The 60948-nt window shown below is 41.0% G+C and overlaps 2 protein-coding genes across 3 annotated transcripts; both read left to right on the forward strand.

Annotated features, from left to right (window-relative positions):
• The first annotated feature begins 32221 nt into the window (after positions 1-32221).
• xpnpep2 (X-prolyl aminopeptidase (aminopeptidase P) 2, membrane-bound) lies at positions 32222-46501 on the forward strand. The gene is made up of 21 exons (XM_034092607.2): positions 32222-32494; positions 33040-33101; positions 33521-33631; positions 33717-33780; positions 34501-34605; positions 35556-35642; positions 35801-35944; positions 37093-37194; positions 40172-40253; positions 40886-41090; positions 41687-41776; positions 42083-42192; positions 42360-42437; positions 43145-43216; positions 43310-43370; positions 43565-43634; positions 43773-43877; positions 44515-44574; positions 44683-44759; positions 44855-44944; positions 45729-46501. The coding sequence occupies exons 1-21, from the start codon at positions 32443-32445 to the stop codon at positions 45927-45929; spliced, it is 2028 nt and encodes a 675-aa protein (XP_033948498.1). The 5' UTR covers positions 32222-32442; the 3' UTR covers positions 45930-46501.
• Positions 46502-46540: 39 nt separating this feature from the next.
• On the forward strand, positions 46541-60723 carry sash3 (SAM and SH3 domain containing 3). Of its 2 annotated transcripts, XM_034092608.2 has the most exons (9): positions 46541-46701; positions 51831-51937; positions 53568-53663; positions 55912-56046; positions 56695-56830; positions 57605-57756; positions 58656-58868; positions 58946-59090; positions 60014-60723. In XM_034092608.2, the coding sequence occupies exons 2-9, from the start codon at positions 51881-51883 to the stop codon at positions 60247-60249; spliced, it is 1170 nt and encodes a 389-aa protein (XP_033948499.1). In that variant the 5' UTR covers positions 46541-46701; positions 51831-51880; the 3' UTR covers positions 60250-60723. The 2 variants fall into 2 exon arrangements, with proteins under 2 accessions (XP_033948499.1, XP_033948500.1); XM_034092609.2 differs by lacking the exons at positions 46541-46701; positions 53568-53663.
• The last annotated feature ends 225 nt before the right edge of the window (positions 60724-60948 follow it).

Raw genomic sequence — 60948 nt, forward strand, 5'->3', positions numbered from 1 at the left:
ATGGTCATGTTAAGGAACATAACTCAACCGTGCCACAACGTTCTGCAAATTGCCTTAACCATGCTATCTCATAACCTAAAAGTCGATTACATTATTGAAGACAGACCTGAGGAATTGCAGTCATTTGTTCCCTGGAGCCCCACATGCTGCGTTACTGTAAAATGTGATACCTCTTCATTAATCCTGCTGATTGGAGCACAGCCCAGTAGGATGTATGCAGTTTGAGAGCTGACTGGAAGGCTAAGGTTTGTGTGTCGGCGTGCAAGCTGTTCAACATCCAATTTGCTGTGTGCAACTGTGCATGTGCATTTACCTCTAAACGTGTGTCTGTGCATCGTGAGTGATGCATTGGCACCTCGAGACTCAAAACCCTCCACCTCCGAGTCTGTATATGTGTGTGTGATTCGAGCGCCAAAGGAGAAGTCTTGCATCCATCTCATCTGACAGCTCCCGACCTTCCAGTAATCCCAGTATTTCTCACTATCTCACTCCCCAGTACCGCACGCACGCACGCGCACACACACACACACACACACACACACACACACACACACACACACACACACACACACACACACTGGGACAGCAGGCATGTGACCTGCCGCTGCATCAAAGCCAGCCAGCTCATTCATCTGCTGCTGAATCGACAAGCAATCTCACTCAGGACTCCATCATCAGCTACTGGATCAGATCTGTTGGTATTCTCTCTGCAGTCTGCCCCTAAAGGTTGGAGTCTTCTCATCCACGGCATGTCGCCCTCACAGTCCGAGTTATTGGGGGATTTCTTTTTCTTTTTTAAGTCACTGGAGAAATTTGAATAAGGATTGCATTTTGTCGGGTAAGATTTCTACACATTTCTATGGAGCTGTCAGTGCCAATCAGTTTCAGACTGAATATGTCAACAACATTTGCCTGATTGTCATACAAATTAAACATTAATGGTGCCCAGAGGATACATCTTTATGTTGTTTGTGACTTTTCATTTACCGCCACCAGAGGGTCAAGATTAAAGGTGGGGTAGGTAATTTTGAAGAAACCAGCTCGAGTGCGCTAGAATTTGAAAATACACAGTCGGAAAAGATCTGCCACTTCCTTACAGAGTCCCTCCTCCAACACACACGAACGCGCACATGACCAATGAGGGCACGAGATAAGTTTGTGCACAGATGGAAGGCTGACAGGCGGGAAGGCCATCCAGTTACTTTAGTCGTGCTTTTACAGTACTACGGCTTCTACAGATGACGTTTTTTTATGGATTTGTTGTCAAAGCACTTCAGATATTCATTGCTATCGGGATGTTAAGAGCATTCTATGGAATATAACAAAAAGTGTATCTCGAGCAGGTTTTTCAAACTACTATACCACACGTTTAAGATAAATCACACACTATCCAGGACTTGGAATAGTATTAGATTCTGGACAGATCTTTTGTTCCAGGACAACATTTTTTTATTTTGGTGATTACTGGATATTTGATTTAGCCGCACCACAAGTTTCACTTCTGTGTTTTTTTTATGAAATGTGTTGACAAATATGGAATGGATGGTGATGTAAGGGACATTCATGTTCTCCTCGTGATACATTGTTCCCTAATCACTTTGGTCACTCCTTAAACACTTCTATAACACCATCATTAGATACATTTTTTAATTCGAACAGTGCTTGGTTAAAAAAATGGTTAAAAAAATGCCTGCTACCGCAGGAAGGTGTTACTCCTCTTCTATACGTGAATCCCTGGCTCTAAACCTTTGTCTCCCAACTGCGTCTGATTTACCGCCTGTTATCTTCGGCTTCCTCTATCTCTCTGGAAAATCTGGTTTCACTTTGGCTCACAGCTCTATTTAAGAACAGTTTGTCAACGCAATGTGAGGAGGAGGTTTTCCTCCCCAGCAAAGCGTCCCAAATTATGTTTTGTGTCGTAAAGAAAAGAAAGGACGGACCCATTTTATATGGCTGGTGCTGAAATATCCTAATTCCTTCAAGATGTTGGGATTCTTTATCGCACAGATGAAAAGAAGTTGAATTCTTCCAAATGCAGAAAATATTCTTCAAAAAATATACTATATGATACAGAAAATGTACAAGGACAATGGTAAATGAACAATGTTGAATATCAGTCAAAATGTATAATTAAGGTTTATGATATTTTTATTGTGAAAAATAAAGAAAACATTACATTTCTGTTAAAAATGTAACTAGAAATGTAAGTTTTGTTTCAATCTGTGAACTTATCTGCCAACAAAGAGTGCCTATATTCCAATATCTTTTAATGAATGTTTGACTGGAGATTGTACTTTGGCTTTAACAATGAGCAAAATAAACTAGTTAACTTTCTTTGGATGAACAATGCATCACATGCTTGTGTGTGAAGGATCTAAAACAATACAATTGGATTAATTATTTTGAGTAATGTTACATTTAAAAACACATTTGGCTCTACTAATGCTACAACAACAACAGATTTGTTCAATTATATCTGTATAATTCATTGCGTCAACTTAATTTATTTTTGTTTTCATTCCTTTTTCTTGTTTCTAACTTTGTCCATATACCTTCATACGATGTTGTGGAAGGACAAAACACCTCAAGGTTTATGAATGTATAACTTTTCTCCCAGGCTTTTTGAGCAAATATACAGTTAGTCTATATCGAGCAGTGCGGAAATATTCATGTGTTATGCTGAAATCTGGGGTAAGTGTCTCGATCTGTAATCAGCTTGCCCTGGCTCTGCAGTGGCACAGCAAACAAAGGCAGCTCGTGGATTGGAGGAGAGTGACCCCAACATGGCCAGTTGTTGTTTACTTTATACAGAGACTGACGGCTGCATACAGTGCTGCACTGTGTATACGTGCCTGAGGTCACAAACCCTCCTTACGACTGCATAACAGAACGGACTGCTACTGATTAACTTACATACTATTTATGGCCTTCTTTTCTCAATTTTTCCTTAAAGATTCCTCATCATCTCTTACTCTACACAATCTTTTGTCCCTCTTTAAAGCACAGTAGAAAGATTATCTCTGGAGGAGGACTCCACTGTCTTTAGCTCATTTATACCCTTTTAAGAACCCTACAAAAAAATCCACAACAACCCTTATGGCCACTTTAAAAAAATACCCTCCACTCCTCAGAGATACAGGAGAATGTGCATCACCACCACAGCACATCCCAGAGCAGCGTGGGGAACACACATGTTGTATTCCCTCGACTGTTAATCCTTCATGTTGTTCAGACCATTCAAACACACACGGTATAACACAAGTCATTAAATGTAATTGCTTGGGTTTTGCAGCCATGTGTGTTTGATATGTTTTGATTCAAACGACACAGAGCAAACAAATGTCTCTCATTGCCAAAAAAATACTCCTCATCTGGAAGAGATATTCCGTGTTGATTTGATTATAATTCGGCCCGTCCTCTGAACTCAGCACAGATGTGACGCTGGAGGTGTTTTTCAGAGAGCATCCATGTTCGGCCTCGGTGCCCTGCCTTCCCCTCTGCCTCCTCTGACTCACACTCAACACTGTTGCCAGGGCTACCATTTATTAATATTGATCCATAACTTTGAGCATCATCACCAGGCTGCAGCTTGGCCGACGGCTGACACTAACACACACAGATACACATGCATGCAAACACACACATATTCACATGGCTTTGTGAGGAGTTGATGCAGATTGTGAATGAGAGCAGCTAATGGAGAAATGTTTTTGAAGAACAGGGTGTGCACTGAGACTGAGGAGGACTGGAGGGGGATGTGTTGGACACTAGCGACCCCTTGTGGTTTTGTGTGAGATGTGTGTGTTATGTGCCCTGCCATGTTCAGCACTTTTGTTTAAAATCTGCATTACTTGCTTACTCTAATCAGGATTTGAGCCTGGGGTACACATTGGAAAAGTAAAAAAAAAACAGATTTTACAATAAGGTACCCAATATCCTGAATAGTTACAAGTACAATTTAACACAATTCTTAACATCATTGCATTTTACTTGATGATTTACACTTTCAGCTACCTTTTACTTCAATTTTAATACATTTGACAAGGAAATTGTTACTGTGTGAAGAAAATAATCTGAATCTACATTGTTTTTTAAGATAACTGCAGAGTAGTACATAGTGTGTGTAATAAAAGTGTGTGTGTAATTATATAAACAAATAAGCAAATTGTGATGTGTTATATGAAGTAAAGGCAAGGCAAGTTTTCTACTTGTGTTTTTGAATATAAATAAAATAAATGTCTCTGTTTTTAATTTACCAGTCATACTTAATGAGTTATTTTGGTTATGCCAATGTCCTGTTTGGCTATTTTAATTACAGTTTGATGCACATTCTCTGTACAGGTGTATCCTGCATCAGATTAGCTTCATATTTGCTAACAATATGAACTTCTATGTTAATACAAGAATAACAATGGTAACAAAGCTCTTACCCCCCCAGTTGGTCACTTGTTGTAACTTAATGCTGATGCAGAAACTGTGTCACACCTTGTGGGAGATATAAAGCAAGTTTCCTCTCACTTTTCATTGTAATGCAACACATGTATGCATTGTAGACACCTGAATCTTAGATTACTTACAGGAAATTGATCTACAAAGTTATACAGTATATGGCATTCAAACCCTGAGCTCATCACTCACAGTATATCGAGACATTACACTTCAAAGCCTACGGGTGATGTGTTGGAGGAGGGGTTGATGGAGTGTTCCTCATCAGCAGAAAGGTTCATGGAAGTGAGTATTTCAGCAACTTCATATCATAATGAGTGCTTTATGTGACTGTATTACTGATATTGGTGCCACAGATAGACTGCACTGTATGTTGCAGGGTAGGGAATGTCGTTGTGAGAGTACAACTGCCAACTCACAGGTTTGAAAGTTTGATAGGATTCATAGTTTCAACTGAAGAAATGTATTTACAATAATACCATTTCAATTCTGCCTATGGGTTCAATTAGCAGGTAGCACAAGCTATGAGAAGGCAAACAAGCAGATATGCATACGTCTCTACTTAAATAAATTGAGATAACAATTTGCGTTGATCTTTTTAAGTATTTCCAATTTAATCGATTATTAAATTAATCGGAGTACCCATTTATAATCTGATTAACTCAATTAGTTCAGTACTACAAACATAATTTGCTTTCACCTTTAAACACGAAATTAAGTTGATTCAACTTAAAGGAATGGTATGCTCATGACACTCATTTTCAAATAATTATCATCCGATAAAACAGACCAGTCTCTGCCAGTCTTTTTTTTTTTTTTTAATCCGATGACATTATCAGTGATTTTAAACTGATTATATACCGAAATAACATCAACACTGTGGGCGCCGCCATTTTCCGGACGTGACGTAAACCATGCGTTTGGTTTTCGAGGACACGTTGATCTCCATGTTATTTACTGTAGTTTCTCTCTTCAAATATGCCTCACTGTATCGCGAAATATTGCCACAATTCTGATAGGAACAATCCACGGAATGCTTAGTTCCATCTGTTGCCAAAAGGTAAGCGTAAGAAGTACATTCAGAGGCAGTGGCTAGCGAAATGTGGCCGGCCCGAACCGAAAGATTCACAGGCTCATGTATGCAGCGAACATTTCAAATTTCCGGACGACTACTCTGAGAGTATGATAAAACATAACATGGGATTTATGGAACAACCATTACTTAATGGAGATGCAGTACCATCGGTCTTTCTGGTGTCATCACCGACCAGGACACCAGTTCGGCCAGTAGAGAAATCGCCCTCTGCAAGTGTGAAGCGACGGAGGAGCAGAAGTAGTGCTCGGAGTAAGAATAAGGTATGTTATAGCGCATTTCCATTGCAGCAGCTAGTCCCGTTTTAACGTCCTTTAACGTCCAGGCCAGGACAGTTTTTGGTGGCCTTTCCATATAGCGTAGTACCGACTAGTGTGTATTTTCCCCCAGTTTTTTCCGGCCCCATCAAATCGTGATTCTATGGCCAGGGACAACGAAGCTGAGTATACTAAGGGAGGGAATCGCTAGCAAGGGTGGTACTACATGCATACATATAGTATCTTATATCATCTTCCTATTATACACACATGCATTTCCAAACATCTGGACTACCTATGTTGCAAATGTATTATCTCTTCAATTTACACACGGCATCTATTGCACGTCTGTCCGTCCTGGGAGAGGGATCCCTCCTCTGTTGCTCTCCCTGAGGTTTCTCCCATGTTCCCTTTAAACTGGGGGTTTTCTTCGGAAGTTTTTCCTTGTACGATGTGAGGGTCTACGGACAGAGGGTGTCGTATTGTCATACTGATAAAACATCAAAACTTCTTCCTCTGCTGACGAGTCCGAACTCAAATATTCAGCCATGTTTCCGTGTGTTGACAAAGTGAACGCATGGATGACGTCACGACCATCACGTGACTACTGAAAATGGCAAAAATGGCGGCGGCCAGACGGAATATAAAGGTCTTGATAAAAAAGAGCTATAAAATCATTATTTACCGGGGAATATCGCTGATTTCTTCAGGGTATGGTTTAAACATAATGTTTCACTAAATACTGAAGTTTTGATTAATTATCTAATGAGTGGACCATTCCTTTAAAGGAGACCTATCATGCTATATTTAAATGATATAGTGTATGACCATACCTATATAAGGTATATTTATACATTTTATTTTTCAAAATACCAAACGGATCATTTTTTAGACATGCCTCGTTTCGCTCATTTTCGCTCTATTCCAAGCCCGTCTTTGAAAATTCTGAGCAGCAGCTGACCACGCCCCCCTGCAGAAGAGCAGGCATGAGCCGGCGAGAGTCACGTTACCATGCTTGCTGTGATTACGAGTGTGGAATAAACATGTCACCTCAGAGCAATGCATGTGTTCAAGCATATTATCAATTTGATCCAGAAACTGACCCTGAAGCAGCGGAGGTTTTGGTGGAGGTGCAAAAATCTCGGTTGCAGCAGGACGTTTCTGAATGGTTAGCTGACAAGCTGTTGTCCCTATTTATTTTACTCTGTTACGATGCTTGCTCCTTATTCCGTTCATATTTTGGCTAATTAGCAAGAATGCAATGTGTACAGTTTGTAAACGCAAAAACAGCGATATATATATATTATAAAGGGAGACATTCATATTGTCAGCATATATACAATGGCCTCATTGCGTTTATTAATAGTTTACAGTCCTTTTCTTCCAACATCGTGCCACAACCGTTGGAAAGTTGAATAACTTAGGATGATAAAAAGTATAACTCCAACAACAAGTTGTCAGCAATGTGTGTAGTTTCATGTGTTTTTAAAAGCTCAGTTATTGACTTCTTTGTGCAAATTGCGCCACGATGCCTTCTGAACGGAGAATTTGTGCTGCATGGAGATACCACAGGTAACATTTTTGATAGCTTTACTAAGTTGTCTGTTTAAATACATTTTTCACATGTCATTCAATATATGTTTATCACAATGTGTCAAGACGGATGCATTAACTTGAGGACTCTGTAACCTGTATGGTGGACCATCCTGGATTGGAGCCTGTGTGCCTAAATGTGTTCTCCCTGCAGAATGCGTTGCATATTTACAGAGCTGAACATGGTGGACGACAGTTGAGGCAAATAGAGCGGTTTGTTTGTTTTGACTGAAATTGTAAAACGAATGCTAATATTGTTCATGGAAATAAATACTGGTGTATATGGCTTTATGCAATCTTTCATTCTGTCATTGTACTATTATATACTACACAGCAATGGCATAACACACCCATGTGTAAGACAAAAAAGTCCACACACAACCTTATGCTTTTGAAATCAGAATATTCTTTACCCATCCAAACATGAATAATCACGAAATAAAAAAAAACTAAATGTAGCCTACTTGTATTTTGTATAAATGACACTAAATATTTTTACAGAAGCTTTGTGAGCTGGTGCTGGGGCTTCCTTGGACGCAGGATCAGAGTGGTGATTCCGGCCTGCGTTGTCCTCAGGATACGCAGGGAGTTTCCTGATCCGTGAAATGTCGATGTTGGGTTCAGACAGCAGCCAAATTGAACCGTGTAGCATACCCGGCGATGACCTCCTCCCTGTCAGGTCGCTCATAATGGTGCAGGGTCCACAAAGACTTGGTCGAAGATGAGGTCCATCAAGTTGGCCACGTAGGGCTGTGCAATGGTAAAAAAAGCACAACAAAAAATGTGGTTTAGATTAGTATATGCATGTAAAAAACTGAAACTTCTTTCTAATTTTTTTATTTTATATTTGTAAATAGTTGTATAATAATAATAAATATTTTAAACACTTACGGAATGTGGGGTCAGTCTTTACTGGTTTTGCTCTGCATTCTCCCTTCCTGGCCTTTGGGAACTGCAGTTTATACAGAGGGTTTCCAGTGGATGTAGTGGCTTGTGCACGCTCAGCGTTTTCATTGTAGTGCAGGGCTGCCAGGTACAGTCTTTCATTTCCGCCATGATACAAACAAATGTAAATAATAGCAAAGGATGTACAAATTGTCACTAATTAGTAAGTATGTGAGGTGCTGGCCTGTAAAGAAGAACACATAGTTAGAACAAAATCATCTCAACTTAGTATTCAGGATGAGAAAATACTATTTGGATAAATATAGTCTGAAATCCCAAAAGATGGGGCTAAAACTCTCTATTTAGCAAAACTCTCTATTTAGCAAAACTCTCTATTTAGCAAAGCTCTTTGCTTAGCCTTTTCCAATCTGAGTTAGTTTTGAACCGTAACGTGCATGCTGTGTTTCTGACTCAATGCAGGTGATGTGTTGGAGAGGGGCTGAGCTCAGTAGACTGACTGTAATGAGTGCTAGCCACTAATTAGCCTGTTGCTAGAGGTAAGGCCTTGTCAACAACAACAGACCGACGGGGCTTTAGCTCAGTTTTACTCGTGGTGTGTGTGTCCCCTCGCATACATACAGTGTTGTATCCTAACACACCCCCATTTATATTCATGTGCGCAAACAAGTAAACACACAAAAGCTTTTACATATAACGCTGCAAAACACGGCATGTCTCATTAGCGTAGCGTAGCTTAGCTTAGCTTACAGATCGATGATATCTGATCGTTCTTACAGACTACAATCACAAAAGCGTTTACATATAACGCTGGAAAAAACGGCACTTGCCTACAGAAGATTACGTTTGTTATTATAACTTACTCAATATGATTGTAGAGGATACAAAATACTAATAAATAGGAGAATAAATACTTGTGTTATCGCCTAGGGCGTGGCTTTACAGCCTTCACACAGATCGCCATTACGGCAGTATGTCTGAACATGTTAGCAAATGCCTGATAATTCAAATGACAAAGCAAAAAGCGTACAAAATAAAATGCTACAAAAATATATAAACACCTAACCGATTACTATTTGGGTTTGAGGCAACATTGATACGGCGAAGCTACATGCTACATGCTACAAGCTAGAGATAGCTTTATCAGGAAAGACACCGCTAAATAAAAACGTACAGCTTCAAAATTGGATGTGTCCTCACTGGCCTGGTCCCGGATGGTTGGTATTGATCCCGGGTTTAGCATTACTTTGGAGGCATATCCGTGTTGGACTTGAGACAAGTTCATAAACATGTCCATCGTAAAATGTTTGGAACACAAACAGAAATCTGCCGTGGTCTTCTGGCACATGTCCCTTGTAAATGAAATCTAGCCACAGATTCATTTCTTTTTCCACTGATGGCATTGCATGCAGTCCCCTGTCCCGAGTCTTGCAGCCAACAACAGCACAACGTTTAACTGGCTTAGACATCCTGGCAAGAGCAGGCAAAAACACAGATGTGGGTTGATTTAGCCTGCCGATAGCCTATATGCGAATGAGAGGTTTGGCAATGCACGTGGCCGTGGCTCATTCCCCTGATAGGTGGAGAGTTGACCAATAAGCAGAGGACTTCTCTGTGACGTAGAAAAGTATTGAAATCTGGATCCGTTTTTTTCAGATCCGTTGCAGCCCCTTTTTTAGAGATTTGGCGAAGGAGGAAAATAGAGAGGGTTGTGTTTTCTGACACTTGGTGAGTTCCCTGGAACACCGGGGACACATATTCATGTATAAAAGACGTACAAAGGTGCATTTTGCATGATAGGTCCCCTTTAATTTTAATCGTATTAAGTTGCATTTTGTTTAATTTAAGCTATTGTAATTTATTTATTTAAGTCCATACTACTCATAAATGTCCATGCAAATTGTTACCTTAATTTGTTTGTTAATTTGAGTATTAGAAACTCATTTATTTTAGTCAAAAACAATATACACATTTAAGTTCCCCTTTTTAACAGTTTATTTTAAAATGTTCTTTACACACTGACCTTTTTATAACAAATGTTCTCAAATATGACATAGAAGTAAATACAACAACTTAAATAAAGGCATGAACCTGCTTCCAACGTTTTTAACATCTCTTTAGGTAGTTCAGGTTGAGTGCGTATTTTAGCCCCACAGGCACAGGCTCTGGTCGCATCCGAGACTTGAAGGACTTCTGTTCCTTCAATCACAATTCTTGCATCGGCACCCCTGGTCAAGACAGTCTTCAGCACCTCATTGCTAACTTCCACTTCACCATCCTGGAATAAGATTAGAAAATACATTTCAGTGTTTTTGGTGCACTCAGATTTGAAAACATTGCATTGTGTTTCAGGTTAACACAAGTTAAAGTATGATTTAAGCATCATCTTTACTTACTTATGTTTTCCTTAAAGAGATCCTCCTTTTCACGAAGACACACCACCAAGCAACAGATAGCAACCTCTTTTATTCTTTCCACCGAATCATCCTTAAAAGGAGAACATTTTAATGTTGAGAAAGAAAAACAAAGGCTTGTTTGCAAAAACTGAACATGCCGAGCATTGTCAGTTGCTGTTCATATTGTGACGGCCCCTAGGCCTGAGACTCAGGTCCCTGGTTAGCCACTCCCCAAATCAGGAGAGATTGCTGACACCTGATTTGGGTTGACTGCTCAGCTACAAGTATGGGTGCCTGAGCAGAGAGTCAGTCTCTCTCTCCTCTTGGGTAGCTTGGCTCTACTGGACCTTGGTTTGTTTGTTTGTTTGTTTGTTCTTTCTTTATGTACTGATGCATGTCCACACACCCACACACTACACACATAACTGATTAACTGACTTCATAGTTAATTTAGTTTCTTTAAATAAATGCACTTCAATTGGATGAATCATGTGTGGTCTCCTTCCTTTGTCCGTCCTTGAGCCAGGGCGTGACAATATTTATTTTAAATCAGGTTTTATCAAATATAACGTTATTTCTAACAAGAAAAAATATATATACATAGCCTACTGTATTACAAATAATGAACTTTGACTGCAACTGTGAAACAGGATACAGGAGGATACAAACAGCTAGCTAATCAGTATGCTATGCAAGCCACAGTAGCTTAAAACAAGTAGATAATGATACCTTACAGCTTGTGTTACACTGTATATGCAGTAAGCAGCTGTTGTAAATTAAGCTGAACAAAAATGGCTACTTACCAGGTAACTTCATAGATTATTAGGTTCAAATCCTGTTGTTCCACTGCTATCAAGTGTTCCGCTTCCAGGATGAATGCAGATTGTTCCAACTGAACATGCGGTCTAGCTGTTGGGCTATAAAGGAACTACAGTGCGGTCACATGACGTCACCACCGCTAAGCCAAAGGTGGCTAATGTTGGGCTATAAAGGAACTACAGCATGGTCACATGACTTTACGTCACCACCGCTAAGCCAAAGGTGGCTAATGTTGGGCTATAAAGGAACTACAGCACGATCACATGACTTCACGTCACCACTGCTAAGCTAAAGGTGGCTAATGTTGAGCTATAAAGGAACCAGAGCACGGTCACATGACTTCACGTCACCACCGCTAAGCTAAAGGTGGCTAATGTTAGGCTATAAAGGAACTACAGCACGGTCACATGACTTCACGTCACCACCGCTAAGCTAAAGGAGTCTAATGTTGGGCTATAAAGGAACTACAGCACGATCACATGACTTCATGTCACCACCGCTAAGCTAAAGTTAGCTAATGTTGGGCTATAAAGGAACTACAGCACGGTCACATGACTTCACGCCACGACCGCTAAGCTAAAGTTAGCTAATGTTGGGCTATAAAGGAACTACAGCACGGTCACATGACTTCACGCCACGACCGCTAAGCCAGGGTTGCCAACTCTCACGCATCTGGCGTGTGACACACGCTTTCACTCTCAATCTCACGCTCTCACTCTGCCCAAACTATTCTCACGCCAAAACAAGCAATCACAGACAGCAGTTAGTAAGATTGATTTCAGTAGTCACTTGTTTGGAAATACCGAAGACTAGAAACGGTTTTGAAAACTTTTGTCGGGTAGTGATCGTCTTCTCAATAGAACATCTTTGATAATGTCTTCTGGCCAAGCAGAATCAAGATAACGGCGTGGTGTTGTTGCAGGAAGTCCCGACGGAGAATACTTTTGCTGTAGTACATCTCTATACATCGATACAACATTACGTGTTGATTTCTATCAAAAATAAAGACCCCACGGTGTGATGATTGATAGGTGAGTGGGCTGTCTTTCATTTTGACACACAGAACAATGGGGGCTATCCACATCCACCCTTATCCACAATGTAACTTAATTCACAGCCTCTTCCCTCTTCTCTCTGTGAGGAGCAGCAGGTTCAGCTTTCAGAACAAAGTAACACAAAACTAAAATGGCATTCATTTTTTTTAAATGTGTAGTAATAGATTTATTTATTTTTTCTTCTCAAGAGAGTACCAGAATGTGTATTTTATGTTAGTATTTCAAAAAACACTTTCACTTGTGGGGAGATTGCAGGATTGGCTCCAGGTCGCCCTTTTTATTTACTTCAAGACAAATGTGCCTTTTTATTTCATACAGTTCAATTTGGATTGAGACGGAAATAATCTAAACCTCACGCGTGGCGTTTCACTGTCAAGGGGGGCGCTATAGCGTGTATGTAATTACATTGCAAATACTGTTCTCATTCATAACACTCCGTTCGATGTCTCACTATGGGATGCGCCTCATCGCGGAGCAAACAGAAGCATCAATCTCATTACGCCAATCCTGATTGGCTGGTGATCTTGACGTCAACGTCAGGGGAAATCACCCCCTATAAGTAGCTTGCGCCACGACGCATGCGTCATTCAAACACCTCTTCTCGCTTCAGAGCACATCTCGAACGGTAGCCGGGCTAGCTTAACAGTCCACAGACTGAACCCAAAGCTAATTTTTGGTCGACGGGCGTTAGCCGGCTACCCTATTCTCTCACAGAAGAGTACTATAGTCAACCTCGCCGAATTCTTCCTCCGGAAGTAAGGTAAGATTATGACTTGCAAGTTAGCAACACACCAGTTGCTAGCTTGTGCTTGTTTCCCTCACTGCCGACACCACGGTAGCGAGGACGTTTTTTATTCTTTTTTCTTCCCCGGAGGATAAAAGGATTTAAAGAATATTGCCACACCAGGTAATATTCTTTGAGAGGAAAGGACCCACACTACCTTTTTTCTCCGGATAAAGGACAGTTTGGGACACTTTTCTCGACATACCTGTTAAGAGCGGGTCCTCTCCATGGACGCCTCTCTCCCTCACACCAGAGGAGTCAGGGACTCGAAGGCTCGGTTCTGCGGCTGCGGGTTGAAGATAGCAGGCACAGACTCACACCAGGTCTGCTCGTCCTGCCTCGGGCTGGAACACGTCCAGGAGGCTATCGACGACCCCGGCTCGTGCGGGCATTGTGCCCACCTCACCATAAAGAGCCTTCGCCGACGGTTAGCACGACAAGCTAGCCTGTCGGGACAGGATCCCCTCATGTCCACTGGTTGGCCGGCTGGCAACCAAGACACGGGGGCGTCCGCCGCAGAGACTGAGTCCCTCACCTTCACGGCCTGGGGCTCATCAACCGCGGCAGCCGCGGAGCCGGTTTCCCGCGCCATATCAGGCCGGGACCCGGTAGCGGCAAAGGACGCGGGAACGGGACCCCACGCTATACCAAGCTGGGGCTCCCGACTGGACCTCACCATGGTTTCACCCGCGGAGGATGTCCTAGAATTGAATTACATGGAGGACAAAGAGGATGCCTCTGAGTTCCTCCTGTCTGATTCGGACGAGCAAGAAGACGACGTCTTCGTGTCACCAGCTCAGGCTGCAAAGCCTGGAGCGATGGCTGCTCTCTCGGGCGATAGCACACCAGCTTCGCCCTGTCTCAGTATGGACCTACAAGCTGTGTGTCAACGTGCTGCGTCCAGACTAGACATCCCATGGCCCGAAGTGGCCAAGGAGACCTCCAGGTCCCGTTACGAGGGAATTTTTTTTTCCAAACGACGAGGGCAAAGAGGCTTCCCGGAGATGTTGGATGAGGTGTCGGTCTCGTGGAGAGACCGGCCCTTTAGCAACAAGGCCCCAATCCAGGGTGCCTCCTCCCTTGACTGTGACGGTATGGAGAGGCTCGGCCTGCTCCACATACCGCCTATGGAACCGCTGGTGGCAGCCCACCTCCTACCGAGGATGGGCCCGCCACCAAGCAGGAACCCCACACTGCCAGCAAAAACGGACCGATTCCAGTCGACCATGACGGAACGGGCCTACAAAGCTGCAGCATTGTCCGCCAGAGCTCTGAACGTTTCCTCGATGCTAACCGCGTACCAAGCGGAGCTCTGTGAGGATCTGTCGAGCGATTCTGGACCGGCCACTCTGGACGAGATAGCCGCGGTCACAGACATTTGTCTCCGTGTCCAACGCTGCGCCGTCCAGGCCACGGGCAAGGTAATGGGGATCATGGTGGTGCAGGAAAGAGCTAGATGGCTCAACCTCACCAACCTCCCGGACCGGGAAAAAGAAGATGTGCTGGATATGCCCATCGTTCCCGAGGGGATTTTCGGCTCCGCTCTCATGCAGAGGAGGTGCGAGTCGAAAAAGAAGGAAGACGAGGCCCTCCACCTCTGTCTCCCTCGAAGGGTCCAGCCGCTGCCTCCGCAACAGCGACCCTTCGCCCAAGCTGCTCCGAACCCTGCTGGATCTAGAGTACCAGATCAGCAGAGGTCGCAGCCCGCCCCGAGTCCCCAGCCCAGGCAGGAGACGAGGGCGAGTTGGTCTAGAAAATCTCCGGTCCCGGCTGCAGCCCAGGCGCAGCCAACCCAGAATTTCGGCCAGCAATCAAGGAGGAAGAAGCGAGCGGCATGACAGCCCCTCCTTCTCCCCTCTGTGACAGAGCTGGAAGTTCCTTCTCCGGCTCGAATTGTGTTCCCGCTGCCTCGAGAGATGCCTCAACGCCATCCTCAAGTCCGCACAAAACACATGTCACATCATTATTGTTTGAATAAACCATTTTTCGCTGACGCATCCAGGCTTCGGCCAAGGGCGCAGCTCAAAAAAATGAAAAGAAAAACAATAAACAGTCCGTTAACCATAAATCCCCTTCTGAGAGCAGCTACGGCCTCTCTCAAAAGGCGGATAATAAACGGGTCTGTGAAGGCACCACCGCCACGCGCATGCGCAGTGCCGGTTGGGGCTTTAAGGGCACTACCGCCACGTGCGTACGCAGTGCCGGCTAGAGCTGTAAAGAACGGCCCGTCAATCCTTTCCCTTTCAAGAGCAGCAATGGCATCTCTCAAAGGACGGATTATTGACGGGTCCGTGAAGCCACCGCCACGTGTGTGCGCAGTGACGGTGGGGACTGTTGAAATGGGGTACCACCGTGTTCAGACACTAGAGGGCCCCATAACACAACAAACAGAGTCTCAGAGGGCAAGAGATGTAACATCTCCGCTGGCTCTAAGGAGCACACAGTGGAAGATGCTCACAACATCTGCTTGGGTTTTCAAGACAGTAACACGGGGTTACAGACTCCAATTCGCTGTCACCCCCCCTCGTTTCTCGGGCATTTTGTATTCACAAGCCCGGGGAGAGTCAGCCCAGATTCTAGAGAGAGAGATCCTCTCACTTCTAGAAAAGAGAGCTATATCTGTTGTACCTGCCGAGCAGAGTCAGAGTGGTTTTATTCCAAGTACTTCCTCGTCCCCAAACGAGGAGGGAACGGAATCCGGCCAATACTGGATTTGAGGGCTCTGAACAAATATCTAAAAAGATATAAATTCAGAATGCTCACTCACACATCTCTGCTGCGTCTCGTGCGACAAGATGATTGGTTTACATCAGTCGACCTGAAAGATGCGTATTTCCACATCCCAGTATATTATCCACACAGGAAATATCTGAGGTTCGCATCTCAGGGGATCTGTTATGAATACAGAGTACTCCCCTTCGGTCTGTCTCTCAGTCCAAGAGTGTGTGTACGATGTACGGAAGCCGCGATAGCCCCGTTAAGACAACAGGGTATTCGCTTGGCGACCTACCTAGACGACTGGCTGCTTCTCGCACAGTCGGAGCACGAGGCTATTACGCAGACAAATGTCCTCGTAAAGCACCTGCTCAACCTGGGTTTCATAATAAACACAGAGAAGAGCATGTTGTGCCCCGCGCAGACTATACTCTTCCTGGGTTTACGCCTGAACTCGGTGCCCTTTTCAGCTCGCCTGTCAGCGGAAAGAGTGAAAGCTTTCAGAGCTTGTCTCGCTCAATTCCAGCGTCGCAAACATGTTCTCTTCAGAACATGCCTGCGGTTGATGGGGCTCATGGCGTCAGCCATCCTGGTCGTACGACTAGGACGCTTACACATGAGGGAGTTTCAGCGCTGGGTAGCCGCCTTAAAACTAAACCCCGCGCGTCATGGCGCACGGAGGGTAATGGTTACTGTGAAATGCGTAACGGCACTGCGCCACTGGCTGCACCCGACTTTTCTAGTACGGGGCGTGCCTATGGGTGCTGTCCTTTCACGGAGGGTGGTCACCACGGACGCATGTCTGACAGGTTGGGGAGGTATTTATGAGGGGTCTCTGGAGCAGAGACCTCCAGCGGGCGCACATAAATTACCTGGAGCTTTTAGCGGTGTGCCTCACCCTAAAGCACTTCCTGCCTTTTCTCAGAGGACACCATGTCCTCGTGAGGACAGACAATACGACGACAATATCGTATATAAACCGCCAAGGGGGTTTGCGTTCTCTCCAGTTACACACACTGGCACGCAAACTGATCCTATGGAGCAGCGGGCGTCTCCTCTCTCTGAGAGCGACGCACGTACCGGGTGTGTTGAACCTCGGGGCTGACCTACTGTCCAGAGGTACACCACTTTATGCAGACTGGACTCTACATCCAAGGATTGTGAGCCAGCTGTGGGTGCGTTATGCCACGGTGGATCTGTTCGCATCAAAAGAAAATGCTCAATGTCAGCTGTTCTTTTCGATGCGCGACCTAAACGCACCGTTAGGCGTGGACGCACTCGCACACGTTTGGCCTTCGGGCCTTCTGTACGCGTTCCCACCCCTGGCTCTGATTCCCCAAACTCTGGCAAGAGTGAGGGAACAACGCCACACACTTATCCTGATAGCTCCGCACTGGCCCGCTATGTACTGGCTGGCGGAGATTTATCAGCTGCTGTGCGGGCAGCTCCCACTACACAGGGGCATACTGTCCCAGGCGGGGGGTGAGATTTTTCACCCACACCCAGAGCGCTTGGCCTTATGGGCCTGACCCATGAGTGGTACAACCTGAATATAGTGAGACTCCCTCATAGGGTGATAACACTATTCAGAGTGCGAGAGATTCCTACACCAGGTCTCTCTAACATAGTGCTGTTACTGACCCTGGCTTCCGCCAGGCGAGCCAGTAATGTTTTCATGCACTGTCTGTATTTCCTCAGCCGCTGGGTCCCTACGGGGAACAGCAGCGGGATTTGCTGTGTCCAGTTCGTGCTTACGCACCTGTATGGACAGATCAGGGGTACTTGTCATAATGACCAACTCCTGGTGTCCTGGGCTAACCCTTAAAGGGGGCAAGCCGGTTACTAAGCAACGGCTCTCCCACTGTCGTGTGGAAGCTATTGCTTTGAGACCCTTACGAGTCAGAGTTTGCAGGCACCTTCGGGTCCGCGAGCTCTTTCAAATCAGGGTATGGCTGCATCCTGGGCTCTGTCCAGGATGTCTCCCATCCAAGACATCTGTGCAGCGGCAAGCTGGTCTTCGCCGCTCACTTTTGTCCGCTTTTACAGGCTAGACGTCTCCGCTCCAAGCGTGGCCCGAGCAGTGCTGGGCACCTTGTTGAGTCGGGACTCCACCTGTTAAATTCTGGTTGATCGGTGATCTTCGAGATAAGCTCGTCTGGCAATACGGGAGCTACAATATCCCATAGTGAGACATCGAACGGAGTGTTATGAATGAGAACTATAGGTTACTTACGTAACCCCAGTGTTCAGAGTAACATGAAGTGAGATGTCTCACCAGACGGCCCTCCTTGCTACGGTGAAGCGAGAAGAGGTGCTTATTTTGAATGACGCATGCGTCGTGGCGCAAGCTACTTATAGGGGGTGATTTCCCTGACGTTGACGTCAAGATCACCAGCCAATCAGGATTGGCGTAATGAGATTGATGCTTCTGTTTGCTCCGCGATGAGGCGCATCCAAGCGGCAAACTCTGGGGAACAGCCGGGAAGCCAATACGGAAGTGCCACACACTGCAGTTCATATATTGGCCGATAGGCGATGGCTGCAGAAAGGAGCAATTTCCATAGACCCCCATGTTAAAATGCCCAACTTTACAGCAGAAAAAAACATGTTTCTGTCCCTGGCTCCATACATTTTTATTATCGATATAGTTAGATTCCACCTTCATGATTATGGATCTGAGAGTGAATTGTTTTCTAACACGACCCTTTTATTTATATTAGGTCTTAAAGTTTGGGCATAAATTAGGGCGTGGTCACATTGAGTGACGGCTCTGTCGCTCTGCCTGCCGCTGTTAGCTTCTTGTCTCTCTGCTAGCTGCTCCATGAAGCTAGCTACAGGGACTCTGCCTGCTCAGTTCATCCAGGAAACACAACTTGAAGCCGGCCGTGGTTGTTTGTTCTTCATGCTTATATATCGGACTATTGTGACTCGCTCTGCGGTTAAAACAGACGGTGCATGAATGCGGTAAGTAAAATTCGAGTACTTTATTTATGTGTTAATGATTTTAATCAGCTACGTAATGAATGGTAAGGCTTGGGTTAGCATGTAAGCTAGTGGTAGCTACATCGGTGCTAACGATGCTAATCGTAGCCTCCAAGTTAAAATCATAGACTGTGTATATAAAGGTTAAAACGAAATAGACAAGTGTTAAGTGTTAAGTGGGATAATACTGTTGAACAAACGGCTTCTGTTTGAGGTTGATAAAATAAGGTTACATCCTTGTGACTTAGAGATATTTTATTATGTAGGTAGAACTGGATGCATCTAAGGTTAATTTAAATTGGCTATGCTAGAGTATGTAGACAAGCTAATGTCGAAGTAGTGTATGTGAAATCAACCTCACAATAAGATTTGTGTATATTACAATTATTAATGTCATATTTCAAGATGATTACTTAGATATTACAATATGGTTGATTGAGCTGGAGTTCATTATCGAGCTTACACGTTAACGTCACAGTCATCTGAAGAACGAACCCAAACCTTATTGTTTTTATTAATTGCATTACCAAATGGGTATCAAATAAACAGTAAGCATTGGTAACACAACTTCCAAAGTTACAGTAAAATAAAAAGGACCCTGACTCGGACAATACACAATCCAACATGTTCAACAGAAGAGAATCAGTCATATTGTTTGTACACATGGTACTTTACATATCTGTTTGTTTAAGGTGTCCAGGTGATGCAGACAGGCTGGACCAGAGAGTGAGAGACAGAACTGGACTCCTCACAGCAGTGAACTTCAGCTCAGGTACAAAGACTCTTTTTTCATACTGTACAAAGAATCAAGAAAGATATTGGTTTAAATGAATGAAGTATTGACTTTAATACACTGATATACATTCCATTAAACAATACTAAATACTAGATCACCTACACATCAGTTAAGTTGAGGGGTTTTTCCATGCAAAAAGTTACATTTAGATATTTAGCAATATGACTTTGTCAGCTTTCTAATTTAATGTATTGAAGGCAAAGATATTTAACACAGTGAGAACTGCTACTATTTATCTCTCAATATTGTCTGTAAAAACGTGGTAAAAGTTATTCTTTCAGTGAGACAACAGAGCAAGCTTCTACAGTTGCACTACATTTTGTAACAGTTAAATATTATTTTGATAATAACATATTTCAATGTTGATGAACTTCATACTGTTCATTCATAATCTGATTGTCTGTGTAGCTCACTGTTAAAATAAAATAAAAAACATTACAATTACAAAATAATTATATCTACAGCCCCTAAACACACAAACACACCGCTTTCATAAATAACACACTTGTTCTGCAATAATATGTTTTATGTTTCCTCTCATTTTTGTTAGGAAAGGACATGCCTGAAAGACACGACATGTTCTCCTTCTCTGAGGGTCAAGAAGAACATCCAAGAGGAACATTAAAGGCTGATGTTATGAGATTTTAAGACCAGTACAGGACATTCACTTAGAAACTACTTGTATTGTGAAAACACAGTCAGCTGATCGAATGCAGCTATTTCCACATCTACACTCCATCAGCTGATTATTTCTATTTGCCTCACTTTATGAGCTTCACATCACTTGTGCCTTGTACCGCAGAATTTGCAACGTCACAAATAAATGGGGCCAATCTTCAGTCAGATGTGAATGTGTAATCTAACATTTTCAGTAAGAATAATGGACAAAAGGAGTGCAAATACAAATACAATTTATTGAAATGTGAACCAAAAGTTAATCAAATGTTTTAAATAAAAAGCACATATGGACAGAAGGTGTAAACCTATTAAATGTATAAGTAAACACATTTAGTCAAATAAAGTGACAGACTAGGCCTGTGCAGTATCAGCTATGCCCAGCATGGGCTCCTTCATCAGCCCTGGTCCTTCTCGCAGAGGAAAGACCCTCAGTCCTCTCCAAACCAACAGACAGGACGTCCATCACAGAGATTTCTCCCTGAAGTCTCTGCAGCCCTCTGGACACCACGCTGTCTCAATCCGTCAACACTGAATATGAGAGGGGGGAAATGAAAATAATAAATGCTTTAGACAATAAGAAACATAAAGTTGACTGTTGAGTTGCTCAGTTTTTTTAGATTGTCAATACTATTACTGTATAACTAATATCTCAGGTTAAGAGGCACCTTCAAATAAAGATTGGTCTTTAAATATATTTTGTCTTTTGAATTGTTTGTCTGAAGTCAAGGATCTAGAACTGGTACTTAGTTTGAATAATACAGTCTGGTTATTATGCTGTTTGGAGGAGGCCTCACAGGTAAGAGCACTAACTAGCTAACATCACATGTACCTTAGCTTGACTTAAATGTATAGTTAAGTGATAGCAAAATATAAATAACTAATGTCATGCAAACATTAATATATGCTTGATTCCAGTGTTGAATTTAGCACAATTGCATACAAACGTTAAGGGGTTTTAAGATTCTGAAGTATTATGCTAAAAACTCAATAACTTAGATTATTATTTATAGTTTTGCTGAATAGTTTCAAGGCCGCTTACCTTAGAAACGTAAAATGTGACGGCAGCGTGCAGATGGGGAGCATGTTAGCTTAGCTTGGTAGCTTCAGCTAGCTCTGGAACTTCCAGCTATGTGGCAGCAGGTCCCGCCTCGGCTCCGCCTCTTTGCCCTTATTTAGAGCAGGCTGGAGAAGGCGGGAGTTGAACTCTGACGTCACTGTTGAGCCGTTAGTGGCCGACTCCGCCTACTAAGGGCTTCACGGCAACTCTGCAGAATCCTATGGGTGACGTCACGGACCCTACGTCCATTTATATATACAGTCTATGGGCGCATCCCATAGTGAGACATCTCACTTCATGTTACTCTGAGGACTGGGGTTACGTAAGTAACCTATAGATTTGAGCCCCACCGCTGTATGGGTTAGCCCTACCGTAGATTGCCCAACACAAATACTCTGGAGCCGCAACTGCCGACCCGTATTGCGCATGCGCAGATCTAAAAACCAGTAGAAATTATAAAAAAGTAAAAGTCTGCTGCTTATTGTTCTACTAGGCCAAAATAGAGTCAAAGAGTATATGAGAGTGAGTGTGTTAATTAATATATTTGGCAGTTTGGAGTAAGTCTGTAGATTTGTTTGTGTCTGTGTGTTTCACGTATAGGCCTCTCACAATAATTAATTTTGTTGGATACATTTTCCCGGAAATTATTGCGATAAACGATAATATTGTTGGCACCGTTGTATGACCATTTTAGACCACTGACATAGTGATAATATATAATAATAATTCAAGTACATCCTTTCAAACTGCTAGTCACATCCTCATGTAAATGGTAATTTATCGAGTTCATTTTTATTTATCAAACCATAAGTCAATTAATTGCTTATCGCCACAGGCAGACAATAAAACAGTGGAAACAAACATGTGTTTGACTTTCATTAGTGAATGAAACGTTGTGCCCTTTATAGTCTGTGTCCAATATTGTGTATTTGTATAATATTGTATATATATCCTATATATATGCTAAGGTCCCGCTGCTGACACGATAGCAGTCATTTCGTGTGCATATGTAATTAAACCCATGATATCAAAATCTCACTCCAGCCAGGTACCCAAAGTTGGCAACCCTGCGCTAAGCTAAAGGTAGATAATGTTGGAGCGTGATGACGTTTAGTCGTCTCATTTAGACACTTGTTAGCAACCACAGTTCAGTTCCTGACGGATGGCAAAAAAGATAGAGATTATAGAATTAAACACATAAATAAAAACAAGGATAATTGTGTGTTATTGTTCAGTAAATAACAGTGTGTTATTTAGAAAATAATAACGAATTAGATTGAATTGAATTACATTGTACCAGAATTGTCCCCCTTTTTTCTTTAACAGTGAAGAAAATTGGATATGTTAATGATATATTGACCGCAAAACTCAAAATGTCCCCGGTTTTAATTTTGAAAATCTGGTCACCTTAGTCTAGCAAAGTCCGGGCAAGTCCAAGCGTTCAGTTTTGAAACTATACCGTTGAAACGCAATAGATATGAGTTACTCTAACTTAGTATATCCCTATAGTTGAGTGAATGCAGAAATATTTTTTCAAAATCATTACATTTGTAAGTAACATTTTTTTTGTTATTTTTCAGTTTGACTGACTTATTGAAATGAGTTATAAACTAACTAAAATAAGTTGAGGTAAAAAACGAAATGCTCTATGTTGAAAAAGTATTTTTTTTTACGTGGAATCTAACCCCATGAATAGTTTTTAGAGTGCACAGCGAAAAAAACTGCCAACTACTTACAATGTGTATAATTAACACAACATTTAAATAAATATCCTTATGCTGTCTCAGTTTGATTACTTGTGTTCTCACTGAGGACTGCTAAATGCAGTTAACATTAAATATCTGAATGGGGCACTTATATCGGACAAAGAGTGTTGAAAGCTAGACAACTCTCAACCTCAAAGATCGCCATCTTGGCTACATACTGTAGCAGAATGGGAGGGATCAGCAGTGGTTGGACTCAGGTGAACAGCTCACTACAAATATGAGTTATGCATGTTGGTTTTGTGTGCCACTATACTGTGGTCGGAAAAAAGCAATCAGTCTGTTTATTGGGTTCATTTAGCACTCAATCATTCCCAGCCTGCAGACAGACAGAGAGATAGATGAATAGATCATGGTTAATTAATTATCTTCATGAAGGAAGTTATTCTTCACAGTAGATGCATACATAGCACAAACAAGTAAGACATACTGAATTAAACGCTTACAGAATTCACCCCATTATATTGAACATTTCTGCAATTTTTTTTTCTTCTCACGGGTAGAGGTTTCTAAAGGTTCCCATCAACAGTTTACAACCTTTGAGTCAAAGCTTCATATAATCTCTCTGTATTTATTGTTTATTGCTTTTATTGTCATCTACTGTTCTCTGTGTTATCAGGGAGTTATCCAAATTAAACAAGCTTTAATGACCAATGCTGGGTTTTATGGACCCTTATCATGATCTTATTTCAATGCACAATAACAGATGGTGGCAGAACATTGACAGCTTTACTCCTCCTTCCCCTCTGTAATGCAGCTTTTGGTCTAAAGGTCAAGGCACAGAGAAGCTTTACTGACTCACAGCTGTTCTTCCCTGCATCATGTCTGCACAGCATAACCCCATTGCAGCTGTTAAAACCTACAGATTAAGGCATCACTATGGACGAAAACCTCTGCTTTAAACCTCATATTGACAATCTCTTAAGGAAACTGAAGTTAAAACTGGGCTTCTTTTTTAGAAACAAGGCCTGCTTCTCCACAAGTGCTAGGAAATGGCTTGTAGCTGCCACATTTTTGCCGCTCTTGGACTACGGGGGTGTTGTGTACATCAGCTCACACCCTTCATCTGCTGGACGCTGTTTACCATGGGGCTCTGAGGTTCATAGCCAACTGTAAACCCCTCACACACCATTGCACGCTGTACTCTTTAGTCAACTGGACATCACTATCAATGCGCAGATCACTGCACTGGTAAACTCATCTATACCGCGATGCTTGGACTGCTGCCCCTCTTCATATCCACTTACATCTCACACAAACAGTACAGCTATAGACTACGATCTCAAAATTACATCACTCTGTCCGTCCCCTCAGTACGCACGGTGCTTGGGAAAAAAACCATATCATACTCTGCCCCCTCGACCTGGAACACACTTCAGCAGGAACTTAAGCTGACCAGTTTGATACCCATCACGGATTTTAAAATAATTTTTAAAAAGCTGGAGAAATCATCTGTGGGTGTTAGCACCTGCAATATCTGACTACTTTTTACGATGTTTTATTTGATTGTTGCCTCTGTGTTTAGTGTCCTGTCTGTCTGTAACTTTGTGTGGTGGTGTTACCACTGAAAAATAGTTAAGATAAGTGTTGCAACAATAATACTATGATGTTAGTTCTATTTTGTATTTATTATGTAAAATGATTCAGACAGTAGGAACTAATGCCGTAACTGAGGCTTATTGCACTGTTACGGTTAGGTTATAATCTGAATTGTCCACAATGTGGCAAATGGTCTTTGTCCTCTTTACAATTATAAATGAATTACAAATGAGACGAAATAAAAACACACACTTCTGGAGAGCCTGGACTGTGCTTGATGTAAACATGATAAGGATGGGACACAAGCCAAGTTGAAGAGTCAGGGTAAATACCATAAATCCTCCAACACTGACGGAGACCTTCATTTAACCTGATTGAGAGGCTTTTATTTGATACAAGCTATTATACGTCTCAAGGCTTTGTTTATTGCGTATCCCACTCGTCTTTTTACATTGGACACTTCACTTCCTTGTGGCTTGTGAAATACACCTTGCATGCTGTACTTGCATCCCCCGGTATTTGCATCGTTTGGGTGAAAAAGCTCGGCCAGAAGTTACCAAAACCCTGGTCGCCTCAACAAATAACATTTGGTATTTTCCTGGGATTGTTGAAGAAAATAAGCTTTGTGACAATCAAAAGGATGTTCTCCAGCAATCAAACCACATGGGTCTTGTTGGGTTCAGAATTCCAGAAAAGACAGACAACTTCTAAGTTTAACTATTTATTGTAAAGAGAGCAAACGATATATATCACTTGGCCAAGGACTCATCACGTCTTTAAATCACAGGCAGCAAAGCTGTAATCTGTAACCACCAAATCCTAAAGAGCCTCGAACCTCGTGCGACAATACATTTTATTACACAGGGCGTTGCCCGTACATTTATGATTGGTCAAGACTAGATGAAGAGATACCATGGTTTAGACTTGGTTCTCTTTGGTTGGTGCACAGACTCAGATAGAGGCTCTTGGCAACACAATCCTCCAATCATCATTCGGCCGGCTTGCGAAGTCCCTCCCTACTCTGTCTCTTAGATACGTCATTTGTTTTCTCTAAGGTTTCTTCAGATATAGCGGAAAAACATAATGTTGCTTCCTAGCTTTGTGGGGCAAAGCTAGGCCATACAAAGTCAAGGCCGGTGCAATGTGCTGTTCTTACTAACTTTTTGTATTCTCTCAGTCTCTGCATCTGACCTTGATACTTTCAATATTGCAAGCTAAACACTTTCTCATGTAACTGTTCCCTTCGTTCCTGTCCTCCCCATCAAAACTTGGGGGGGGGGGGGGTGATTGGGTCCATTTATTCCTAAATCACAGCCACATAAAATGAGCACAATAAGCTTAATGTAATAATAAGAATCAGTCTTTCTAATGTTATATAAAAATAGCCTCCACAAATCCCTCCTTTCACACCTTTTAAGGTGTGAATCTAATCTACGTCTATTTATCTTTTTACTGCGTCTCTGGTGTAATTTATGAATCTCTGCTGGTTATACTAGATATAGTTCACCCCATCCACATTCTTGTTGATTGTGGGACAGAGGAATATTCATTCAAAACCTGCTGATATTTGGTCTCTATCTTTAAACTCATCAGGAGGCAACCTAATGCTGTCTTTAGCTGAAACCTCCCTGCTGCGATCATATAGTTCTGCTGTCTGTGGGGTGTTCTGCGAGTATGGTTCATTTAAGATTGAGTTACAGCCCTTTGATTGTTCATAAGATTCATAAGATATTCTAGTACCATCTCATACTTTCACATGCCAAACACATGCTCTTTCATTTACACTTTTCTCTTTAAATCCCACATTCTCTTCATCTTAATTTTCTGTTTAAACCACATGTATGTCTTTTCTTATCTCTGTAAATTATAAATGGTGTGCTTATTATTTCTAATGTTAATGTTGTAGACCCCCTATTTGCCAGTGCAGCTTCAGAATCTTAATACTTGGACTGTGCCAACAAAATAAATCTCCAACATCTTTAGGTGAACTAAATCACATATTTCAATAGCCCTGCATTTCCCTACAAGCATCTGTGTTATTCTTAAATCAAATCCTTGAAATCCTATTGAAAATCTAAATATAATTAAAGCTGCAAGCAGCGTTGAGCGGGTCTTCGACGTTCCGCAGGCTGTTGTCCGCACGTCGACGTGTGTGTCTAGGTGTCTCGAGGATTCGGCCAATATATTTAGCCATAATTGACATAGTGCTGTTGAGGGCCGGACTAGGAGCCATCATCTGAAGTGTGGTGCTGTTTGGAAGATTTTCCATTGAATTAGGACAACATCGGATTTTTTGGCGAGGGATGCGTTTCCATGGAAACGGCATACGTTGAGATTTCAGATTTCACGTAGAGCTGCTGAGGGCCGGACCATTAGCCATCATATGAGGTGTGGTGGTGTTTGGATGATTTTCCATTGAATTAGGACAACACCGTGTTTTATGGCGAGGGAAGCGGTTCCATGGAAACGACAAATGGTGAGATTTCAGATTTCACGTAGAGCTGTTGAGGGCCGGACCATTAGCCATCATATGAATTGTGGTGCTGTTTGGAAGATTTTCCATTGAATTAGGACAACACCGTGTTTTATGGCGAGGGACGCGTTGCCATGGAAACGGTATACGTTGAGATTTCAGATTTCACGTAGGGCTGTTGAGGGCCGGACCATTAATGATAGTCTGAAGTCTGGTTCCGTTTGGAACCTTTTCCATTGAATTACAACAGCATGGTATTTGTTGGCGAGGGATGCGTGCGTTACCATGGCAACGGCATACATTGAGATTTCAGATTTCACGTAGAGCTGTTGAGGGCCGGACCATTGATGATAGTCTGAAGTCTGGTGGTGTTTGGACGATTTTCCATAGAATTACGACAACATGATGTTTGACGGCGAGGGATGCGTTACCATGGCAACGCCAAGTGATGACATCCCATAATTGACATAGAGCTGTTGAGGGCCGGACCATTAGCCATCATATGAAGTCTGGTGCTGTTTGGACGATTTGCCATTGACTTACAACAACATCGGATTTTTTGGCGAGGGATGCGTTGCCATGGAAACGGCATACGTTGAGATTTCAAATTTCACGTAGGGCTGTTGAGGGCCGGACCATTGATGATAGTCTGAAGTCTGGTGGTGTTTGGACGATTTTCCATAGAATTACGACAACATGATGTTTGACGGCGAGGGATGCGTTACCATGGCAACGCCAAGTGATGACATCCCATAATTGACATAGAGCTGTTGAGGGCCGGACCATTAGCCATCATATGAAGTCTGGTGCTGTTTGGACGATTTTCCATTGACTTACAACAACATCGGATTTTTTGGCGAGGGATGCGTTGCCATGGAAACGGCATACGTTGAAATTTCAAATTTCACGTAGGGCTGTTGAGGGCCGGACCATTGATGATAGTCTGAAGTCTGGTTCCGTTTGGAACCTTTTCCATTGAATTACGACAACATGATGTTTGATGGCGAGGGATGCGTTGCCATGGAAACGGCATACGTTGAGATTTCAAATTTCACCTAGAGCTGTTGAGGGCCGGACCATTGATGATAGTCTGAAGTCTGGTGGTGTTTGTACGATTTTCCATTGACTTACAACAACATCGGATGTTTTGGCGAGGGATGCCGTTTCCATGGAAACGGCATACGTTGAGATTTCAGATTTCACTTGGAGCTGTTGAGGCATGGACCAGTGATATAAAAGTGAAGATTGGGGGACGATGGGACCGTGTCCATTGGATTTACAGCGACACCGTTGTTTATGGCGAAGGATCCGTTGCCATGGTAACGCCAAATTAAGTGACATCAGATTTGACCTAGAGCTGTTCAGGGCTGTGGTGCTAAACGTCATGTGAAGTTTGGTGGCGTTCTGAGAATGTCAGTTTGAGTTATGACATCATCGGGTTCCATGGCGAGGGACCGCCAAAAATCGTACGAACGCGAACTTTGGCGACAAATCACGGCTACGCCGTGCGAAAGAAAAAAATTCTCGTGATAACTTAAGCTCTCCCATGTCTCGCGAAGCTACCCGAGGAATTTCGAGGCGTACGATAAAAGTCCCTAGGAGGAGATAGATTTCGTAGGTACGCGAAATAGGGCAAAAACACCAAACACCAAAATGGCCGACTTCCTGTACGTTATTTTTTACCCCTCCAAGAGGCTTTTTGGTTCGTCTCCGCACCCTAGATATGCGTGGCGAGTTTCGTTCGTTTACGTGAAAGTTAAAATAGGGGGAGTTAACGTCAAAAACGGAAGTGGGCGTGGCCTACGCAATTTTTGACGCAAAGTTCCGGGACCAATGACATACTTTAAGTTGCCGCACTTTTGACGCGACTGCAAAATTTGGTGAGTTTTCACATATGCTGCGGGGGTCAAAAGTGCGTTTGAAAATGTCAAATAATTATCAGAATAATAACAAATAATCCGTCCAGTTTCAATCATGTTCGATTTAACATTGACGCGGATGGGACCCCCTCACTGTACCTAGGCCGTCTGTCTATAACATGGAAGGACTTTTGCCCCTTTTTGACCCTGTTTTTAGTGGGTTTTAGTGGTTATCGCTCGCTTCGCGAGCGACTATGATGATAGTTACGATATCAATTATGCGATTTGCAGTCACGTGGGCGAAGCCACGTGGGCGAAGCCCACGTGACTGGGCTCACGCGGTCTATCAGCCGACATTATTTACGAACATTTTCGGTGCTTTAGTCGGTCGTTTTCCATGTTTTTGGGTGTTTTTGGCAGGTTTATCGGTCGCTGCGCGACCGATTTTTTTCCAATTTCAATAGGGTCTTCGCCGACCTAGGTCTCAGACCCTAATAATGAACTGCTAATGTTTATGGTAAAGAAACACACTAATGTTATGGATTCAAAAACAACTAAAATCATGATACTGTCAAAGTGAATGATTTCCTGGCAATACTGCTTCTAGCTGTCAGTGTTTAGATATTATCAAGCTGAAAAAGGAATACAGAATTCCAACATACTGTCATCAAATGTCTTTCTATTATGAATTTTAATTGCCCTTGTGAAACTAGTATTGTGTTCATTTCTATCCCCATAATGACCTAAACAATAAAGTCTATGGCTTTTACTTCTAATTATTTACCAGGCTAGAGTAAGGATGTTGTCTTAATAGACATATTCAGACTTTTTTAGTTCTAAATGTTGCTATATTAAGCCATTTATAATTTAGTTAAAAGAAATTAACAGATATCAAATGTGCTTTCCCCCCCATAAATCAACACATCAGACAGTTTGCACACAGTGTATCCGTGGCCTCTTTATGAATGTGATAATAAAATGTCCAGCACAATCACTCGGTCACTTTAAATCTAGAAATAATGTTGTGAGCAGTACCAAAGGTTTTTGGGTGACTGTTGAAATACATCGATTAATGGCAGATGTATGCATTTTAAAATGATACACAGAAATTAGGATGAAATATTATATATACAGCATTATATTGCTATAAAATATAAAATAGTTTGAAACTATTTTAAAGTAACAAGTTAATGGTACTGTGTTTTCAAATAATATCTAGTAGACATTACAATAAGCTAATTATTCATAAAACACTGTACCCTATGTGCTCTTCTCGTTTTCATTAAGAAGATTAACTGGGCATGGGGAAGAAAGGGGCCATTTTAAATTAAACACAGTCCACCATTTTCTTTTTCTTTCATAGATCCCTTTATAACTCCTTAAGATAGATTTCAATCTGCACCTAATGAAAGAAGAGGGACGTTTGAAAGGCACAGCTCTGTGATCTCATATTTCTCATGTCTTATTCCAGCACCACAGCGCTGAAGTCTGAAGGTCTGCCAGGTTTTGAATTTATGATCAAAGGCAGGGGATCCAAGAGCATTGTAGAGGTGTTGGCTTATGATAACATATTCACATCAGGTACAGTAGTTGTAATGTCGGTAAAACACAAGCTGTACTGTAGGCGCCTGCTTCTGGATTAATAAATCAGCAATAACACACTGCTGAGGGGGTTTATCATTTCCGAGCACTGACTAATTGGCCCAGCTTCAGTGCCCAGAGTCATATCTCTTTATACAATAATGATTATAGAAGAATATAGAATATATCTTTATTGTCATCACACATCAGTGCAACGAAATTCAGTTGGCATCTCTCAATGCAATACATGAATCATAATATCGACACATTTTTGTAGAAAACGTCCAAAAAACAATTTAAATAGTGCTTTACAAAAGGCAGCACATTAAACACCAACACTTATTAAAGCAAATATAGAACAAATGTAGTTAGATTCATATACATTACAGAAATAAGATTAAGATTCAGACATTCTTTCTTATTCCCAGAGGGAAAATGTAATTAATGTAAATTAACGGAGAAGTCTGATAACACTTTAAGTATGCTAAATATGAAGCTACAGTCAACATCTGCTTAGCTTAGCATAGAGACTGGAAACAAGGGGAAACGGCTAGCCTGCCTCTGTCTAAAGGTAACAACAGTTTTCACCACAACTTTAAAGTGATAAAAAAGACTTCAGGAAGAGTCCCAAACGTAACCACTCTGTTATTTAGTATGGTTAACTTTACACTGACTTTTGTACAGAATAAACAAACTGGATATCATGTGTTAAGTAGTTTTAGAGGTGAACGTTGCAGGTGTTGTTACCTTTAAGACAGAGCACAGAAAGCTGTTTCCCCCTGTTTCTAATCGTTATGCTAAGCTTGCTATACATTCACGTATAATAGACAGACATGAAGTGGCATCGACCTTCAGATATGACTCTTAATCTCGAAAGTGAATCCCCGTTTAATGTCAAACTATCAGTTTAAACCGCGCTAGCATAAAACGACGTCAAACTAATTCCAGTAAAATAAAAAAGAAGATATTATAAGATGAAATCCTCTTCCTCTCCTCCACCTCTCCTTTTTAGCTAAGTGGCAGAATACATTTGGCATGAATGGAAGGATTGAAATAAAATTATATGGAAATACCTGCAGGATTACAAGGCCTCGCCTATAATATGTGGATCTGTAGACACTGCGCATGCATTTATATGCAAATGTGAAAAGTATAGGCGTTCATCTGCACATGTACAGGACTCTCCAGTTCTTTGTGCATTGCATGTAAAACAGCCATTGTTGCCATCTCTCACTTCTTATTGGTGCAAATAATTAAGATAACAGCACAAGTGTGTTTTTATTTGATCAAAAACACAAGATGACCGTGACTCTCAGGGGAAATTCCACAGCTGCTGAGTTGCATCATGACACAATGAAAAACGTTGAGTAATAAACAGGTGGGGGGTCATTGTAGTTTGACTCGTATTTTAAGTCAGGAAGCAAATAAATGTTTCTGAACTCCAAGATCCACCCCCAAAGCTGCTGCACATGATTACTATCTGAGGGCCGCAGGGAGAGGAGATAGTGGCGGAGGAGGAGGAGAGAGAAGAGAGAGAGGGCAGTCATACACTTCCCACCAGACACCCACACACACTTTCTCACATACGCTGCATACACGTCGGAGCACCTGCTTTGCGATCACTCTGTCTGTGGATCTGCTCTCAGCGACGAGATGACTTCTTGTGGCGGGCTGCTGCTGGCTCTCTGTCTGGCTGCACTGACAGGTAAAAAGTTTCTGCTCTGTCCTCACTGGTGTGTGTGTGTGTGTGTGTGTGTGTGTGTGTGTGTGTGTGTGTGTGTGTGTGTGTGTGTGTGTGTGTGTGTGTGTGTGTGTGTGTGTGTGTGTGTGTGTGTGTGTGTGTGTGTGTGTGTGTGTGTGTGTGTGTGTGTGTGTGTGTGTGTGTGTGTGTGTGTGTGTGTGTGTGTGTAAAAATAAAACATTGCCTTCTGCTTTTTCTGTGCATGTTAGTTTTCTCATCAGGATTCCTATGATGAGATATGATATATTTTATCAAATCCACTGTGAACAAGGACCTGATTGAACTCCACTCCCTTTATCTAGTGCATAACTCTTATTGGTGTGGTTATTGTGATATCATTGTTATCTTTTGCAAGCTACTTTGACTGATCAGGGCTATTTTTAGGCTTATAAATCCAGAGGTTATAAGTTCCATTGATTCCGAAAAACATCCCTCATGATCATGTGCTTTCAGGGCTCACTATTTAGTTTAATTTCCCAAGACATTTCATTGTGCGCTTTGCATTCCAGGAACCACTGCTGTTGCTGCTGCGTACGAGCGGACTGAGAGGAACTGCTCCGCCTCGCCTCCTGTGAGTGAATAGAGGCTCTTTGATTGAAAGAAACATTAGAATACAGATAGTACATCATACAATTGACTTCAGAGAACAGCATTTTCCATGGGACATGTTGCACAAGTTTTATAAAGTTACAGATAATGATTACTGCACGCAGGACAGTTAATGATTACAATGGGAGATACAGGAACTGATGAATCAGCAGTTCTGCAGGTTTTAATTGCATTTGAAGACTTTTCACACTCTGTCTTTCTCTCTCTTTGTTGTTTGTGTGTGTGTGTGTGTGTGTGTGTGTGTGTGTGTGTGTGCGTGCGTGCGTGCGTGCGTGCGTGCGTGCGTGTGTGTGTGTGTGTGTGTGTGTGTGTGTGTGTGTGTGTGTGTGTGTGTGTGTGTGTGTGTGTGTGTGTGTGTGTGTGTGTGTGTGTGTGTTACAGTACCTCCCCAGCACAGCAGTTAATACCACTCTCCGGCTTCAGGAATTACGAGTGCAAATGCTTCTCCAGAATATCTCTGCCTACATTATTCCTGGCACTGACTCTCACCTGGTACATCTGCTGTCCGTCATAATTAACTCCTTTGGGATTTAAAATGTGTGTGTGTGTGAGATGCTAACGTCTGTTTCTCTGTCAGAGTGAGTATATTGCACCACGTGATGCCAGGATGGCCTTCATGACCGGCTTTACAGGCTCCGCAGGTACAATCCCTTTCTGCCTCTTCTTTCCTTTTTTTTCTCCTTGTCCTTATCCTCCTCCTCCTCCTCCTCCCCCCCCCCCCTCCTCCTCCTCTTCCCCATGACTCAACTCCCCATGTCTGAGTGCCGCGGTCACGCAGCTCCTCTACTTTCATCCCACATCCTCACCATTGAGCCATTTTTCTTTTAATTTTATCGCTCGCTGCATCTTTTCATTCGTCTGAACTCTCCGATCTTCACCATTAAATCAGAAGATGTATTTGCACGCAATAATGCAGAATGAATTCATGATTGTATATATTTGTGCACTCAGCTGTTGCACGCATTAAAACATAGGAAGACGGATGATATTTCAGTAAAGTGCTCTTTACGCCAGGCCAAAGATATGCCAGACTGCTCAAAGAAAAATCACTTTTTCTGGGTGTCCATTAAGAATAAGTCCAACATTAGATTTTGGGATCTACTCAGCTGTCACTACTTAAGTGCATGTATCCCATGTTTGGGTACAGCAGTGGAATGATAATATAAGCCCTGATGACACTGTGTTTCTACCACACATCTCCTCAGGGTTTCTCCTTCCTGTGTCTCTTCACATGCCTGCATTTTTCTACATTAGCTAGCACATCAAACATTGTTCTAAGTCAAATCTGGCATCACGAGTTGTTTTGAATTCACTGTCAATATTCCTCTGGATAACGCAGCTGCTGTTTTGCCTCTCTGCAGGCACTGCTGTGGTCACTCAGACAAAAGCAACTCTGTGGACAGACAGCCGCTACTGGGTGCAAGCTGAGAGACAGATGGACTGCAACTGGGATCTGGAAATTGATGGTGGGCAAACGTATTGTGACTACTTGTTATGACACACATCCAACGGTGGTTTTGATGATCTTGTCTCAAAATAACCCCTGACAAAAGCTGCACGCATTATCAAAGGATTTATAAGATAGAAATAGCTCAACAAAGGAACAGTCCCAGCATGGTTTGTCTTGCAAATGTATTTTAATACTGAACAATTGTGCTGATGTTCACACATTTGGATACAGTGGGGCAACTTTGCATTTTAGGACTTTTACAGGCACCTACAGTATTGTAGTCAAGGGTTTGCACAGTGGCAAAAAGAGCTCAATAAAACATATACGCTCCGTAGAGAAACACGCTGCAAATAGAAACACTGCAAGTGAGAACATAAAATATATTTCTGTGGGGAAATTCATCATTATTTGGATTGTATTGGATATATTGGCTACATCTTTAGCATTTACCACATTTATTTACATTAATATATGTGGTAGAATTATTTATTCCTATACTACACAATTATCGTAGCCAAAATATTTTTCATTAACAATATTATGATGTGATCTACAGACGTTTTGAAAATAATAATCATAATTATAAGAATTTGTATTTGACTTTGTTTATTGTGCGTTTTGTCTCTTTTTTGGCAAATAAATTACATTTAAAATACAAATGTAGGGAGTTGAGAGTATCTTACTATAACTAACAAAGCATATATAGAGTATAAATAATATTATTTAAAAAATATTGTGAACAACCCTTAATAACATAGTATAAATGTTATCTGAAAGAAAATAATAAAATAATTAGATTGATAGAGTCAATAAAGTATATTAGTTTTCACATGTTATAACAAATAAATTCTCTGCTGATCTAATTGGCAAACCCAAACATTTTTGAGCACAGGTGAATAAACTGCATTTATTCTGTCACATCCTGTTGAGTCATCTTGAACTTGTGTCATGTGTGATGTTCCCCAGTGTCTGTCCGCAGCGTGGCAGAGTGGCTGATCTCCGAGGTCCCACCGGGCGGCTACATCGGCTTTGATCCCTTCCTCTTCTCCCTCAGTGAGTATCCGTCCTCCTGACAGTCCAGGTTAACATCGATAAAGTGCTCGCCAGAGTAGATGGAAAATGATCGATGGAGCCTCCAGACGCCACGCGGACTGTTTACTCATCATTGATTCGGCTCAGTTTGTGTAATCATCTGCAATTTCCTCCATTAGAAACGCAGGGGGACTACAGTGTGTTCCTGGAGTCGACCAATCGCAGCCTCATGTCTGTCCCCGTTAACCTGGTCGACCAAGTGTGGACAGACAGGCCACCCATCCCACCTGGCAACCTCACCCGCCTGCCCGACAGAGTCATAAGTAGGTGTAGTCTAGTGCTATACACACACACGTCTGCCTGTGAGGTGCCCCTTATCTATGTGCTGATAAATACCTGCAAACTGGACTGAAATGCAATAAGCGGCTCCACAAACATAGCCATAAAGAGTCTCTTCATGATTTTATGGTTGCCTTAAAGATCAAATATCAACTTTGAGAGAATAGATAAGCCTCGGAGCAGGAAGTTGTCTGGAAGCCCGTTATCCGTATTAGTCTTTATGGTGGGAGAACAGACAAATGGAGAGTGTATCATAAACCTAATGGTCTCTGTGTGTGTGTGTGTGTGTGTGTGTGTGTGTGTGTGTGTGTGTGTGTGTGTGTGTGTGTGTGTGTGTGTGTGTGTGTGTGTGTGTGTGTGTGTGTGTGTGTGTGTGTGTGTGTGTGTGTGTGTGTGTGTGTGTGTGTGTGTGTGTGTGTGTGTGTGTGTGTGTGTGTGTGTGTGTGTGTGTGTGTGTGTGTGTGTGTGTGTTGAGTTTTAGGTGAGTTTGGGTATGAAAGCATGCACTCACACGGTACTTGGCATTGTGGGTAGAGTCCATCAAGTGATGAGCGTTTTGCACACGACATGAAGAGAAAAGGACAAAGTTAATGGAAATTCAATAATGTATGTTTGCACTTAGCAGAAGTCTCTTTTATAGATAAAAACTACTATTCACAACTTTAGGAAAACTCTAGGAGAAGTTGAGTTTCATAACTGGTGCTCCATTTAAATAAAAATAAAAAACGAATTATATAAACATAGTGAAGTTAAGAGTTGCACGGATTTTTTGTATGAACAATGGGTCTAATTTGTAATGTGAAATGTGTTGTTGTCTACTTTTTCTGTAAGAAGCAATGTAGTGTCTCTCAGTTAATTGTTTTGAATTTGAGCTCCCAACTTTACCATTTGTTTCTTCAATATCACCGCACTCATCAAACTCATTCAATTCAGCAAATCTTTTCATTTGAATTCGATGCGGAGGACTGAATCAATACATTTATATAAAATGCTTTGCAATGAAGCAGCAAGCTGGATTCAAACGATGTCTCTCCCTACTGATTAAGATCATGGTGAAGATACCTAATAAAACTCAATATCTGTCACAAAATGGCATCAGGTGTTAACTGTCATGTTGAATGTGTGTTTGCAGAAAGGTCCTGGGAGATGAAAGTGGAGCATATACGGAATCAGATAAGAGAAAATCCATACGAGCCGACAGCTCTTCTGCTGTCCGCACTGGATGAAACAGCCTGTGAGTAACTCTAACTTCCTCCATGAAGCTCTTAATAAATCATGTTGCTGATTTGGAAAAACGAATACTAAACCACACCAGCATTATTCACTGAAAAACACAAAAACATGAGAATTTTGCATTATTTATTTATTCGTTCTTAAGCCTTCAAAAGTCCCATTAATTAGAAATATCTTCTTCTAGGGGAATCCTTGTCAAGACGGCAGAAAGAACAGCTTCACGTAAAAAAAACAATTTCACTTGTTGGAACACGATACCAGCTAAATCCATCACACACTCCACATCAAGGATTTTCAAAAACAGCAACATATTTCCTTCTGGTCAATTTGCATGAGACCTTTAAAGGTTTTCTAAGAACAGTACCTTCATGACCTCGGGCATACTAAGAGAACACATTTTTACAAAGCTCAGGGGAAACCACGGGGGCATCAAATAATCTATTTTGCAGATCTTTAGTGCTGGTATAAATATGATTAGTTTGTACGGTGGCCCTGAAGTGCAAGACACCACAGCATTTCAGAAAACACCACAGCATTTCACAAAACACCACAGCATTTCACAAAACACCACAGCATTTCACAAAACACTACAGCATTTCACAAAACACCACAGCATTTCACAAAACACCACAGCATTTCACAAAACACCACAGCATTTCACAAAACACTACAGCATTTCACAAAACACCACAGCATTTCACAAAACACCACAGCATTTCACATTGGACGGAAAGGGTATTCCTTTAGGGAGAACACTTCTTGTTTGTGATTGGACAGAGCCAGCCAGAGAAGCACTGCTGTGATTGGTTGTTTTTTCTGCCAGTCAAGAAATGACGCTTGTGATTAGCCCAACACATCAGCCGTTAGCTCAGCTGTTAGCACACACTCAGAGCTCACAGCTCCTCATATCTGTTCAGAAACTGGACACAAGTTAAACATGTACAAACCACAGACTGTCTAGGTCATGGTGAACACAGTCGCTGCTTTATTTATGTCTGTATCAAGTTGTTGTGAGCGTGGACGGAGCAGCTACAGGTTAGTTTAGCCTGATGGATCCGATTCCGATAGGATTTACATGGAGATACGGCCCGCCCCCTCTCCAGCGTCTTGTTTGAATGACAGGAGTAAATACAGAATTAATGCTTTATTAACTCATGGTTTTTAAGGGGCTTATCTCCATGTAAATACTATGGTAGACCACCCAATATTCGTATCGCTCTAATCGCTCGAGTTTCACCGCGGCTGTCAGCTGTGTTTGCTCCTGTCAATGCTGTCATTCAAACAAGAGGCGCTGGAGAGGGGACGGGGCGTATCTCCATGTAAATCCTACAACAAAATGAACATATGTGACCGTGATTTAATTGTAATACACGTTTCAAAGTGATGCCGAAGTAACTACATACTGATAACAGTTAGTAAAAACCATGAATTAACGCTTTGACAAGTCTGCAGACAAGACGGCAGGCGAAAAGCTTTTAAAATGCGTGTTTTCTGAATCGGATTCATCAGGCTAAACTAACCTGTAGCTGCTCCGTCCACACAACAACATCATACAGACATAAATAAAGCAGCGACTGTATTCGCCATGACATAGACAGTCTGTGGTTTGTACATGTTTATCTTGTGTCCAGTTTCTGAACAGATATGAGGAGCTGTGAGATCTGAGTGTGTGCTAACGGCTGATGTGTTGGGACCATACGTTGTGTGACCATGGTTGGGACATATTTCGCTGTCGGGTGTTGACCAATCACGAAGCGTCATTTCTTGACTGGCAGCAAAAACAACCAATCACAGCAGTGCTTCTCTGGCTGGCTCTGTCCAATCACAAACAAGAAGTGTTCTCCCTAAAGGAATACCCTTTCCGTCCAATGTGAAATGCTGTGGTGTTTTGTGAAATGCTGTGGTGTTTTGTGAAATGCTGTAGTGTTTTGTGAAATGCTGTGGTGTTTTCTGAAATGCTGTAGTGTTTTGTGAAATGCTGTGGTGTTTTGTGAAATGCTGTGGTGTTTTGTGAAATGCTGTAGTGTTTTGTGAAATGCTGTGGTGTCTTGCACTTCAGGGCCACCGTAAGTTTGCTTAGAATAGCAACATGTGCAGTTTGTATAGCCCCTGGGTAAACATGCAGTATTGTTCATCACCACCAAAGAAACATCATTTTATCTCCGCTCAAGACAATTATATGAATAGTTTTAAAATGTATTTACAACTGCAGAGCTACATCCCACATTTAAAATCATTGCAAAAACAACAACATGTGTGATTATTTAAAAAACGATGTGTATGATAATCCCCTAAGAGAATGCACAACACAAAGAGAAGCAAGAATGTTAAATAACATAAATTATAACCAGTAATGAATCCTATATTATGTAAATGTAATAGTTGGGAGATACAATATTAGGATATATAACAATAAAACAGGATACCTTTTTACAGTGCATAACATTTTCAGAAATGGCTGAAAAGTAATCCCAAATGTCTTATTTCCTTTTAGTCCACCAAGCGGCTGCAGGGTCCTTTATAGCTGCTTCTTTTTACTAAAGCCTCAGGACAGATCTGAAAACACAGTTTACACCAAAATAAAATGGCAGGGGACACAAAGCTCAAATGCAAAAACAGCTTTTAGATTGAACTGGAGCCCGAGGAGCTGCATATTATACTCAGAATGTGGTAAAAAAACTTAAAAACTAAATGACAGAAATATAGAGAATAGACTACAGATATTTGTTGAAGAGTTTTTCAAAAACATCTTATAAATCATGAGGAGCACTGCTGAGCGTCAGACCTCTCCTGACTTCTGATTTCAGAATTAGCGAGTCTGTTTTCAATGACAGGGACACAGAAGAAGTCACGTCTGTGAGACAGAAACACTTGATATAAACGGCGTGCCTCGGCTCAGGTGGAAGAAGTCGATGATTTAAATGAATGCACAAGCTGCTGCTCACAGTCGGCGGTGGTGTGTCTGTTTTGATTTCTAGGGCTGTTCAATCTGCGCGGCAACGACATCCCATACAATCCCTTCTTCTACTCCTACACACTGCTTACAATGGATGAGATCTGGTAAATTAATTATTCTGGGATTAAATGTGTGAAACTGTAGCATTCATTTCAAATTGTCTTTCTTATGTCTTTGTGACTCCCATGACATTTAAGAGGATTTGAGGACTGTAGCACCAAATAGTGTAGCTATTTTAAATGTAATGACATTTGCACTGATTTAAAATGTAATAAAGCACAATGATGTTATAAAATATCATGACTCATATTATTATAATATTTTCACTGATGATGTAATAATACCATATTACATTATTGGGAATTTATATTGACGATGTCTAATCTATTATCTACCCTTTTCTAATGAACGAACATTGAACTACGACCAATCAAATGTGTTTCATTTTCCATTGATAATGATTTTAGTTCAATGCATCTCCAACAAAAAAAAAACTCATCTTTTGCCATCTGTTGTACATTTAAAATGACAAAAAGCCTAGAGTTTACATTTCCAAACATGATGTTACATTATCAGTCAGGACGTTTTATCACGTGATTTGTCAAGTCAATGGGTTTTATTATATTTTCTTTCAGGTTAAGTGCAAATATTAGATTATCAATAAATGATACCATCATTCAAACAATAACCTATCTTTTTATGAACCACTCTCCCTTCGTCCATGCACTTCTTCCAGGCTCTTTCTCCACACAGAGAGAGTGACAGAGGAACTGAAGGTGTACCTGAACGCCGCCTCATGTAGCGGGCCCCTCTGTGTGCAACTGAAAAGCTACGACTCTGTCCGAGAGCACCTGCAGACGTACGTGGATCAGCCTGGGGTTAAAGTGTGGATCGGCACAGAGTACACAAACTACGCACTTTATGAGATCATTACACCAGAGGTGGGCAGACATTTTATTATATTTACTGTACTGCATACTTTCCTTATCTCTTAGTGGTATATTACTGTATGATCTTAAAATATACTCTGTGTACATACAGTTTCATTATCTTTTGTATTGCCTTAGTCTGCGAGCACTCGCTTGCTGCTGCCCGGTATATTTATATAATGAGTTGTACATATTTACAGCTTTGTATATATATTATTCAAGAAATTGATGTAATGACTGTTTTTAATGTGAAAGCGGCCACTCATTGTGAAAAAAAACAAAGCTCCCTAAAATGTACCTTGCTTTGTGCTCTATTTTACTCAAAAAGGAACCATTATTTATTCCAGAGAGTGCAGGCTTAAGGCATTTCCACATGTGACAAAAAGGCTTTACAGTAACAGAATACACTTGTTCCCTCATACAGTAATAGCAAAAATCTATGCAGGGTTCTTAAATCAACTTACACAAAAATAATTAAAACTGGGACTCTCTACAAAGGTAAAAAAGCTCCACCCTGTTTTTAACGAGAGGTCCAGGTTTCTCCAATATGAATAATACTAAGAAATATATTTCCTTGTATTAATGATGTTGTTTTTTTCATCATGAAGGAGAAGCTGATGACAAGCACCTACTCTCCTGTGTTGACGACGAAAGCTGTGAAAGATGAAACTGAGCAGCGTATCTTGAGAGATGCTCACGTGAGTCACCTTCACACATCCTGTTTATACACAACCACACACATGCACACATGAGCACAAATATAGCTCATATCTGTGCTCCTATGTGTGTGACTTCATTGTCAGACTGTTGGGACTTTTATGAATCGTTTTCATCAAGAGATTGAACACTTCAGCGAACATAGGCCCTGAAACATTTATTAGCTTGTCCATAGGTGTCTGAACAAGTTTGCAACATGTCGTGTGACTCAGTCCGTGTGTGTTGAGCTGTTATGGTATTGCAGGATGTTGAGCCTCTGCTGGTCGTTGTGTTATCTCTCTGTGCAGGTGAGGGATGCAGTCGCAGTCGTCCAGCTGCTGATGTGGCTGGAGAAGGCGGTGCCGGAGGGGAAGGAGACCGAGCTGACTGCTGCAGCATACGTCAATAAATGTCGCTCGTGAGTGCACACGAGATGGAAGAAAGCTGTATTTCAGTCAGAATATCAGTTTTGTGGAGCCTGGAAAACATAGTATAAAGGGACGAAGAAGAGAGATATAGTGACAATCCAATCTCAGTCATGTTCAATAATTTAAAAATACAACTAATAATAATATATTTTCACAGCAAACAGAAAGACAGCAGAGGCCCGAGCTTTGAGACTATCTCTGCAAGCGGACCCAATGCTGCACTTGCCCATTACAGGTAAGATGTAATAATTTCTGCTTACTGACTTCTTCTTTTTCATTGATATCAAACAAATACATTATATTATCTCTAGTTTGCCTTTAGCTTGCAGCGTTCATTACTGCAAATACGTTTTTTCAGAACATACAATATAGGTTTTCATTTAGAGGTGCTATACATTCATGAGAGGGAGCATTTTGGTGGCCTGGGAGTTTAATAATTTGATTACCATTATAAGAGAAATGTATAAAATCCTTTACTTAATTCAAAGTAAAGAAATATCACACTTAAAATACTCAATCACAGATAAAAATCCTAAATGTTACTTGTAAAAGTACAGAATAATTATGAGTAAAATGAACTTAAAGTATAGTGGTAATTATTTGTACGTATATTTGTATTATTAATAGGAAATATTATATAGAAGTATTATAAAAAGTAACCAGTTTTATAAATGTAGTGGAGTACAAAGTAGCCAAGAATGGAAATATTCAAGTAAAGTACAAGTGCATCACAATTGTACTTAGGTATATTACCTGAGTAAGTGTTACTTTCCTTTAATGATAATCACAATGAGTGTCATCCCCCCTCTTCAAGTTGATCTACATCCATCATAAAATGCTCTGCAGTAATGTTAAACTTTACAAACACAGATCCTTGAGGTTTACCACAACTACCACCTGCAGTGCTGCTTTCATTTCCTGTTTTTCTGTTATTTCCTGCAGCCCTTCAGAAGAAACCAGCAGGAGGCTGACAGTTGATGAGATGTACCTGGTGGACTCCGGCGGCCAGTACCTGTGAGTAAAAACACTCTCTGTCCACACACTCTCCAGTTTCACATCACAGCTTGTGCATTTCAAATGAGTCATCATGTCTGTCGTTACTCTCAGAGACGGGACCACTGACATCACACGGACCGTTCACTGGGGAACCCCCACAGCCATGCAGAAGGTAACACGTTGGATATCATACTGGAAAAAAAAAAGATTTCGTTTTTTATTTAGGATTTTTTTACTAGCCAACACTTTTTTATGTAACTTTTGGCCGTAAAAGCCTTTGCAGTAATGTTTATTCACAAAATATCATCCAAATGATTCCTTTAAAATCCCATTTTCCTCTCATTAATCACATGTCTCGCTCTGCAGGAGGCCTTCACTCGAGTGCTCATGGGAAACATTGAGATATCTCGAACCATCTTTCCCTCAGGGACACGAGGTGGGAATAAAAAATATATAAAACGTTAAATTCTAGTGTCACCACTAGAGCCCCATTTCTTCACAGTTTGATCAACATTTTGTAAAAATGTTCCTGCAAGGTCATTGAACTCTGTGTGTGGCTTTTGTTTACCATCAGGTGTAAACATGGAGATGCTCGGTCGCCGTGCATTGTGGGAGGTGGGCCTGAACTACGGGCATGGCACAGGCCACGGTGTTGGAAACTTCTTTGGAGTTCATGAGTGTATGCTTTCCTTTTTTTCCCCCACTTGTTTTCCGTTTTTGATATATTCAGTACAGTGATTTGTCTGATCGACAGTTCAAATCATTTTGACAGTGGTTACAGTAATATAAAACCAAGAGAAGCAGCATTCTATCACACTAGACAAAATTACTTTAATGATACATTTATTTTTTATTAGCCAAATAGTTGCTGATCAATCAAATTATCGATTCAACAGGCATTGTTGCAGATTTCTGTATGTGTGAGCTTTTTCTGAAATGTTCCAATTCTTAAAGGTTAAAGCAATTACAGAAATGGACATTGCATTTAAAACCCTAACTAAGTAATGAAAAAAATGTAAAATGTAATACATTATCAAGATAAAATACAACACTACTGCCTGAAAAAATAAATCAAAAAATACATTAGTCATTTAAAAAATATCTATTGGACATATATTCCTGAAAAAGAAAGGTACAAAACAAAACGACAACACTGTACAACATTTAAATAGACACAATTCAATCTCAATTCAGGTAATGCTCACTAACTGCAGGAACATATGCAACAATAATGTCCACAAAGGTTTTTCTTAAGATTTGTTTTTACCTAGGTTTCTGTTTTTTTTTAATAATGTATTGTTGTGATATTTTTTTAGGGCCGGTTGGCTTTCAGAGTAACAACATTCCCTTTAGAATCGGCATGTTCACGTCTATTGGTGAGTTAATATTACTTGTTTTTAAATACATATATATCCATTACATATAACACAACATAGTGATTAATCTATAGGAAATGCAGAAAAATTCAAAGGATTTGCTTTCAGAACCTGGATATTATAAGGAGAATGACTTTGGGATCCGTATTGAAGATGTTGTTGTGATCAAACCAGCAAAAACAAAGGTAGATACACAACAGAGCTTTGTTGATAATCAACAGTTATTTAAAGGATTCCCTGTCAAGGTATTCTCTCTGTGAATATCCATTTCTTCCCTAAGTATGGTCATAACTACCTGACCTTTGAGACGGTGTCACTGGTCCCATACGACAGAAAGCTGATTGACACCTCACTTCTCAGCTCAGAACAGGTAAGACATTACGTTGGATCGATGGAAATTAAACTATCTGTATGAACTGGATATTGAGAAATTAATGGAGTTCAACATTATTTCTTTAAAAAATGCGTACCCAACTTACTGTAAAAGAATGCCCAGTTAGAAGCAATAATGTAAGTGGACTTCCCCAGAGATATGAACAGTTTCCTGTTTTAATTTCTTATATTTGTACATAAGAGTGTGACATCAACCGAGGCTTTCGATTTCCTGCTCTCTGAGTGCAGGTTTCCTCTTAAAATCCCCCCTTTACACTTCAGTTCAAAGCTTCTCCACAGCTCAGAGATTCTGTAAGAAAACAAAACCACATGTGAAATTAACTTCTATGTTTATCTTTCCATTTAAGGTGTAAACATAAGACTGGTTTCTGAAGCATTATTATTGTATTTGCAGTTACAAAATGCTTTTGATACAAAGAAAGTTGGTTTTGGGCTTATTTTCAAAAATGTAATATTTTTGTAATAGTTCACATCAACCAATTACTAAGATCCTTTACTCCAACACTATACTTGGATACACTGATGAAATACTTGTAGTTAACTCGAGTATTTCCATTTTCTCTCAAGTCAACTATATTTTCTTTTTCTACCATTATCTGCAAAGTAATGATATTTTATTTAGTATTTTTGACGAGGGGACAAAATCACAGAACAGGACGAAAGTGGTTGTGTTATTAACTGTTTGCTTGTTTTCTCACATATACAGTTTACATCTCTAGGCTTGTTTTCTGACTTTCATTGAGTGTTTTCTCTTGCTTCAGCTTCAGTGGCTGAATAATTACTACGAGACAATCAGGAAGCTGTTGGGTGCTGAGCTGGACAATCAGGGACTTCACGAGGAGAAGAAGTGGATGCTCAAACACACAGAGGCCTTCATAAAGTCTGGATCTTCTGAGTCCGTCTGCTCCTCCTCTCTGACTCTCATCGCCCTGGCCGTCACTCTCCTCCACAACATCATCTAATCTTCATCTCTCTTGCACATTAACAGCAGACTGGCGCACTAATGTTACCCATATGCAGGCTCTATTGAGCCGCTAAACCAGGTCGAGAGATGCACTGTAATTTATCATTTCATTTAAATTAAAGGATATATTTGTTTGACGGTTTAATTAATTGTAAATTGTTGATATTGTGGTGTTTTTAAAGTTTGAAATTATATTGTAATTTTTTTAGGTTTTTGATGTTTTGTTTATAATCTGGACATTTGTATGACCAGTTGATATCATTTATATTGTTATTAAAGTAGCCTAAGACTCTTTCAAACAAAGGTGTGGACAAAAGTCATAATTCGGATGACCTGGCTTTGACTTTAGTCAGATGTGTACAGACTTGTATTTTCATGGATTTATTTTACAAAAAGCATAGGCCTGGAGATACAAATAGATAAATGTCGACAATCTACATCAGCACAATGCCCAAAGAGTAGACTGTATGAAAAGTATTCAAGGGATCAACTCTTGTTGGTAGGCCTACCTGACAAGGCTGCCGGTACTTAGAATCAAGCTGACAGCAGCCAATCATATTGTGGGGGCAGGAGCGAAAGGTGCGTTTGATATTTTCACCAGCAGAACGTTACAATGATACACGCCTGTGACACCTGTCGCTTTAATTTTATAGACCCTTTCTTTACTTAAAAAGCACACGGCAATGTGCAAAACATTGAGCTAAATGATCCCAGGTAGACACTCAAAAACCGCCAACTTTGTTCAACTCTTAAAGGGCACATAAAGTGAGGTAAGTAGAGGCTTACATATCAGCTAGCTAAGAGCTAACGTTAGCCACAGAGTTGTTGGTTTGCCAAGTAACTTGTAGCATAAACAAAAAATGTGTACAGACTTTGTGGGAAAAAAAGATTTGTATTATAATTATTAATGTATTTCATAATTTGTCCCTGTTTTTTTGTTAGTAATATATTTATATAGGCTACTCCTCTAAACTTCATTAGGGGAGAAGGGGGTAAGTTGAGCCAGTGGATAAATTGAACCACCCCCTGTAACCAGGCAACACCTTATAGTTGTAATCAAGTGACCAGAAATTATGCAAGCTCCACCCATTTCTCATTGAAAGAGAGATACTATACTATACTATACTTCAGACACGTAAACTCTTCAAAAATCACCAGTGGGGTCACTGCTGATGTATCTACTGTCGTAGAACAAAACGTGATTTATCTCTTAAATTTGTGTCAACCACAGACCTTATTTCGAGCTATTTTCCAAAACCCTATGGAGAAAATGCATTGCTTTTTTGACGAAGGAACCGGAAGTGCTAAAAATGCTAACTTACTTCCGGGTTTTATGACGCGTCACTGCGGTTCTCTATTGTGGTCTGGTAAGTAAACATTTTTACAAAAAAACGTTTTTTGCTTGTCAAAGTAAATATTCTAGATGTCAGCTATATCGGCTGTCATGTCAAAAAAAAGTATCCAGGTTTAAACATATATTGTATATGTTGATGTGTTGGCAGCGTATTAAACCATGTGAATCATTAAGCTAAAGATGACTCTGAATTTTAATGCTAGGCTATTTTTCTGTGAGGGCCCTCTGTGCCCTCTGTGAGGGCCCTAAGATATTCTAAAAAATAATATTTGAAAACATTAAAAAAATATATATGTTTTTGTTGTTACATTTTTCATTAGTTTTACCAAAATAACTTGATTTAATTGTATTTAAAATAATATTTCCAAAGAAATAAATCCTTCGAATGTGCCTGTTCAGTTTCTGTTGGAATGTGAAGGGTTAAATGCCGTCTCTGCGAGTTATGTGAAGACGGGAGGGCTTGTTGGTCCCTCTCTACATTCACAGAGGGCCAGCTATAGTAACTCAACGAGAGTAATGTCAAATGACAGTACAATTGACCAATCATATCTTCCCTCTAAATAGGCGGGCTTTATGACAAGTTCCGCCCGCTGTGGGTCTATGCAGAGCCCTAGAGAGATTAGTATCTCTAGGGCTCTGGGTCTATGCAAGTGGTGCAGTGACGGGTCCTAAAACCCGGAAGTAAGCTTCGCTCGGATTCCCTCGACAGAAAGCAAATTAAGCAATGGGATTTCTCAATAGGATTTTGGAAGATAGCTTGAAATAAGGTCTGTGTAAAACGAACCTGTTAGATAAATGCACGTTTTGTTCAGCCGGATAATATCCACATGTCTACCCTACTTTTATTATTTTCGAATTATAAATCTAAACGATAGATTTATGATCGATAGATTTATGATCGATATATTGATAATGAGCATAAGTTCGTTCATGATGGCTCACTTCAGTGATAGTGATGACATCGTTGCGAAATTATTAACCGAGTCATTTTCAAGATTGAGTTACAATGATAAACTGGAGTGGCAAAGGATCAGCTGCATGACCCGCAAGTGCTTCATCCAAAAGAACAGAAGGATGGACTTTGTGTTTCAGTGATTTGATCATCAAAGGTAGGCCAAGTCATTTTCAATGCGGGCCGCCGTGCCGACTTAATTCAGTTGTAATTGTTACTTGGCTGTGGGTGCCCTGTCATGATAGGTGTTGTTTTGTGTGGTAGAGGGTCGCTGTCATTGATGCGTTTTGCACCCCGGGTCGCTGTTTTGATATTCCGCTGAAGTATACGCTGTGACGTAATAACTCTTCTTGTTTTTCGAGGGAAGGGGTTCAGAGGGCCTAGGTATAAAAGTCACGGCTCGCCACTGCTTAATAGTAATATTTTCACTGCCCCTTGATCAAATATTAATTATTATCATTGATAGGAGACATCCTGAATTATAGGTGTGTGTTTTCATTTTTACCATGTCATTTCTCCTTGCTTAGAGGACAGCATAACTAAAAAATGGCTCAATTTACCCCACTCTCCCCTATGCTGCACACAATGTGTCACCACCTGTTTGAAGTCTTTGTGCTAAGCTAAGTTAGCCGGCTGCAAGTGGTACAGTAACTTCATTTTAAAGACTGCAGTCGCTAAAAGCCACTGGTTCTTTCTGATTAAGGAAATGTTTTCGTTATTAATATCTTTTAATATAACGACAACCTAAAACAAAACAAACATGAAAACTCGTAAAAACAGCTGTGAGCAAATCCTGTGGTTTTACTTCTACATGTAAAGAGCTAATACAGGCAGAATACTAGTTGCCTAGCAACTAGCAGCAAGGTGTGAATGTGCAGAGCCCTGCATCTGCATCCTCCTGTCAAAACAGCTCTGAAAGCTCATGCAGAAACCCTAGACTCAGAAAGTTGGACAGCTTACAGTAAAAGGCATATTCCTCCCTATCCGTTCGGGTTTGTGGTAAAGAGGCCCTGAAAAAGAGGAACAACATGTACAGTATGAGATCATTGTTCTCTGTGAACAGAAGTCGCTTCTGCTGTGTTTTGTTGTTGTGTAGTTACATTTCAACATCTTTACAAGTGGTAATCTCAAGGCTTAAGTACTTTATTCACTTATTAAATGTGCCCTGTAAAGTTTGCTTGTAAACAGAATGTTAACATTCACTGTTATTCACCTTGATGAGTGCATTTACTTCACATCCTCATATAGGATGTGCAAAGCTAAATATTTGAAATACTGTATTTACATCTGCCTTTGCTGTCAAAGCTTTGCTAGTGGTCATGAACTCCATCGGGTTCCTCTTTACCTTTTCAAGTGCAATATTGGATTGTTTTTTTTGTAGTTTACATCCACAAGTCAAGTTTTATTATATTGTTGTATGAAACCAAATATTACAAATACTCATCCATCCAAGGACCAGTAGTGAAACTATTAACACTACATTGTAACAGGCAATATTTTAGTATTTACTTCACTACATGTATGTGTCAGCAGTAGTTACTTTATAGATATATATTTTACATTTACATATGATCATTTTATTATTATTGGATTCATTGTACTGTATACAATTACCCAACAATATAGAAAATAGTATGATTAAGGTCTGCTTTAACAAACTACAACAACAAAAATATGCTCACAATGCGTCATAATAAAATATATATCATATAACGAGTAATGGTATTTTAACATTGTGAAAGGGCCCATTCTGCATAATGATACTTTTGCCTTTTTGATATTTTTTGTATATTTTTCTGATAATACTTAAGTAACATTTGAAATGCTTTATTTTTCTGTGTCTTTAGTGTAGAATCGCTACTTTTAAATCATCCGAGTTCTTCTTCCACCACTACCTGTGAGGTTTCAGCTAACCTCAGTGTAGATCAAAATCTGCTGCTTATTGTTTTTGTCGATCTGCAGACAGATGAGTTTGTTGCCAACCTTAGGTCGGCTGACGGGAAACTAAAATAGGGCATGCTCTTATCATGTGGTTTGCCACCCCACCAAAATAACAAGCCTAAGTTGACTAACATTTGACTTCCCTCTCTGCGTCGAGTGCCAATAGTGGCCTTCTCCTGCAGGCTGAGTGTTCATCCAAACGCACACACATCTCTGTGACTGTTTTGGATATTTGTACATGTCTTTCCCCACATGTTGTATGAATATCCTCTGTTGCAGTGGTTCCCAACCTGGGGGTGGTAGTAGCTAATAAAGGCATAAAAAGACAGAAATGTATAATTCTTTCTTTAATAGAAATGTTTCTTCTGCCCGTAAAGTGTCCAAACTAGGCTTTTCTGGATAATTTTAAAACATAGTCATTGTCCATGCCGGTTTCAGTTGGATTATTAGTCACAGTTGCTCCGATCAGATCGGTCTCCTCAATTTTGTAGATTATTTACGACTTTTTAATCCACATAAACACATCGGCAAAATCCGGTTTACTTTGAGCATGTGTTTTAAATAGTTTAATCCCTTTGTGAATTGTTTCCACTTGCGCCGTCCTTTAATTTCTTCATACAGCGGGAATCCAAATTAATTCATCCCGAGTCCAATAACCATCAAAGTCACTCCAATAGTGCTCCTTTAATTACGCTTTAATCCTCCTTTAACAAAATACTTCACACCCATCCAGTTTGTGACAGTAGTTGTAGCATTATTGAGATTTTTAAACTTTTATTAGCTGTTGCGCCCCCCCCCCGTGTGTGTGTGTGTGTGTGTGTGTGGGGGGGGCGCATTTGGGTGGGCTCTTGGGAAAAAAGGTTGGGAACCCCTGCTCTGTTGTATGTCTGATCATTAGTCTGTGTTGTTCTGGCCTCCTAGCTGTGGTGGCTCCTCTGCTGCAGCTGCAAAGCCGCTACTGAGTTTCTAAATATGTCATCTTTGCATTTGTCTTTCACTTCCACACCTCAGGGGTTACAGTATGGCAAATGTGTTTTCGATTGAGCACAGAACCTACAAAAAATAATGTAAAAAAATGACTCAAAGCTGCTGTGTTGCATGATGGAGATCTTTCTTTACTTAATTTCTACTTCAGATTTTGCAGAAGTTAAACTAACTTCTGTGGCAGTAGAAATGTTGTAATACAGTGACACTGCAGCAAGAGGTGACTTCGATGTGTATCTGCTTTAAACATCTGCCCCTTATTCATTATTGTTTTTGACATTTATTTTTATCAACCTGAGCATTTGAGTATAAATGAGACTGGAGGTTGATTATTTGAAAAAAGACCTGTATCGAGCAGGATTCACAGAAGGGAAGACTTTCTTTTTTACCTTTTTGTATTTGTTTATATCTGTAGTGGTATTCAAGATTGAGTTGTGAGTCGGTTCAGTTTGAGAGCTTGTAGCATGCAGGCTGAAAGAAGCCTGCAACAAACCCTTTGCCCTCTGTGTAAACCAGAGGACCAAAAACAGGGTTTTGCCTCTTCGGTTTCTGCGGCGCCACGTGACTTCCTCTCCACTTCGGCTGCAGCGGAGTCGCAGCTCTACCTTTTTTTATCTGACAACTTTTGGCATTGACAGGAACTCTCACTCTGTGTATCGCTCCCTCAGCTTTACGTCCAGAGAAATCTCCTCGAGGACCGCTGAAGAAGAACAAGAAGATGTTGAGGCGAAGGACTTCCAATGCCTCGGAAAAGGAGCAGGTGCAGAAGAAGAAGGTGAGTTTACATTTTGTTGTTGTTGTCTTGGAACGTTTAGAGTGAACATCCTCATCTGAGCTTTTAAAAAAACGTAACTATTATAGACTGCCATTGTGAAGAGGTGTTAATCACATATTTCAAAACACTTGTTTGCATTTCAACATCTAGCACAGCTGTCGTTGTGTGCACATCGTCTCAACACAGGATGTCTGCAAACCTTTGTGGTGAAGCTGAACAAAGCCACACACACACAACATAAAGCTCAATCTTTATATTTTAAAATGTTTTAATTGTCTAAATACTGTGGCCCCAGTTGTTCTTTTGTAAAGTAAGGTTCCTCTATTCTGGCGGGGTGAATCATTGCTGCAGATGTAGTTTGAGTCATGTTGGGCTTTGTGGCTTCTGGTGTGTTGAGAGCGAGCCTCCTACGCTCAACACCAGTGCCCCTACTTTCCATCAACATCTACACTCCTGTGGTCCAACTCACGCCTCGTTACAACACATCTCTGTCTTTGTTCTCGGTAACTGTCTCTTCACACTCTTCTCCCTGGCCCTAATCCAGGCTGCAGAGCATCATTGATCCACTGATCTACTCTCAGCCGTAATAGATCTGAAAGCTTTGTGGCTTTTCAGGCAGGAGAACTGCGGCAGGAAAAAGACATTTACCAGAAATACTGGAAATAGCCTCATAATGATGGAGGGCATTCACAGTGGTGGTTTAATCTTCTGGTTAGACGCAGACAGACTGGATGTCTGCAGCGATTGGCTGCCAGCAGTTGCTCAAGCTTTGCCCTTTGTTTCCTGTGGTTTCAACTAAGAATTGAGAAGGCTGAGCTGCGATAAAATCAAGCACAGAGACGAGTGATGGCCATGGAAAGTTAGACAGAGTTTTCCACTAGAACTAAAGGAGTCTGAAGATTTGCAGAATTGTTAAAAAGGTTTAAAAAGATTGCCTATTTTGGTGAAAAACAAGTCTTAATTTGAATCATATTCAAGCAGATTTTTCAGCAAGCCTTTTACCACAAGTGGACTCATCCTTTAAGTATTGTTCAAGTATAAAGGCCTAAATTCCTTAATTATTAAGATGTTTTGAAAAAGAAATGTTGGGAGAAAAATGATCAATGTTGAGATGTCAGTAAAGTGTAGGGGAAATGTGTCACTATTTTCTGATTAATTATTTCTCTTTTCATAAAAAATAATAATTGGCAGATTACCAAATTTGAATTGAAGAATTAACAGAAAGTGTATTCATGTAAATACTTGTCTTTACATAATAGCATTGAGTTTGTTTTAAAACCATTTTGCTTTGTGTCTTGCTGAGCTACAGTGCAGCATGGCCCAGATGCATGGCTTTATGTTTAATAACTCTGGGAGAAACATGGGCTTCTAAACATGTTGCTTCTGAGGAACCCCAGCCCCCCCAGATTCATTCTGTTCACACATTTGCAGAGATAAGAACATTTGTGCACAATGTGAGATGAGCATTATCAGTGTTGCATTACAGTAAAAACCACCAAACAACCCTTTTTTGGAAATGCCTTTTTGATTACACCTTTTGCTTTATGGTAAACATTTTATTGGGGGCCCTTTGCTCTAATCTTTTTGTATCACGAGTTAAAAATAAATGCAATTCTCTGTGTGTTTCCAGCTCTCTCTGCAGAGGTCCAGCAGCTTCAAGGATTTTATAAAGCACAAACCCACCTCTCCTGTGGTGTCAGAGAGGGAGTTGGCCTTAGAGGAGAATGTAAGTTATACCAAACATCTGTACTGTAAACACTGTACTGTTTGTACGGTTTGGAAAAGTAGAAGTAGATATCTTTGAACTCTTTGTGTTTTAAGTTCCTAAAAGACAGATCCTTTATCACATTGTTCCTCATTAGGCCTGCTGGGACCATTATACCCAAAACCAAAATAACTCTGCATGAGGAGAGACTGAAAGGACGAGCAGAAGTTGTTATCAGTCGCTGTTACAGAAGTTTGAACTTCCCCACATGTGTGGGAATGTGTCAACACTTTTTTTTTAATTCACAGAACTTAAATAACATTCCAATAGTAGAGCCCTGAGTGGAAGTTGGAGGATAAATAAGCATAGAAGTGTAGAAGAAGAGAGGAAGTAAAAAGACGAAGCATTGCACACAGCGCAGCAGCATGACAGCAGACAGGATGTCCGTGAGTTTCTCAAGCAGAGAGCCTGTGTGCCAGACAGACACGGCAAGCAGCTAACCAGGTGGTTTTACCCCAAGACAGGCTTTTTTATTCAAATGTTATTACATCCCTCTGTCTCTGTGGCAGCTGTGTGTTTGTCAATGTGGGTATTAAGTAGTTAATGAAGTTCTTATTCGATTAGTTGTGATTGATACATTTAAGTCTCTAAAAGTGAGTCTCTCCACAAGTAATCATGCAAAAGCACCTCTTCAAATCTTGTGTAACCAGAGATGTACTTGATAAAGGTCATTCAGTTCCAAAAAGCATTTAAGAAATGACTAATTGGCTAAAGGATCTTAGTCGACTAATATACCAGGGAGGCCTAGTATTTGGAAAGCTTAACCCTTAACTCTCTTCACTTTTCACTGACACTTTACCTCAGCCACAACGTAGTCTCTATATGCATTACATTAATGCACACAATGTTCATGCTGCTTACTGCACATATTCTTATTTCATAGTTTATATTCTATAATTATTACATTCTATTTCGCTGTAAATTACTGCTTTATTTTATTACGGTGTCCTTACAGATTTTTTGTTTTATATTAGATTTTTGATGCACCACGACATCAAGTCAAATTCCTCGTATGTGTGAACCTACCTGAGAGAAAGTCATGACCACACAGCCCACAGTCGATGCAAAGGTTAAGTTTGTCATGAGAATCCGAGTGCATAGTACTGTATTAAATATATTAAATATAGCCTACATACAGTTCTGTTACAGTTCACTATTATGGACTTTTCTATCTTAAAATAAATCACTAGCTGCCGGTTCGAGGAAGCCACCGAAGGACGCTCAGTGTTAAAAAGGGCTCCGTGTCATGCTCAAATGCTGGTAAGTGACCAAAGTGATATTTATATGGAAGTTTTACTTAAGTCACGCTGCACAGGAAGTTGCGAATATGCCTCAGCGTTAGAAGCTAATATTTTTCGCCTTTTTATTTGATAGAAGTGAACATAAGGTGGATAGTAATTTCAGGGATGTGTGACAGAGCCTTAATACAGCTATATTTCTGAGTGAATCAATTATCTTTTAATCGAACCGACCATCTGCGTTCTTTTCCTTGGCAAAATGGAGGGGACTCAACCTCCGTGTCCTCTTAGTCAATGGTCCTCACACAATGCAGAGTTTCACAGAATGCATTTACTGTGACTGCCCCATAATGAAAATACTTAAAACATCATTAGCTCTCATTTCTGAGTCCACAGTGTTTGTCTATGGAGTTATGTCTGGTATCGCTCTCAGAAACTTAGCAGAAATTGTGTGTGTGTGTGTGTGTGTGTGTGGTGTGTGTGGTGTGTGTGTGTGTGTGTGTGTGTGTGTGTGTGTGTGTGTGTGTGGTGTGTGTGTGTGTGTGTGTGTGTGTGTGTGTGTGTGTGTGTGTGTGTGTGTGTGTGTGTGTGTGTGTGTGTGTGTGTGTGTGGTGTGTGTGTGTGTGTGTGTGTTGTGTGTGTGTGTGTGTGTGTGTGTGTGTGTGTGTGTGTGTGTGTGTGTGTGTGTGTGTGTGGGTGTGTGTGTGTGTGTGTGTGTGTGTGTGTGTGTGTGTGTGTGTGTGTGTGTGTGTGTGTTGTGTGTGTGTGTGTGCCCCGCCCGCCCCATTACCACAAAATCTCAATGTTTTCTAGTTTGTGAGAAGTGAATTTGTGACGGTGACACCACTGTGAGAATGATTTACTGTTAATGTCATATTTCGGGCTTTTTTAAACCTCAATTGACCTGATTCTAATATAATTGTGCCACATCTCATTTCCAAACAGCTGATTGATGTTCTCACTCTTCTCAGGGGGAAGCGTGTGCCACAGTCGAGGAAGCAGTGAAGAGTGGCAGCAAACTGGGAAAGAAATGGCGAAAAGTCATCTCACGCACCATGACCCGCAAAACATCCAAGATGGTGCAGAAGGCTCTGGCTGAGGAGGGGGTAAGATCCTGTTTACTGTTACACTTCAGCTAAAATTACATGATCACTGTATCTAACGGTATCGTTATCATTTAAAACTTTGAAATCGTATCTTTTAATATATAAAACCTCACCTTGACATATTTTCGTTTAGCTGTTGTTACAAAAAGATTGTAACTGTCTCCATCTAGTGGACACATGTATGTCCTGTGGTTTACAAAAGAAGCCGAATGTGTGTGCTTTTGTAGTCGTTGAAAGTACATTTATCCAAGTGTTGTATTAAAGTTTATACAAGTGCCTTGAATTTTAATGACACTTAACATTTCCACTCCTCTAAAATATAGAGGTAATGATTGTACTCTTTTTATTCCAATTCATTTATCTGACAGCCTTATTTTTCTTCACACAACAAATATGATGGCTATACTGTATGATGCACTGTTATTGACCAACAAATAAAAATTGGCTCCACCCTGACCGATTAAAACAGTTACATTTATGACATTTTAAGCATTGTTTATATTTTTGACTAGTCGAATAGGTTTTACTACATTTCTCAGTTTCAGTTGTAACAATAATTCCTAAGGAAAACGTTATCATTATGGGACCTTTTAGTTTAAGTTCAACATGATTAACTCAGTGAACTGAAGATGAATGGTCTCTCTGCAGGGTGAGAGTGGAGAGGAGCTGTCTCCGGTCCCCTCTGATTGGCTGCCTGATCTGCTGGCAGGACAGAGGACGTCTGTGTGCTCCACCGGGTCGGAGGACGCTGCGCCGGCACACTTCAGCCGCCAGCTGTCAGGCAGTGAGTGCACATCTGTAGCTGAGATCCAGAAGGTTCTCACTGTGAGGGAGAGTAGAAGATGTTTCCACAATGAGCCTGAGAATCATCACATTTTAAAGTTTTCTTCAGTATCAATGAAATAAAGTAGTAGTGTTTGTTGTGTCCTTAGTTACGTTGTAATAAAAAAATCCCACTCTAAACGATCAAAAGAAACTGAATGACGTAAAATAGATTGGATGGGAGAGAAATTAGAAAATTAAGAGTAAGAAGGAATATTCTCTTACAATATATATTCATGTATTGCACATTAATGGGACACTTCTGCTGACATACAAGTAAAGTCTACAATTATAGTCATTTCACTTTTCCTTTGTCTACATCCCCTTATGGGAAATGTAGTTCCAAAAGCCTCGATCGACGATCATCATTACATTACATGTCATTTGTTAGACGCTTTTATCCAAAGCGACTTACATACTCAATACTGGGGGGCAATCCCCACAGGAGCAATTTGGGGGTGAAGTGTGTTGCCCAGGGACACACGACATGTGACCCCCTGATCCAACACCAACGCACTACCCCACTGCACCACACGCCTCCCTCATCATGACCACTGAATAGAAGTAAAACAAATAATAGGCAGGAGAAAAGCCCTTCATAGGCAGAATTGTATTGGCTCAATAAGAGTTCAGTGTCGGGCTATCATGGCAGTTTGAAAATCGGGCAAAATTGTTGAGGGGAAAAACTCCTCACCTGAAGTATCTGAATGCTGAGTCTCTTCCTCTGTGTCCTCAGGCAGCGACAGACAGAGCCTGGACAGCGGGTACTCCCAGAGGGACAGCATGCGGCTGGAGGAGAGCTCGTACTCCGGACCCTTCTGTGGCCGCGCTCTGGTGCACACGGATTTCACCCCCAGCCCCTACGACGTGGAGTCGCTCAAACTGCAGGTGAGTCTCAGGGGGGTCTTCCTCTCCCTCTCTCAAGATTTAAAGGTTTAATTGTAATATTCACAAAGCTACAGTGGAGAAATGGCAATGCAATTCTTCTGACCTGAGCTCCTCCAACAACATATATAACACAATAGAAAGTAGTGCAAAAAGTCATACATGTCAATAGGATATGTACAAGAACAGAATATGAAAATAAATAATGTAGATTAAGACAAAATGAAATACGGTTTATTGCGGTGATAACTATTTATATAAATAAGTATATTGCAAGATGACAAACAGGAATGTTTATCGGGCAGATAAACCGAGCAGACGGGTTGTTTATCTGATAAGTGTTTGAACCCCACATTACTGACTGTCTGTTTCACAAGATAAGATCATTTTAGAAGGGATTGTGTTTTCAGAGACTAATTTGATCCAGACAATCTCTATATCTCCTTTAGTAAAGTCCAAAGGTAAAAGAAAATTCAAAAGTGATCGACGCAAACATTTTGAAAGTTCACAACAAGGAAACTATTCTGCTTCAATCCATATTTATTAGCCTTTAGAAACAACTGTTTGCTTGATGCACACAAACGGAGACAGGCTCAATAACTGGGCGGAAATAAGACGTCTAATGGCACCATCTAATGCATTCATAAAACCACAATAACAAATAAATCGTTTTTTGCCTAGGCTGATGAAGTCATAAAATATGACATATATTTGAAAGCCTTAATGGAAGCTTTGAATGAAAAAAAGTCATTCAAAACAACCCTCATATTTTTAAAGACTTAAGAAACAACCAGACAGATGTTGCTCTCAAGCTTTTCTTTTGTCCATCCTTTTTTTTTGGTGTCCTTCAACCTGCTGTCCTCATCATGACTCATGGTGCTGATGGGTCATCTCTCTTATAGAAAGGCGACATCATCCACATCATCGAGAAGCCTCCTGTGGGGACGTGGACCGGGAAGCTCAACAACAAAATTGGGTCTTTCAAGTTCATCTACGTCAACCTGCTGCCTGACGAGAGCCCCCCCGCCCGCAGGAGACGCTGCAACAGCAAGAACCGGCTTTCCAAATCCAAACCCAAATCCCTGGAGGAGGTTCTGGACAGCATCGGCCTCACGGTGAGAGTCTCACTGCGACACCACTGCAGGAAGAATATTAATACATATCTGTCTAAACGCTGCTGTTGGTGTTTCAGGAGCTGAGCTCTCTGCTGTCCATGCACGGCTTCCAGAGCCTCGAGGACTTTGCAGGGCTGAAGCAGTCTCACCTGAACGAGCTGAACATCACAGACCCGGACGCTCGCTCAAAGATCCTGAGCGCCTCTGAGCTGCTGAGAGACTGTAAGGGCAAACACTGTAATCTGCAAAAACCTTTAAAAATACACCTCTGATCCAGAAGCTGAGAGGAACATCCCACTAATGATCATTTCAGAGTCCGTGTGCCACTCGGATATCACAGAAAATTGTGTCTTTGGGGGATACTTCATGCTTCATCACCTTTTTCTGCCTCCGCTGCATAATGAGCTTCATTGTATGGCTCCGTTGCACAGCGTCACACTCAGTTTAATTAATGCTCAGTCGCTTGTCCCCATCTGTGTGTGTGCTCCAGACGATCCATCACTAATGATCTGAACACCGGTTTACAGCTATTTGTTGAAAAGACTTTAAGGATTAGCATTACAATTAGCTGCAGCCGTTCATTAGTAACGCACATTACAGCAACAGGCAATTCAAAGTGCTGTACATAAACAAATACATAAGGAACACATTATGACAGGAGATTTCAATGCTTTTAAAATAAGTAATTAAAGCTTCCAGAGAACAGGAAATTAAATCAAAATAAGAAAATATCATACAATACCATAAGACAAGTCTATTACTAAAAAAATGACAATGCATCGTTAGATAATAATGATTATTTGATAGGTAAGCCAAAAACCTGTTTAGCTTCTTGTAGCCACTACCAGATGTCAAGAAGTAGGAAACCATGGCAGCATAAAAATGGCCATTGAATACATTCCTCTTATTAGGAAAATCCCACAAAGTTGTTAATTAATTTAGAACCATACAAGAAAAGACTTGAGAATTCAACATAAAAGCCAAAAACATCCCACAAAACGGTAATTAAAACTTATCGTAGCGGTCTGTGCCTTTGTGTTTATTCCCAGCTCACACAACATGAATCTAAAGTTCCTCTCTGCAGCTGAACAAGATTGTAGGGGGAAAGAAGATTGTATTTAAATCTGATTCTTTGCCCTGTGTAGCTGACGACGAGTCCGAGCCTGAAGAGGAAGAGGCCAAGGAGCCGAGGGACTCCGGCTGCTTCGAGAGCTCCGAGAACCTGGAGAACGCACGAGAGGAGCTGAAGACCGAGGAGGAGAATGAGCGAGCTTCAGAGGGGCAGAGAGGTGAGGAGGAAGAGGAGCAGCTGGAGGAAGAGGAGCAGCTGGACGCTCTGCAGGAGCAGCTGCAGGAGCTGACGGTGGACGAGAAATCTTGAGGAGTGACGGAGAAATACTTTGTAAATCTGATTCTCTGGACTTTGTGGAGCGAGGTGTGATGCCGTTAAAAATGTCCCTTCATACAGAGAGGACTGCTGATAGGAACACAGTGTAAGGTTCAAATACTGCAGGAAATGAGGGTCTCCGTTTAGTGGAAGAAGCCGCACAGCTTCTATTCGTACGCTGTATAATGAACATGTTTCCTCCTGAGGGTAATGTTTCATGTACAAATTAAGCCTTTTCAGGTTGTTTGTCTTCATTTTTACAATGTCATTCTTTATTTTAGTGGTGAATGCTCATACACATGAATGTAAAATATATTCAGATGTTTTTACATGTAACTTGAGTTTTATTGTAACTTGTAGTAGTTTGCTTTTAAATGTGTATCGAGGTTCTTTCACTGATGTGTTGCATTATGAGGAGGTTGTGAACAGCTGCTGTAAATACTTTGAATAAAACTGTACTGAGAAGTTGTTGTTGACTAGCGAGTACAAACTCAGTTTTCAGAGCTCTCGACTACATAAAACAGATATGTCTTTAACCTCTTAAGCCCGAAGGTCCCCCCAGTGGACCCCCCCCCACAGTTTTTTTTAGAGACTATGTCTCAGGGCTTCTTAACATTTATGAAACTATTAATGTTTCATACCCTTTTAAAGGTAAGAAACTCCGCTAACTGGCAATAAGAACAATCTTTAGCT

Source organism: Pseudochaenichthys georgianus, chromosome 10, assembly GCF_902827115.2.
Source record: "Pseudochaenichthys georgianus chromosome 10, fPseGeo1.2, whole genome shotgun sequence".
Taxonomy (NCBI): domain Eukaryota; kingdom Metazoa; phylum Chordata; class Actinopteri; order Perciformes; family Channichthyidae; genus Pseudochaenichthys; species Pseudochaenichthys georgianus.

Excerpts from the sequence above, each read along its gene's own strand:
- xpnpep2 (XM_034092607.2), top strand. The coding sequence starts at position 32,443 with ATGACTTCTTGTGGCGGGCTGCTGCTGGCTCTCTGTCTGGCTGCACTG. Across the intron at positions 37,195-40,171 it reads CGCACTGGATGAAACAGCCT|GGCTGTTCAATCTGCGCGGC; the intron begins GTGAGTAACTCT and ends TTTGATTTCTAG. Across the intron at positions 43,878-44,514 it reads CTTCTTTGGAGTTCATGAGT|GGCCGGTTGGCTTTCAGAGT; the intron begins GTATGCTTTCCT and ends ATATTTTTTTAG.
- sash3 (XM_034092608.2), top strand. The coding sequence starts at position 51,881 with ATGTTGAGGCGAAGGACTTCCAATGCCTCGGAAAAGGAGCAGGTGCAG. Across the intron at positions 56,047-56,694 it reads AGGCTCTGGCTGAGGAGGGG|GGTGAGAGTGGAGAGGAGCT; the intron begins GTAAGATCCTGT and ends GTCTCTCTGCAG. Across the intron at positions 59,091-60,013 it reads CTCTGAGCTGCTGAGAGACT|CTGACGACGAGTCCGAGCCT; the intron begins GTAAGGGCAAAC and ends TGCCCTGTGTAG.